This window comes from Larus michahellis, chromosome 4, assembly GCF_964199755.1.
Source record: "Larus michahellis chromosome 4, bLarMic1.1, whole genome shotgun sequence".
Taxonomy (NCBI): domain Eukaryota; kingdom Metazoa; phylum Chordata; class Aves; order Charadriiformes; family Laridae; genus Larus; species Larus michahellis.
The window spans coordinates 73,543,771-73,597,107 of record NC_133899.1 but is presented as its reverse complement, the minus strand read 5'-3'; the positions used below and the strand labels follow the sequence as shown (position 1 = coordinate 73,597,107).

Genomic DNA, 53,337 nt, shown 5'->3' with positions numbered 1-53,337 from the left:
CCAAGTAGAATTCAAAAAGAGCCCACGAATTGTCAGAACCCATCTAAGACCTCACCCAAAACTTCAGCTGAACTTAGCTTCTTGCAACAGCTTACCCTGTTTGGTAATTTTTCTCCTTGTTTAAATAGGTGCCCAGACTTAAACAAAAAGTGACGAAATCAAACTCATAGAATCACAGAATACCAGGTTGGAAGGGACCTCAAGGATCATCTGGTCCAACCTTCTTGGCAAAAGCATGGTCTGGACAAGGTGGCCCAGCACCCTGTCCAGCTGAATCCTAAAAGTGTCTGATGATGGGGAATCCACCACTTCCCTGGGGACATTATTCCAATGGCTGATTCTTCTCATTGTGAAAAATTTTCCTCTTGTGTCCAATCGGAATCGCCCCAGGAGTAACTTGTACCTGTTACCCCTCATCTTTTCCATGGGACTCCTTGGAAAAAGGGAGTCTCCATGTACACGACTATCACAGTCTAAGCATTGCTGTTGTGCTTTCAGACACAGTCATATCCAGGCAGTGCGGTGCCAGCAGGCAGAATAGACCATCTGAAAAGAATTTTAAAACTTAAGACACACAACTGAAGGAATGAAACATCCAAGCAAAGAGCTAGAAAGGCACTAAAATGAAGCCTGCAGAGACTTGCTAATGTCAACAGAGAAAATCTGCTGCACGCCCAGCCTTAACAGGAAGCAGGAATTCCTTGACTAGAGCTGTCTTCTGAATGGAAAGCCCTGGAGATGATGAGCTCTGTAAAAGCACTGGCCCTTGGATGGTCCCAGCCAACAGGTCTATGGTGAGATGGCAAAACGGCTTCCTGTGAAGTTAACACATGCCGTTATCTCAGAGCACATTACAAAGCCGAGGTGGACATGACATCTACATCAAAGTTCGAGTCATCCTTGTTTCAGCGGACATATCATTCTGCAGCCCTTTAGTAATTCCTCAACTGTGGAAGTTCAGAGTTTAAGGTCAGGCCCTCATAAATGGTAATTTACTCACGCTCAGCTGATTCTGATGTTGCCCTTTGAATGGACACATCAACAATACGAGTTAAACTGCCTCACCCACTTCCACTCAACCCCTCCCTTTTTTATACCATTTTGGCAACGCAAACTGGAAGCAGAGATGACAACTCAGACCCGCTAGAGTGAACTTTGGCTGCGGCGTGAACTGTTTGCCCTGACCACCGGATAGGATCACCCACCAGGCTCCAAAATCAACATGAACTGCATGATCTGAGGGGCTTAGATAACATTCACTAACAGCAAAGCAACACTAGAGAAGTAAACTGTCATACTCCGACTACTGCCTCGAGAATTGCAACACTGTTCAGGTGTAATATACTCCTCTAGCCAAAGGAAGGACACACACAGCTTTACGTCTGAAATTCCAATTCACTCATGTACAGAAGAGGGGACTTCAGCACGGGCCTAGATACTGTTAAATCGGAGTATTGGGAGCCGCTCGTAACACAAGCTGTTTGCGAGCACTTGATCGTGCCTGCTTGTACTAACTTAAAAGCTACACATTGAAAACTGTACCCCCTTTCAGGCTACATCTCTAGCACAGTAGTATCCCAGGACTGATACCTTGCACTGTTCTCAATCTGTCCTTCAGAACTCTGCCTGGCGCTGCCTGGAAGATTTCCCAGAGTGGTTCAGCTGACAGCAGCATTAAAAATCACAGCGTGTGCCTGTAGACTTCTTTGTAGCACGCACTCAGAGATAGCACACAGCAGAGATGTAATTGTTGCAGCTACGCTCTTCAAAGACGGCTGTCTCAGGGCATGCCTTTACCAGCGATGACCATCTCCAAGCAGACAGCTGCGGATCTCACCCCAGTGAAAATATTTTATTCCCCTAACAGCCGTATAACTTCAAGTCTTTGCTGCAAAATCCACTACTCAAGTTTTGCCCTTAATTTGAGGCTCATCCACACAGAAAACCTCTTACATCTTTCCGCCGGCACACCACGATAGAGAGTAACGCTGTTATTAATGCCAGTCACTGCTACAGCAGCCTCCCTGCCACGCTCGTTTCCCAGGACTGCTGTTGAACAGATACCTCGTGCTGTCCTCCTTGTCTCGTCCTTGAGAATTCTGCCCGTTATTCCTTGGAAATTTTCCCAGAGCAGTTCAGCTTACAGCAGCACTAAGAATCACAGCCCATGTCAGTAGATGTTTTTGTATCAGATGTACTGAGATACAATGCCACAGAGGCTTAATTATCACAAGGTTTGCTCCATTATATCCCCTCTTGGTTATTTAGAAACAAGAAAGAAAGAAGGAACGAAAGGAATAAAGAAAGAAGGAAAGAAAGGAATAAAGAAAGAAGGAAAGAAAGGAATAAAGAAAGAACTTGTCAGCAAGAAACCGCAAACCCTTCCTTAAGCGGTAACCAGGCTACCGTTTTTTGGAACTTTTCCTGATATAACAAAAGACACCATGAAGACAGGAACTTTGGCAGCAGTGGTTTTGAACTCCACAACCCCTAGTTTTCCTCTGGTTTTCTATGCATGTGTCACCAGGAATATAATCCACAGCCAGGGAAACAGTTGACCTCCAAACAGATACCTACGCAGCAACAAGCCTCTGGAGGTTACTTTTGCTAGAATTGAAAGTTTTTCCCCAAAGCAGCCCCAAATTCCAGAGTAAGCCGTTGTCGCGTTTAGCCCGATCACTGTCACCATAGTGACTGCAGGAGCTGCCGCCGAGCCATGGCGCTGCGGCTTGGGGCAGAGACGCACGGGACGCAGCGCTGGGAAGGAAGTGACTTGAACCCAGGGACCGGTGACAGAGACGTGGGCTGTGGGACGGGGCGTTGGAAGCAGCCTTGGGGTGTGCGGTGGTGGGAAAGGCAGTTTAAAAACTTTTTAAACAGCTTTTCCCCACCACCGCGCACCCCAAGCACTTTCACTGAACGCCAGCCTCAACGGCCTAGCACAAAGGTGCTCCAATGCTGTGAGAGGAGGCAGAAGGTGAAGGAAGGGGAGCTGAAGATGAGGGCCATGACAGAAGACGGCGTTCGCAGCAACGCAGTTTAGCTGGAGCTGGAGCAAGCTCATTCATTTCCCTTGACATCATTTGTGTGGAATGCCCCCTCCCCCCCAAAAAAATTAAAAAGAAAAAAAAAATCACATCCCAAACCATTATCTTCAAGCAAACAGTGCACCCACGGAGCTCACAGGCGGACAGTCCCCATGCTCGCAGGTTCAAGCTGGGGAGGGCAGGGGGCGAGACCCCCCCATGCTGCCCTTCCCAGTGCGCGGCTCTGTCCTGGCTAGAGGAGCCCGGGGTGGTCACACAAGCTGTCACCTCCAGGCGCCGGTGCAGAGCCCAGCACCGCACCAGCCTGCACAGACAACAGCAACGTTGTCTTCCTCCTGCTACGGCACTGCTGCCAAGCGCCGCCCAGAACGTCCTCCACGCTCCAACCAGTGGAGCTACCCAGTGGCGCAGTAGGCCAGGATCCAGGAAACAGTGCCTGCAAGCACTTTTCAAAATTATAGAATCAGTTAGATTGGAAGAGACCTTCAGGATCATCAAATACAACCGTTAGCCTAGCACTGCCAAGTCCACCACTAAACCACGTCCCTGTGCACCACATTTAAATGTCTCCAGGGCTGGGGACTCAACCACTTCCCTGGGCAGCCTGTTCACCCTTCACCCTTTTGGTGAAGAAATTTTTCCTAATATCTGATCTAAACCTCCCCTGGTGCAACTTGAGGCTGTTTCCTCTTCTCCTATTGCTTGTTACCTGGGACAAGAGACCGACCCCCACCTGGCTACAGCCTCCTTTCAGGTAGTCGTAGAGAGTGACAAGGTCTCCCCTCAGCCTCCTTTTCTCCAGGCCAAACAACCCCAGCTGATAATCTCTGCTGTACAAAAAGTTATTATTTAAATACACACGATTGAAAATGAGAGAAGAATTATTTCCATTTTACAGAGGAGAAAAGGGGGACAGGTTTGCCCGGCGGCAGGAAGCAGTGGCAGGGCTACGAAAAAACCTAACGCTTTCCAAATCCCTGGAGTTTGACCAAAGCCATCCACCTTGTCTGGTTGCACATGCTACGCCAGCTGCGTGGAAGCTTTCATCCGGGTGATGCAAGGATGAAAAAAAAAGTCTTGTTTGATTCTTAATAGGCTACAAGAGGCATCACGTGATACCACATTGGGCAACCACGCCATCGGCAAAGGTCAGAAGACACAGGGCTATTCCTCTTGGTTTTACAGCTGCTTTCCAGAGCCAAGACTCCTCCTTCTTACACCATTTTGCAGTCAAGCGCAGCAGCGCTCCTGTCTGCCAAGCACTGGGAAACTGCCACCATAACAGTCAGGCCCTGGAAGAGGCACACCAATTTTTTTTTTTTTTTTTTTTTTTTGGTCTACAGGTGCCAACAAGAGAACCAGAATGTATTTGCAAAATCTAATTAGCCTAAAGAGATTCTTACTGACTGCAACTGCTTGGCAACATAAAAAAGGTGCGAGTCTTCATTTTTACAGATATGCTAGGTTTGTATAGGGGGGAAGGGGGGAAAGAGCTTTTCAAAAAGATAAAAAGGAATGGAAGAAAGTTACTGTTGCCCTACATCTCCTACCAGCTAAAAGAGGAAAGAGGTCTTCTAATTATTTTACTGTTGTAACTATGGGAGTTATAGCTATCGATTTCAAGACTCCTAATACACACATAAAAGTTTACAAAACGTGGAAAAGTCCTTGTCCCGAGGAGCTTATAGCTTTATTAGACTGGTGACAGGTAGTGTCATCCCCGTTTTACAGACAGAACACATATCAGGAGCCAGACTTCAAACGCTTCAGTGACGTGTGAGGCAAGTCTGGCCAGGCAAGCGCGAAGGACACACAGGAGAAGGGTTGGAAAAGCTCAAGGCTAGAAAAAATAATATACATTGCAGCCTTCCCTGAGCAAAGCAACCACGCGGCCTGATTCCCAGGCACTCGAACAGACTGCTCCTTTCCCCCCGGGGCTGCCATCTCTGCTGCTGGGGCTGCGGCACGGGACGGTAGCGCTCCGCAGTGCACAGCCCTCTGCTCTGTCACCCAGCCGCCCACCTCCACCAGTGAGCACGTAACACAACCTGGGTGGCTGAGGTGGGGGCGCAGGTTCCCTTCCGCCTCCCTTGGCCTGCTGCTGCTGGCAGAGGCATTTCTCTCAGCAAGCTCTGGCAAAGCTCAGCTCTCGGGGCCCTTACCCCACCGATATCCGTGGCTATTTCATCACTGATTAAAAGCATCTACATATGCTTTAGATTTGGCAGGGCCTCCTGTCACCCTCACCTTCCTTTCCGCGAGTCAATTTGACTTTCTGGAGCGCACAACCCGAGCCAGACTTTCCGAGCAGATCAGATTTGGGTATTGTTCTGCTTTCTTTTTCTACACAAGTAAAATTCAGATTCTGGGGCCCAGCTCAAGAGCACAAAACCAGCCTTTAACAGCCAGGCGAGATTTCCTGCATCTCTGACCACTGTCGTCCCACTGGACCAGCCAGTCAGTGTCAGGGAATGCTTAAACCCGCACAGAAGATGACGCATGAAGTCTTTTCTCTGCACTTTAAGCAGTGTTTAGGAGATCAGTGCTATTTCAGAGTCTGCCACTTCCCTGCTACGTTCCCTTAAGGAAGCCGGTTTGCGTTTCAGTGCCCCAGTGCCTCCACCCCTTCGCCACTGTAACTCTGATCTCCTTCACAGATAATTGTGATACCGGGTAGATTATTGCTGCATTGTTCTTGGTAATTCTTGATCCAAAAAAGGCACAGGGCAAAAGTAAGAGTCCTGAGACTTAACCCCATGGTTTCCGTGAGAGCAGTGAGCCAGGGCTGCGGTACAAAGGAAAAAGGCGACAAAGCCTGGATTGAAGGAAGGCCGGGCAGCGTTCGGCTGCATCCTTCACTGCTTGTATTCCTCCATAGTTTTCATTAATACTTCATAGAAATTAATCTACTGGGTCAGTTTAGATAATAAATAACCTTGCAGCGTGGGGAAGAACATCAAGTAAAGCAAACAGGAGAGCTCGGTATTCCAGAAAGAGATGCTGACTAGGGGGCCAGGATCTTCCTGCTGCTGATAGCACAGAGGTGCAACCCCTCAGCAAATATTGATTTTGAAGTGCCGCACGGCAACAGAACAGGCAGCAGCCAACTTGTTCTCCCTTGATTTTGGGAGCTGTGGGACCAGCCAGCAACCCCTCCCCCGCAAGAACGCACACAGCATTCTTGAGGCAAGTGTTAATGCTGGCTCCCGACCAAGAAAGGATTCCTACAGAACTCGGCGGACGAGAGGAGGATGTTCCGCTGCTCGCCTCTTTCCACTCTTTCCCTCACTAGCCCCATTCCTCCTCTACTTGCACTTCCCCTCGTCTGAGGGCCTTTCACACCGCGGCTCCCAGCAGGACGCAAGGCGCAGCGCACACACGGCCTGCCCTGGCCAGGACTTATTCCGACTAATGGAAACAGCAGAAACGCAGGAGACAGGCATGCATAAGGCTGGAAAGGGGAAACCACCTCCTGCTGGAATGCGAAAGGATTAAAACGAGCAAGAGGCACAGCTGCATTCAGCATCGAGTTATTCCCCGATTCCCCAGGGCCGAGCGTAAATCGGATCGCTCCCTCCCCTCCAGATCGCTGCTGGCTGGTTGTTTTCTCCCCCCTCCGCGTATCATTCAGATGCACTCCCGGGGTATCACACAATAAAAAGCAATAAATGGCCAAACAGCTTGTAACTAAGACGTACTGGTTTCCAAAGGGGAGCTGGGCCGCAGGGAAACCCCTCTCCTGGAACGCGAGTGCCGCCTTGTGCCGGGAACACGCAGTGAGCAGCCAATGGATGGAAACCAACTTGTCGAGAGAAGCCAAGCGAACGAGAGGAGGCAGAGAAAAAGCCGTCTTTGGAGCAAAGCCGCATCAGGCGTTTGGGCTTTTGGAGATCTTTCCTCCAGGTACCAACCAGCATCACCCTCAACATCCCGCTCTAGGGTAGATTCGGCTTTTCGAAGGGACTAATGGGTCGCAGTGGGCGGCTCTTTGCGGGCAGGCTCTGACCCCAAACAGCAGCACGGAGGCCCACCTCAGACGTAACCCTGCCCCAGCAGCTGCAGCCGGCGGGTGCCAGCTCTGTCCTCAGCACAGACAAGCCCAGGGAGAAACCAGGTGTCACCTCTGACAGTAAAATTTTGCCGAGCGTTACCGACATCCACGCTGGAGCCCGGCTTGCAACAGACAAGCCCCTGCTAGAGGTACGGAAGATGAACCGCTAAAATGCAACAAGCGTATTTACAGAGCAATTTTCCAAATGCAAAATACTGCTATCCTAAACCAACGGGCAGGCGGGAGGAGCCAGCTGGCTTGCTAGGGGAAAAGAAAAGCAGGGTGTGAGTTTCTTACTTGTTTCTTTAAAATTCACTTTGAGGCTTTTACTCTACGGGTGGGTTAAGTTTCATGTGAGGTGCCTCAAATGAGCTTCTGAAAACGCCCGCTTCTTTACACTGATTTATAGGGGAGCTTTAACACGGTCAGCCTCACGGAAATCTGTTTGTTTTTGAAAAGCAGGAGGTTGTTACTGTGTGAAAATACATTTCAAAGTCAGCCGAAAAGATTTTGCGCTGAGTTTGATTTGAGTTTAATCTTTTTATAACTTGCAGTATTTTCGCAAGCTGGCTATAAGCCTTGGAGACAGCGTTGCTTTGAGTTTTGTTTGCTTCAGGGTTTCTTCACAAACTTAACAGGAAAAAAAAAAAGGCTTCCGGAAAATATTTCTGCAGCAAAGTAGGAATTCCTTTGCAAACACCTTGGAAAGGAACAGGGTGTGGGTATCCTGTTCATGAAAACTGCTCACAGTCAGAATCCAGTAACCTGAAATTTGAAGTTAAGACTACAATTAAGTACTCTAAGGATTAAAACGCCACAAGGACAATACTGTTTTCTCTCAGAGCAAGAGTGATAAACCCAGGAGACTCAGAATTCAAGTTATGTTCAAAAGGGATCTGCCTGTGCCACAGAAATGCAATTAGAGCACACGGCTCTTATCCCAAAGGGTCTCGCACAAAGCGCAATTCCAAAGCTACACATCTAAGCAGTCCCTCCCTCTCCAGCAAGGCCAGAGATGCGTGCAAGGGTTACCCTCTACGTACACGCTCATGAGGCTGAGTCGAACTGAGAGAGCTAGGGGGATCATTTCCCTGTTAGTGATTAACCACCACAGCCGTGTCTGGGCAGGGGGAACACATCTCAGCTTTTCAGCAGAACAACACAAGGTAACGCCACGTCCTGAGGGGGGAGGGAGGACCATCAACAGAAACATCAGAGTGCTGAAGGCAGAGAGCTGCACCACCAGAGGTGAACTTTGGTCTTCCACTTCCCTTTCCCAGACTCCTGCCTCCTCCGGCATTTGCAGCACGCCAGCTTTGATGTAACAGGATACACGAACATCGTTAGTGATGTCACCCAGTTCGGCAACCAAGGCGGCAAAGAGGTGCTGATGTTGGTTCCCAGCAACAGGGCCACTGTTGACCTGGCTTCGGTGCTGCCAGCACAACTCACCAGAGTGATGGGACTGCGCTGCAGCTGCACAGGGGTGAAGGTCTCCGTTTGACCGAGGCAACGGTCCTTAAGGTGATGCTTGGCACCAGCCATCCACAGCGGCATGAGGACAAAGATTAGCACCTGCTGGGAGCTCCGTTCGGGGTTCTTGCTGACCGCGGGAACTGACTTGCTGCTCTGCACTCCTAGGCACAAGCCGTCAGGTCTTTTTGTCCCAATCTCTGGACGCCTCTCTCCTCCCTCTGTAGATGCACCGCTTCTAGGGCGGCAGCTGCATCTTGTATTCAGGTCGGCTGCACGGGATGGAAGTGTGATATTGGAAAAGCTGAGGATGGAGGAAAACACTGAAGTCCTAGATGGAAGCAGTACACAGGACTGCGTGACCCAGCAGGGATCGTCCCATTTAATGGGATGCTTGATGCCATTGCCGTGATATCCAAGCGCTCTGCCTGACAGAGCTGTGAGACGGGGTACGTATATATGAACTAATTACTGATTAGCCTAATAACACTAGCCATAGTATTTGATTACACCACTTTTACTGACAGTGTAATTACTGCCCAACCTAACAAACAGAAGCGTTACACACAAGCAAGCATAAGACAGCGATCAGCTCATCCCTTATCTCACCTGTGGGCTCTCACTAGCCGACGGCGATCACTGTCCCTTCCTTCCCACCAACCCCTCCTCACAGCTCTTCCCTCTTCAACCCTCTGGAAGCCCTGTCCATCCTGACACACCTTGTATGAGCAAAGCTGTACTGACTCAGGCCAAAAAAGGTCCATCTCTCCCCACATGCAGTCTCTGACAGTGACCGGTAGCGTAAGATTTGCACATAGATAACAGGTTCACACACTCCTTTTAAGAGTAATCCTGCCGCTGTTTCCCCACAACTGGCTGAAGCTCAGTGGTGTAAACTCACCCCTTGTTAAGTGACTGTACTTGCAAATACTACTGCCGTCAGTGTTTCAGAGGTATAAGCACAGCTTTAGAATCTGTGTATTACAAACCTCGGAAATATTAATATCTTGTGTATTTTTTCTACCAAGAATAAGACTAAGTTTTGACCTTTTTTTTTTTTTTTTTTAAATAAAAAGATGCTACATTTCAGGTTTTCTTGAAACTTTTAAAAGTGTTCAGAACACCATCACCATCCCAATACTTTAACCTTTCCTTAATCCTTCTCCCTTCTCTCCTGCTGTTTTTCCTCCATCTTGAGTTCACGCTTGATGCTATTTGTATCTACCAAAACACACACGTATGATTAGCTTCACCAGAAATTATGTTTGTCATCCGGTGCTGTAAATTAAAAGTAGATATACCAACAGCTTTGGGCTTTTTTGCTAGAAATCTAATAAACCTGAAAAAAGATTTTTGTTTTATTACACAACATATTCCCCAAGCCGGAATCCTTCCCCATTAGTCACTTAACTCCAGACAGCTGAATCATCTCTGCTACTCAATACCAACCTCGTAATTCAGAGTTACCAGAACTACCAGATGAGGACTTACTCTGGGCTTAAACCTTACACAACGCAGCATGGAACAGCATGGGTTTTGAGGGGGGTGCGTGAAACTGTTTTTCCACTTGATTTTACAAGCCACAATTTCAATATAAAAGTTAAGGCAGCAGCTCTGAGAGAGGATGGGAAAAGATAAAAAACTACTCTGCCTCAAAACATATCCCTTCCTTCCCCCTCCTCCCCAACAGAAGAACACAAAAATATTTTTTCCCTTTCAAAACGCTTTTAAATGAAAGCCAGAAAATGCATGGGACATCTACAGATTCTGTAACAACTGAAGACTTCAAAAAAACCTCATGTGTTATTCAGCCATCAACAGATACGCAACTGTGAAAAATAAAGAAAATATATTGGATTTTCAGGAGTGACCAACATGACCTCAGAACCTGCGTTCGGTCCCGTATTTAAACGGGATACAAATAGTTTGGCTTCTGGATTTCACTGTAGATACAAAACAGCTGAACCCAGCAGTCGTGTCCTAATGCTGTATACACAGGGGTTATGCAGATACGAATAAAATCACGTCCTATCCAATAGCGTTCCAACCGCTGTCATTCTCTACCTTAGATCTAGCAGCTTACAAGCAATTCTGTTGTAAAATGTCGCAGGCAAACACAGTAATTGGAGCAGAAAAGACTATAAATCTAATTACGAAATAGAACTGACTTCTAATGAACATCATAAAGCACCAGTGGAAAAATCTATGGCTTGTTGGACCCATTGATAGCTCCACACTTGACTGAAACTCACTACCAAAACCATGAATCTTTGCTTGTTAAGCTAAAACGATTCCCGAGCAACACTGTTTAGTTGGCCCCGTACCTGTTCCAGCGCTGACATACCTGTAACGCCAACACCACCACTTGAGCTACCGCTCCTGTGGCAGGAACTGTTCCGATCAGGTTTCGTGCAGGGATGAAAACGAGTAAAATTACAGTTAAATCAAACGTAGCTGCCTGGGAAAAAGTCATGGATTTTCTTTGCCTGTGGGGAGGAGGAGTAACACTGAAAAAAACCCATGTATACCTTGCAATAATAAAAATACTTAATGGGATTAGTGTAAATAAGATATGTGAACTCCAGCATGGCTACCACAGGACAAAAAGCAGCAGCTGCAACAGGCAAAAAAAGTAAATACGGAGGTAGTGTCGCTGCCATGAAACGATGCTGCAGACAGACAAGCTACCATAACCTTGTTAACTTGGGAAATCAAGAGTTTAGGAAGGGGCAACAGAGACTACGTGAGGCCACAGGTTTACTTATGGCCAGGCCCAAACAAGAGAATTCTCACTGGGGAAGGGGATTTAGGAAAATACGTGATGCTAACAGATACAATGCATACTTCAGTGACTTTACGCTCCCAAACCTTCACCCTTTCATTCTAAAAAGGGCGACCAACCACACAGATATGAGAAGCGGAAGAATTCCATTTCTGAGCTTATTTTAAAGAGCATGCACTGGCAGCGCTAGGCAAGACAGACAAAAAGAAACCAGGAAAAAAAAAAAAAGCAAGCAGCCGCGAATACATACTTTGTGGAATACCTTGGACGTGTATTACACATAGTGGCTGGCAATGTGACCGCATAAAGCCAATGCATTGTGAACAACAGCGTAACACTGTGCGACTGTACCCTGTAAACCTCAGCAAGCCACTACCTGAGCATTCAAAGTACACGCAGAGACAACACGCAGTGCCCAACAAATACACTGGAGGCAAAGGAAAAAAAAAAAAAAAAAGCAGTTGAAAAACAGAAGGGAAGAGAGACAGTAACAGGACACTCACATTAATCTCGCAGAGAATCCACCGCAATTTTATCAGACACAATTTTTTGAAGTCCAAAGCTCCCTGCTTGCACACTATAGCTGGAGTTAGAGGCAGAGGAGAGCACTCCCGGGGGGGGACGCATCTCAGACAATATTACAACAACATCTGACAATCACAAGCCTCTGCTGTTTGCAGGAACATTGCTGCTTCTCAGCACAAGCAATTTTCCAGAAATTCCCCAATGTCCCCATACATGTCAAGCAGGAGAGGCTTTATTCTTATTCGACTATTTCCAATCAAATCACTCCTCCTCAAATAAATGTAAAATACCTTTCTATATCCCTCCAAAGAGACACGGGAAAGGTTAGCGTGCCCTACGCAAGGCAGGCAGAAACACACCGAGTAATCATCTTTTCTGTCTCTCTGGGATCAATATGAATAGTATCAAGCTGCCTGTAATGTATTTTGCAGCGATTTTACTGTACAGTGAGTCTACAGCAGCTCCTACTTGAGCAGAGCACTTCGGAGTGCTCCCTCTCCCGTATGCTCACTGCATTTTTTATTTTTTTTTTTTTTTAAAGACGACTCACAACTCCACAACACCGATTTGTGAAGAAACAGTTATTTGGTTTTGTCTTACGAAGAATCGACACTTTTTCCCCTGCCCCATTCGCTCACCACATCGAAGGTGCAAGCCAGCTAACAGCTACATCTCCTACCCAAACGTTCCAGAGCCGATGCTAAACCTGTCCTCAGGTAAACGGCAGCTCAGTATGCGCTACCTGTGCCAGGATCCTCACAAATCCACGGCCAACCTGACATTTTCAAGGTGGTTGTAATATTTCCTTTTAAGCCTCACAACCTGCCACACGTTAACACAAAACTAGCTGACCAAGCCCATCTGTAATACACTGCCTCCAGCTCTTCAACCTGCTAAACGATGTGCTGCGGTCACCCTAAACGTCTTTTCTTAGCAGTATCCTAGGAAATTAGGGACATAAAGGATAGACAGGGTCCCTGACAGTCCAATTACTATTAACTTCACAGTGCTTTGTGGTCTGAATTGGACAGTAAAAAACATTCCAACGTTGTCAGGTTCTCATACATGTGACACAAACATTCATCTTCCCCTACTACTAAGGTCAGGGAACCATCATCATCTGCCAATTCACATATAAATGATGAATTAAAAAAAAAAAAGTTTTCAGCAGCAGGGGAAGGACAGAAGAGACTCGGGTTGTGCAACCCCTGCCTACACAATCAACACATTTTTAGTTATTTCAAGGCATTTGTAACACCAAAAAAATCTGTGTAGCAGGACACAGCCATGGACCAGTCTACCCTGGAAACGACTAAAAACTTTTGTCACAAATTCTCCAAGACAAGAACTCTGCACAACGAACAAGAGCAATTTAGAGTTCCTGATGCCTGAAGAGCTGCTTGTACTTATTTCCACATCGGAGAATAGCAAAGCAGCTCTCATTACGGGCTTGGCTGAACTGAGTTAGTAGGAACATCTACTCAAGGAAAACAGCTTCTACCTCTAAGGGCAGGATTCTCTTTCAGTTTCTTCACCGGCTGTTTCATGATCAGCTTTCATTGCTTGATGCTGGTTCAGCAAGCCCTTACCTCGCTCGAGCATACTGGTCAGTAAATACCCACGCTGGCTGGCAACGGGTACTTGCTGCATCAACCCCCTTTTCCTCAAACACCCAGGTGAATGATGTTCCTGCAAACCAGTCCATCCCCACTAGAAGCACCAAGACTGCCAGAGGACCCTTCAGTGTGAGTCCGCAGCAGGGAGACAGAAGAGCAGCAAGAAAACCTGACTCTGGAGCCAAGGAGGGGAACTGGTACCCCAGAGCACACTGCAGGAATAACTGACGGGGCAGGGAACAAACGGCACACAGATGCTTTGCTCAGCTCTTCATGTCTTTCGCTGATACAGCCACATACTTGCAGGGCACATAGCTGAAAATGCGAGTGAATCCTTGAGCAAAGAGCGGTATTAGTGATTTGCCATCAACTGTTTGCTGGTAAAGTTCCTACTACAAAGCAAGCCCTTAATAACACAGCTATCTTCCCTGTAACCCAACTTTTAATAGCTCAATTTTTATATGATACAGTACAATTAAAAAGCCCACAAGACAATCCACCACAGCTGACTCAGAACTCCGAATGTCAGCATACTCACCAAGGCTTCTGTGTTCAGTCTTCCATGAACTAAAAGCCCAGGTCTGACAGGAGAGACTGTGCATTACACACAGGCCCATCCATTTTTTAAAAATACACACACTCCGTACATGAGACACAGCTGGCCTTTAACAGAGACTGGACATTATAAAAACAAAATTACAAGTATTAGGTTTAATTCTACACTTAATTCTCTGCTGGAATACAGAAGGGAAGGGAGACGAAGGCAGATTCCACCATCTGATTTGCAGTCTAACAAACTACTGAAATGCATTTGGAACGATTTCTTTGAAAAAATTCTTCATTTCTCTGAGGGTCAGAGATGGGCCAAACCATTACGATCAGCTCATGTGCAAATTCACCCACCCATTGCCACTGACGCTTTCACAACTGGGTGATAATACAGTGGTCACGTAACTCAAACTCTTGCTCTTCTGGGCAGAGAGTGTTGGACTTCACATGAAAATATTATGCAGCCAACAGTGGATTCAACTAACCCAACAGCACGTGTTTTATGAGGCAACTTCTGTTTCTACACCCCTAGACACAAACATTCTAAACCTTTATCCATGGTTGAGTAGAAACAAAAACAGCACAGACCAAAGTGCTATACAGTTATGTCAACTATGACATTTTATACCTGTTTCAAAAAATTGGCTTATAAATGAGCCGGTTTATACATACAAACAAGTTCATTGTGCCCAGAAGTTTCCTAACATTCTTTTATTAAAAAGAAAAGAGCCAAAGATTGCCCTGATGCTCTTCATTGTTATAAAGCAGACTCTGAAGTATTAAGTGAACTACGTATGAGCAAAGAACTCCAACTGATGCAGAGTTTAAAACTAGGTTTACAATTTCCTATTTTATTGGCATGGATGTATTTCTAAACTTAAAAACCCTTCTGGCAAGTTATCTCAATTTCTTATGACAAAATTTCTCACAACACACAAATATTTACAACATATACATATCTTTTCAGTCTTTTACAACTGGTTCTTAAAAGACAAACAATTTATAGGTTACCACAGAACAAAAGCTGTGACTTAGTTGTTTTTAATTTCATAAAACTATCATAAGTTAAAGTGAATAGATTTTCTTTAAATTCCTTGTAGCATTTTACAAGTGCAACAGAAAAATATGAAGAACCAATTTAGGATAGCTGCAGTTCATTGGATAAATGTTGCCCATTGTAATCACATTATTTCACAGCAAATTCTTGAAAAAATAAGCACCAATCATTCTTGCAAAGAACAATTTTATCTAAAAGTATTGAAAAGTGTTAAATACAAGGTGTTTAATTTACATAAACAAGCAATAAATACACCATATCCAAACTTTTATTCTGCATACTGCTACCCTTGTACATATAATGTACTAAAAAGTCAGCAAATTGTCAACACCTTTCTTTTTTTTTTTTTTCCTCTTTTTTTAAAGAAATCAATTTGACTTCCAACCAACGGTTTGCTACTATAACAAAGGCCACAAACAGTACGTCTGGGACAGCATACAGTGTTAAAACTGACAAACTCCAAGGGGGGAAAAAAACATCTAGCAAATAAATCGAAAAGCTGTAGATCATTGCTGGTGATATTAACATATACTAGAAAACCTTCATATGCTGCTACTATGATTTATTTTTTTTTTTAAATTGTTTAGTCAAATATCGTAAGAGCAAACTAATGCTCTTACTGATCAAAAATAATTATGTAGCCACACTGTATTCTCATTGTCCTGCATGGAAAGATTTGATGCAATTTCATAACTTTGCTTGAGCCTTTATTTTACAACAGAGCATTACCTCTAACTCAGAATTGCACATAAGAAGGCTATTAAAAAGTACAATAAAAATCTGCACAAATCAGACTTAAGAAGAGTCAGTATGCTGTACACTTTCTACAATATTATGTTGATAGGTGAATAAACAATTAAGAAGTGCTGCCACTAAGTTTTCAGAAAGTTCTTCAGTTGAGGAATAATCAAATGGAATTTTTGTTGGTTTTTTTTTTGTTGTTGTTGTGGGGTTGGGTTTTTTTTTTATTTTTTATTTTTTTTTAAAAATGACATCCAGGTCAGTTTAAGACCTATAAGCTTATGCATTGAGCCTTAAAGACTGATCTTCTCTCCTCCTGGAAGAAATATCAATATCTATTGAATCCTTGCCGACAATAAGCCTTAATCTCTTCGCTGGAGGAAGAGGAATAAAGTCATCAAATTCATCATCATAGTCATCTTCCTCTTCATCGTCCTCTTCTGATGAAGATTCATCTGCTGTTTCCTCTTCATAGTGACCATAATCATCTACTTCCATTCTTGACTCCAAAAGGGAGAGAGTTTCACTACAACACATACCATTTTCATGAAGGTCCTCAGGGTACGTCCCTCGGTTTTCTTCCTCTCGTTTTAGCTGTATTTTTAATTTTGTTGAACTATTGCCTGATCCTGAGTTAAACCCATTATTTAGCTTTGCTACATATAAATTATTATCTTTTTCATGGTCTTTACTTAATTTGATGCTTATTTTTGAAGAATTCATTCCATCACTTTCTTGGTCATTTGCCTTGCTACTGCTATCATGGCGTCTACGAAGAGTCAGTTTAGGAATCCCAGAGCTATTTTCAAGGATAAGTTGTGCATCATACCTCGTGATTCGTCTTTTCTTTTTACTTTTTGCAGTTCTAAAGCTGTCTTTTGCTTTAAAATTGTCAGATGTTACAACAGAGCAGCCACCAGACGCAGGGATACAGTCTTTATAGCCAACAGGTGTGTCCACCATGTTATTCCTCTCTCCGAGTTCTGAATGAGAACTAATCAAATCTGGTACTTCATCTTTCACAGGTGTATTGTGCGTAGTATCAGTTTCTTCTATTTTTGCAGATGGTTTCACAGGTTTTCCTTGTCGAGATTTCTTTTTTGACATGCCTGCATCATTTTTCTGGCACCTGATATCCCCTTTATGCGATGGTCCATGAGCCACGTCGGTTTCATTTATCACATGAGACTGCTGCTCTAAAATGTCCGATTGCGTTCCGGTCAAATTATTCTTATAGCTATCCAACCTATTTGGTTCAAGCTTTATGTCAGAGGTCTCCTTCAAATTCATTCTTGTTCTCATTGACCTCCTTGTTATATATGTGCAGGGTGGTATATCACCATGCTCATGAGCACCTTTCACAGAATTCAGTTTATGTTCTCTTGCTGCATGCCTTGTTAAGCATCCGCTGGAGACTGCAACTTTGACTGGTCCCTCCAATTCTTTATCCTTTTTAATGGGCAAGTTTTTATACAAAACTACTTTAGGCTCTTTGAGAACTAAATTTCCCATTTCGAGCTTTCTAGAAGCATTCTTTTGCTCTGGCCTTTTGCACTGATTTCTCAACTTTATCTTTGAAAGTAAAGGCTTTGCAGGCTTTTTCAGTCTCTTTGGTACCCTGGAATTATTTATATGAGTTAGTTTAGATGAGGTAGAATTTGATGATGCTGGAATTCTTGATATAGACTGTCTCGTTAATGTTCTATTTTTGCTGTTCTTTTTTACACCAATCGAAGATTTTCTGTTAGCTGCAAAAGAAAAAAAGTGGTTTTGTTATGACACTGCTTTATCCCGAGTTTCCCACTCCCAAATACTGTAGTTATTTATTTTAAACACTTCACCGAAATCTGTGAAACAGGCTGGAAAGTACGCAGTGAGGAGCGAGACTGCTTAACTTCCAACTCAGACATGAAAGGAATTGTCAAGTAAGTCAAAAGTACATCTAAATTCCAGGTATGCTTCCCTTACTACCCCCAACATACCGACTTTGTTTTTTACTGAATTTCTTCTGTCAATTTTTTAAAAAAATCCATCCCACATTACCCATAATTTTTAGTGAGTATTATTCTAGCAAAATCTTAGGATCAGCATACTCTAGGTATTAACCCCAGATTTTTTTCCCTACAGAGGGAGGAAAAAAAAACCCCAAAAAACCCTAACTACAGATTTCAGCTTCATATATCCAGTTTTCTGTCACCTACTGTGGTAAGTAAAGGAGTTTTGTCTGCCCAAGCAAAGCTGCAACTCTAAAGCTTTGTAATTAGACATCATAAGTGTTTTTCGGGAAATGGTTTGTTGGTTTTGTTTTTGTTCTTTGTTTTTTTTTTTTTTTTTCTTTTTAAATATCACAGCAGCTAACAGGAGCCAGGTGGAACCACAATATTTTATGCGGCTCCAAACCTGTTTGCTAGTTAAGTCAAAGTTTAGGTTATTTTTATTTTGCCTAAATTGACTGTGGCAGGGGTGTGTGTGTGCGCGTAAATAAATGACACTCTCTACTTCATGAGGAGAAGTCTTTCAAGAGCATCACAAACCAAAATCCCTTCCAATTTCTTTCGAGATTACTAACTGTGCACTTTCCCTTCAGAATAGGTACCTGAACTATCCATCCTGGATGTGGTGAGGGAATAGCTGCCCAATTTAAAGGATCTCTAAAGGAAACGACTATTTGTTTAACAATCTGTACTGACAGTATTTATTTAAAAACACCTTTCCTACAGAATGTAGGTAACTCAAACTACATAAGTTTTCTTTCCTAAACCATACTATTGCATATGATAGATCACTGTATTTTGAAATACATACATGATTGACAGAACTTTAACTGACATGCTTACATATATGAGACTATTTGCTTTTGATATAAATAAAAGAAAAAACAAAACAAGAACATACCCCTATTGTTCTTGAAACACTTACAGAAAAGCATGAATTTGCCATGTAAATTGCCTTCACATTCCTGAATAAATTACAGTTCTAAAGACCAGTATCTGAGATGCATCTCAGCACCAAGAGAGGAATTTCATCACAGTGAAAGTTTTTCACGTTTTTATGAAACCTTTAATCCTGCAGTCCAAGCTTTTCCCCTCACTTACTTGCATTAGATTTTTCCTGAGTGGTATCTGCATCAGTGTTAGAGCTGACGGACTGGCTGTCTGAATTTTTGCTGCTGTCACCCAACTTTTTAAGTCTGTTCAATCGTTTATCTGTTTCTCTCAGTCCATATTTACTATTAATCACAGGAGTAGGTGCTGGCAATCCCACTCTTGATTTAAAAGCACCAGTTCCACGTCTACAAAGAAAAAGAGAACAAGATGTATTAATAACTATTAATATAAACTTAGAACTTTGTTTCAGAGACAGCAGTTTGAATCCCAGGTATAGTTGGATAAACAATACCAATAGCCACTGAATTTATTAGCATTTTGTGGGCTGTTTTAATAAGGTATCTATATACTTACCTCTTTTTAGTAAGATGTGCAGAAAAACCTTCCATTTATTTCTTACAAGAAGAAAAATTGCAAGAGTAGGTTTCCCTTGCTTTGTGTCTATTTTAGTGTCGTTTCATAGTAAAATTTTACAAGTGAAAATGACATATGGTAGTTCAAAATACTACTTATATTAGCTTAGGTAATAACATAAATTTTTCATAATCACATCAGGCTAGTAAAAACTCCCAGCTTCAGCTACAATGCTTGTTACTGCATCAGCAAGAGTTTAAAAGTACAGAAAATGGAATAAAATTATCACATGTTCTGTGTTCCTTTGTAACTGAAAGACTCCAATATGTCTTTACCACGAAAATGGAACGGCTGAGCAAACCCAGAACTTCTTTTTTCTTTTTAAGTAATCACAGAAAAGGATGAAGATTAAGAATTCCTCTACTTTTGCACTTCAACCATTACTATAGTATTCCTTTGGTACTTTTTAATAATCCAGTATGCTTGCACTTCATTTACTGAAGACAACTTCAGTTTGCACTTCAGCGTGTTGTACTGAAAGATCTACAAAACTTAACCAAAAGTGCACCAAAAAGATCAGGCAGGATCTCAAGCTCCACAAGGTTAATTATTATGCAGACACAATCCTTGTTCTCAAATTAACTGATATTTGTTTGATAGGAACATTGTTTGACAGTATTATTTTGAATACTGCAAGTTACAGACATCTTAAGATACTGGACTGAACTTAGCACAAGCAACACCCAATTGAGGTCAGAAAGCAAGGGTGCTATGAACACCCACAACTGTCTTCTGACATGTTGTCTTTGGTGCCCAGTTGTCTCAGTCAGCCAGCATGAAGAGCAGGCTCACCTAGAAAGAGTACATGCACATATGTAAAGATATGCAAATTTTCTTGGTGATGATTTTTGTAGGCTTAAAAAAAAAAAATAATTGTACAGTGCCAACCTTCCCACAGCTCCCAAATGTACCTACTGATTCTTAGAAGTCTAGCAGTTTAACATCACTAACTAACACCCTTTACAGCATTGTCAAAATTGGGTCACTTATAGGTTATTTTTTGTGGTGTACAAAGAGACAGTTGCCTCAGCGTTAGTAAGGACTCACTTTTCCTTGCTCAACTCCCCTAAATTCAAATCTCTCATATTTGACTGCTGTAACACAGCCTTGTGACTGAAATGCAGATTCCTAAAGTTAGAATTACCCAAACGTTAGCTTTAAAATATAACATATTCATGTATTTAAAATATAAAGATGACAAGTTATTGAAGATGTTCATACACAAAACATTGGTTTGTCCTAAAAGTGTTATCTGTATTACATTAACAATCAAAGAAACTTGAGCAAAAAGAAACATATCACTCCAAGTAACACGGAAAGAACAATCAGGGTGCCCATTTATTCAACACTAAACAGCTCCCAGGACTGAAGTACATTTTTACTAGCAGCTCTCTAGATATAAAGTCTGAGATCGTACCCTTCACTTGGAATGACCTACTAACATTGTATGAGCTTGGAGGTCCACATCAGAAGGTTTTCCCTTGAATTGCAAGAACTGTTAGTGACCAAACTAGCTAGTAAAAATAAAGGTAGGCTTATTAAACTACTTATGTGAAGGTGCATCAAGCTATTTCTCAAAAATATTTTGTCCTTTATAGGATTTTTTCTCTCTACAGTTAAGTCAAACAGTAACAGAACTGTTATATGTTCTGTGTACTTCCTCTTAGAACTAGGTGAAGCTCTCACAAATGATGCTGAGCCTCCATGCTCACAGCAAGCAGAACTTTCAACATGGCGAAAACCAACTATGGAATTCTTTCAACTGATTTTGTGAAGAAACTAGGTTGGAATGGCACATGGGAAGAACAAATGTAACAAGAACTTGGCTGCTACTGTGCAATGGACAGATATAAGCAAGTACTGTCCAAACCAGCAGATCTTTATGAATATACAAACCCACAAGTTCTAATAACATATGGTGAAAACTACTTTGCCAATTCCCAGCAGAAGAGAGCTTCAGGGCAACACAGAAAACATTAATGAAATTCGCTTTTTCTAGTACAAAAAAACCCCCAAAAGCTGGTGGTCAGTTGCTAATGGTCTTGTAGCAGCTACAACTGCTTTTCCTTCCAATTCTACTTTATTCAGTACAAATATTTTTAAGAATCTGCATTTCTTTTTTGTAATTCACATTTTGGGTTATCTACAAAACTGAGAATCAAAAGAACAACACAACGCAGGAGCTCTCAGGGAGGATGACCATTCAGTAACAACATTAAAGAAAAAAATCATAACAAATACCTACAAAATAATTATGATGTGTCCAAAAGTCTGAGTATTCATAATTAAGAACTTGCAGTTTCACAAAATGCATCACGAATATGCCCAATTCCATGTGAAACTTATTTACATCAACCCATACCTTTCACAGGTGTAACATTCGCAGTATTCGTTATTTTCTCCAAAAAAACCATCTCCATAATAACAAGAGATTTCTTCTCCAGGTTCAATATCTCTTAGAGCTTTCACACATGCTGTATCTCTGCCCGTTGACACAAACTGGGGAAGGAGATGACAGGAAGGGGGAGAAGTTAATCATTACGGTTGAACAGTCTCAATAAGAAAAAAAAAAAGCAAAAAGTTGGGGAGGAAAAGGTGTAGGGACAAAGAAAAAAAAAAGTGGGGTGCTTTATTTATTTAAATTTCTTGCTTACCTTACAGTTAGGTCTGCAATCTGAAAAAGGTCCAAAAGATAAAGTCAATTAACTGTTGATAAGACCTGAAACATGAATAGTTGTAGATATCTAAAGTAAGGATTCACTCTGACTTCAGTAACTGTAGAATCTCAACTAAATACTGGGAGTTATGTCAGTATTGCACGAAGCTATACATCAAAACATACCTATTTTCATATAGTTTGGTTTCTGAGCTCTTCCCTATGCTATCACAAATGTTCAATTTCCCTCCTCCTGAAGGTAATATAATTTATCTTAAATCCTACCTGCCATTCCTTCAGCATAACCTGTGCCAAAGGTTAAAGAAGGCATAACAAGTTCACAAACAATTCAAGGTAACCCACAATATGCCCCACTAATTTAGCTGCCAGTTCCAAAGTCGCTGTGAAGGAAAGAGGCATCACTTCCTAGAGCCTTCTGTGAGTCTCCCAGTTCACAGCCGCTCAGCTCTGGTCTGGGAAAATCCCGACAGGATTTTGTCCTACAGTAATCCAGTATGCCAGATTCAGACATTTTCTCTAAAGTTCTGTGTTGTTCAGCTCACATATAACACCACTTCTGAGTAGAACTGCTTATGTCCTTTAACATGCTTCCTAAACTTACTACTCACCATGATTGATAAATGCAGCAGGACCAAGCCACAGCTGTGCACAGTTTTTCCGTGTGGAATACATGACACTGAAATCATTTTCCCCATGTCTCAGCAGCATGTTTTCTTCCATTTCTGATAGCTCAGCAATACAGCCCACAAGTAATTCTATTTTATCATTTCGTTTCCTTTAGCATAAAAAAGAGTAGCAGAAATAAGAATACGTATGCCAAAATGACAAAGTAATTTCACAGAAAGAAAAGCTGTCAATAACAGGAAGTGTTTTGTAAACCATTTCTCAGCCCTTTTAAACCTCATGTTTTAATTCAGTCAGAGACAGGATATTAGGCTAAACAGACTTTTTCTCAGACAGGAAATAAACATTTTTATGCTACTATATAGAATCAATTACGCCAATTCTGACAGACATTACCACCATTGTTTCTACAATTTCCTGAGACTACAAGCAAGAAACTGCAGGAGTTGATTACTTCAGCTTCTGCAGTTGTTAAAACCAAAAGCGAGATTTTTTTTTTTTTTTTTTTAATTTGTGCACACTCCCTCCCCATCAACACTTAAGAGATTTTGACTTCCTCCAGCTGCTCTTGTTTGCATTTCCTACACTTCTTCCTTTGGCCAGGAAAACACAGCATAGTGAAGATGTTTAGAACTCCATGGCTTCTTAAAAAATGCCCGGTATTGACTCAAAAAAAGCCAGAATTTATGTAAGATGCTTTCCTCTCTCAAAAGTAGTTCTTCAGCATCAAGCTGGCCCTTGAAACAGACCACTTGGGGGGGTGGGCCGAGGGACGAGAACGACATAATGACCAACAAGAATCAACAAATCCACAATGCCTTCGTGTGCAGACAGACAATCTGCCATTGTACTCAACACTCAGCCTAGGAAGATGTGCACAATTTCCATTATCTTGCAAGGGCATTGTTTCCACTGCTCTTTAGAGTGTACATTTTAAACTTTGGCCAGATTACTCTGACACAGATGAATATGGAGATACTAAATATACATGAGGGACACAAACCAGAAGCCTTTTACGTGCAAAATTCTCCTTTTATAGAGAGTGCAAAGAACTCTCTCAGTTTTGAGTCCCAATAGTTTTCCAGATATTGGCAGGGTTAAGAAGCAGCCCTCCTGTCTTACTGTCTCTCAGGTCACTCAAGATTTTGAGCATGGGAAGTTATTTCATTTCCAACACACCTAAGTACAAAGCTTCCACCCCAATCAGCCAAGGGGAGAATTCAAACCAAAAAAAAAACTAACCCAAAAAATACTGATTGTATCATGGCCTTGGAACTTCCAGCTACGGTCACGAAGAGCTAGAAACTGGCCTCAACCTTCTTAAAACTTACTCTCCCACACATTGTGGCCATAGTCCCACAGTAACAGCATGCTTACTTGGTACACTGCCAGCATCCTGTCTAGCCACTCAATCCTAGCCCACACATAATAGCATATCATCATCTCAGATGTGCTGTTATGAGTATGTACTGCCACGAAGCAAAATAAATATAAATTATGGGGGGGAGGGGAGAGGGAAGGGAGGAGAAAATTTATTTTAGAATCTGAATTAACCCAGGGATCTGCTGGTGCTGCCACGGACATGCTTATAATGAGACTCAAATGCACCAGAATGAGATGGGGAAAATACACTGGGCTTCTAACTTTGTGTTTCTAGGAGAAATTTATCTTGCAGAATCAAAATATGCAAATAACACCCTTCAGTTTCACAAAGGTGAAAAACTAATTTCCCCCACAATTATTTGTTGTATAACAAATCCAGCACACTGTGAGTCTTGACATGGTCGTATTTCTCACAGAAGGCCAACAACTCACGATTAGCAGAAAATAATTATCTGACTGAAAACAAGATTAAAAAAAACTTGTATACTGAAAACTGTATGGCTATGCCCAAATACATAAAGGAATATCTTACAGATGCATGTGTTGTGAGTTAAGTACTTAGCAAAAGCAGACAACAAATTTAATTTTTAAGCAAAAATACAAACCTTTATATTTCACTGGCTGCAGTTTTAATTCTAAATCATATTTTTTTTTAATATCTTTTTTGGAATCTTTCAAAATAACTGACAGAAATAGAATGCAGCAAACTATATTTCTTACCATTCTTTTGTTGCAACAATTTTGGCTCCATTTTGCTCAGAAGAATACCGATTGCAAGGCAGTATCTCAAACCCACTGTCAGTTGCAAACATTCGTAAATAAATAAATACCTGGAATGAAAGAAAACAGTACTTTTCTGTTACAAGCAAAACAAAAGCAGTGAGGAACTTCATACAAAAATTATGAAGGTCAGTAAACTGCACAAAAAAACCCACACACACACAAAAAAAGATGCCTCAAATGCTACAGAAGTGGCCCCATCAATGAAAATGTATACTTTCTTCTTAAAGTCACTGAGTAGTTGCATTCAAGAGTTCTTCTCAGGTCTTTAAGAACCACTGAGACCTAACAATTTTCAGGATCCAATTTTATTCTTTACAGTTCTGAAAAAGGTATTACTCCTATGACAAAAATACTGAACTCGGGGATTGCTGGATCAATTATTTTTAGTTAAAGCGCTGTTGTATTACTCAAAAAAACGCTTTGGGAAAGATGAATTTGCTGCCTACCTTTTCTACACTACTAGATTTGATGCACTTTGAAGTAGGCCAAATTCCTTTTGGTTGTTACCTGAAAACAGTGGACTCGTTCTTGAAGGAGTTTTCTCCCCCTGCCCCAGTAAAGAAAGACTATGATTTCCCTGCAACTTTGAGAGGCAATAACCTTTATAATATACACAAAATTGATTTGTTGTGTGGGAAGTGGAGGAAGACAATAACACTCCCACATAAAGCCCCTATACCCAAAAGAACAGAGGTATTTTGAGGTAGCAAGGCTTCTCTGTTTTCCTTTACTTTTCTTTGTCACACAATTTGAACTACAATAGCTCCAAGTAAAAAAACCAAAACAAACAAAAGAACCCCAACTACCAACACAAAACAAAGAAGGGGGAAAAGGGGAGAAAGCCCCTTCCAAAGAATTAAAGAAGTCATCGAAACTCTTTTCTCCCGGAAGCAGGTCTTCTCTCTTGTGCTTATGACTTAAGCCAACAGCAAAAGAGGCAAATGTGTTTTCCTTTCTACATGTTTATTAAATAAAAGGCAGTGGTAAGTTAATTCCAAAGAAAAAGTTGTGTTGGGGGGGAAAGCTAGCTGGGTTTTAAAAAACAAAGGAAGTTTCTGTTAAAAGCAATCAAACAATCAACATATAACAGAGCAGTGGATTAGTTTCCTTTACTATTGCTACATTCCTAAGAATTTTTTACATTTTCTTAGCCTTTCAACCATCTGAAAAAGCACATTAATTACAAATACACCTACATGTTCCTTGAACAACCTTTCCTGCATTTTGTTCTTGTTAAGAAAATAGTGCCGGGCCCAGTCACCTGACGTCAAGGACTTGAAGGCTTTTTCTAAGTGCTCATCTTTCTTGAAACGTTCAATCACCTCTTTTAGTTCTTCTTGCCTTCCTTTAATAGGTCGAAATCTGAAATAAAGAATACAGCTATTCCAGTCTCCACTGTTACTCAGACTCAATTCTTCCTCACAGTTACTTGCAGCACAGAGTTCTTTCACTAGCCATATAAATACTTAACTCCTAGCGTAAAGAAACAGAGTATTATGCACTCAAATCACAGGCCCTCATTTCCTGAGGTAATGGCAGAGGTAAGATAAAGCCAAGCATACTACTTGGAGCGTTAAAACCCTCCGTTCTGCTGAAAAGCACAATTTATTTATAAGACAAATCTCTGATAAGATTAACATTTCACTGTTTTCAACACCTCTCATTTGGAACAAAGCAGCTAAAGAACTCGTATAATAAGAGTGTTACTGTCCTTACTTTCCTAATGAATTTACTATCATCAAAAGTGCATGTGCAAAAAAATCCAGCAAATAAAGTAGACGCTGTTAAATTTCCTACTTAACACTGGTATCAAGGGAGGTATGCACAGTTCTGGCTTTTATAGCTGTGTTGGGGGTGGGCATGTGATTTTAAACAGCCTCACATACTACATTAAATTTTTTTAACAGGGAACGAACAATTACACAGTGCAACTGAAAAGACTGAGCAAGAAATTTCAAAATAGAAAAAATGTGTAACTACCTTGAAGAGTTATTTCAAATCAACTTTTGCCCAAACCAAAGCCTTATTATACTGACAAATCCACTACATGGATTTATGTAGATGGCAAACTTAACATTTGCATTCATATAAAACACACCTCTTAATGACTACACAAGAAATATGCATCAATAGTAACACACAGCATATATCCTACATCTGTGGAAGACTGCAGTTCCACATAATTGCGATCATAAGAATTTTTCCCCAAAATACTGGCTATAGGAAACAGGTAACTGAAAATCATGGGTAGATAAAATATGAAAATAACCCCCTGTACATTAGCAGAGAATTCTGCATTCTTCCCAAAGCTTAAGAAAAACTATTCTTCATATATTCAACAGGAAAAAACTGGTTACAGACAGAACCTATATGACTGCAAGACGCAGGAGCTCCGTTTCTGAGTCGCAAAACCACCAAGAGAGAGCAGCACTTAATTAGAGATTATGTCAAATCTCTATAAATTGTCTTTGACTGAGCAAATACCCATATATGCTCTGCTTTGAGCTGGAGGTGGGGTGTATGTACTTTTAAGTGTATGACACACCCCAAGGGACTCTTCACAAATAAAAATTTTCTAGGGTCATGAGTTTTCTGCAGCTTCTTTTACAACTTACACCTTTTGCTTACACAGCATACGACAAGCGTTAAAACAAGCTAACAGCTTTTTATTAAATGCATAAGACTAAGTCCTATTACTTGTTGCTTGAGTTGTGTTACCATGCTCATTTTATTTCCTCTTACTTACCAAATGAAGCCTGTATTTGATGATGAAAGTAAACAAGGGGAAATAAATTCTTGCAGTTGGTGGAAGGAAACCTCATCAATGCCCTCACTGATACTCCGTTTTCTAAATTACCATATCACTTGGTTTATCCTCATCTTAGAATGTTGCAAGTAACTTATTTTTGGATGACCAAATAAGATTTGCTTCTTCTATGCAATTTATATGAAGGAAACAAGATACCTTAACTTTTGCACATCCCAATTTTATTTCACCTTGTAAAACAGTAGGAGTTTAATCTGAAATAACTAGTAATGATGAGGATTCAATTTCCTTCATTAGAAGTAACATGTTGTATTTATGCTCCTGATACAATAAAGACCTAACTGCAGTATCACTTCCAGCAGCAGCACACATTATCAGCATTCCATGCTACTGCTTTTATGCACGTTCTCTGCATTCTCCATCTGAAAAACTTCCTTATAATATGACGACTAAGCAACTTTTTATATCTCTTTGAGTATGTCAAAAATTACCAGCATAAACCTATGAGCTTTCAGAGAAGGTGATACAGCAAGAAGCTGTGAGAGGACATTAGGCAAGTCTTCTTTTGGCTGGGATAACATCTAAGAAGATAACACGAGTCAGTCAAGAAACAGATGCCCACTTAGAATTGTAGTACGTACCATGCCAAGAAGTTTCAAATCAAGTTCTTTATTAAAGAATATACTTATTCCATCTCCCCAAGAAGCCTAACAAGCTGCTGAGACCTCATCATGGAATAAAACTCCCTCCGGACTACAGATGACATGATTGTTATTATTTCTGTTCTGTAGCACAGCAAAGTCTCCCTCGACCTGCCAGTCAGATGCAAGAAGAATATCTCCCAGTTTTCCCCAAACCAAAAGACTTCTCCCAGATTTGACAGTCATAACACACAGAGCTTACTCAGACATTAAGGGAATTTAAAATTATATAGCCCAAACTGAACCTGACTAGTTTCAGAATAGGACTTGCTCTGATTTTCAGTTCCAATCAGGAACAGTTTTCCCAACTGTTCTGTTTCCTGAACTGTACTTACATCATGAGAAGTACAAAGCACATCGATATACACAAATATGACAAGACAACATTTTGTTTACATCTGCAAACATTACAGGAGGAAGAGACATGGGATTTACAGCTAAAATTGGTCTTCAGCTATGTCTATTCTTGCTGGGCTAAATGAATGATTGTCCTCTCCCTTACATTTTATGTTATATGTTGAAATGCACCATTTTTTTTAGCTAAGTGACCTGCAGGAGCAAAGATAGGTTGAAAAACCATCACATTCAAAATTGTATTGGGACCTGAGACAGGAAATGTATGCGCTGATAGGCATAATCATACTGTTTATTATCAAGAAGCTTAGCCTAGGCTAGCTAAAGAAAGCAGCATCAGAAGTCAACCACCAGTGAGGAAAAGAAAGGCAAAAAAAAAAAAAAAAAAAGCAGGGTAGATGCTAAGCTTAAACAGTGGCACTCAAGATCTACAGAAGAGTCATCAACACCCTACATTTTCTAGCAATTAGAAGCACATCTTATAGCCCCAAAGCGATGCTCATATTTCAGGTCTTTTACAACATACCATTCTCAGAGGCTGACTAGCTGTCGGACTAGCTACCTTAGGTACTGCAGAACCTGTCCCCAACCCTTTAAAAGTCACCTGCATACCTCCATGGATCACATTCAGCAAGTGTTTCTACCAGTTCTTGTCTCAAGCATTCCACACTGCTGGAGGAATTCCTTGAAATGTCTAGCAGAAACCCATGTAATATCATTCATGAGATGCAGAATAATTAGTGTATGCCCAACTCTTGAAAAGGCCAGAAAGAAGGCTGGAAGCAAGAAGGGGGTGTACAGATTGTAAAACCCCCAAAACATCAAAAGGTGAGATGAATGTTATGCTGTATGCCAGGCATCTGAAACAGGGACTGGGTTTTTCAAAGAACATGACTCTTGACACCCAAGGGTTCAAAAAATTAATACTACAGACCTCCTGCAGCACCTCTATGAAAACGTTGTACTGATATTTTTTACATGGTTACAAGACAGAGATAGTAAGAAAAGATAACCAGGAATCCAAAAAAGCAAGAAATGTCCAGAAGCACATGGAAAGATGCTGGAAACCAACATGATGTACATACAGCACTTCACTTCAAGGGTTCCCAACAAAATGGAATAGAATGACACTTTACACCCTGAGCCTGAGTGAGTTGTTCACAGCTCAACAGCACATGTAAACTACACTGAGAGCACACAAAGTTTATGAGCTAATTCAGAATACTACAACCTAGACTCCTCACAAAAGCTTCAGTGCTTTCACAGGTGAATCTCCATATATACCTTAGAAGATACCTTCTGATTTCAGACACTGAAGAAGCCAATATGCCAAGAAAGCCTAGAAGTCGAGTGTTCCTTCAGAATTTGAGGGCCTGCTGATAGACCCTTCACTTCTCCCAGGAGTATCATGAAATAGCAGTTTATTCCTTAGTCTTTCACAGCACTACCTATCAAAAAGCCAATCAATTTTGAGAAGCAACCTTAAATACTATCTTTTTTGTGGGACAGAGCTTCCTCACTTACACGTGACATTAAAAAAAAAATCCGTGCATCTCCTGGAAGAGTCTACATGAGTGAGCACCACTACGAAGAGAGCCTGAAAAGACTCCACAGCTAAATGTATATATATAAACTGAGCCAAAGAAATTGGCTTTTAAGTGTCAGTAAAATAGGAGACTAGTTCAAAGAGGAGAAATAGATAGAAAGAGCACAAGAAAACCAACAAAACAAACCAGACAACCCAGCCTCTAAATAGAGCGTCAAATAAAATCAGAATTGTTTATCCAGACTTCTGGTTTGCTTCTATGAACAGTACCTTTATTAGATTCCATCATGGAAACCGAACAAGACCCTCTGGTGTTTAATTCTGCTCACAGGCACAGACCCCTTGAGCCACGCTACAAAGAGCTTCAGGGGTCAGATCACACAGATCGTGGAGTCTGCCACAAAACAGTCTGTTATTAAAAGTAAGCTAGGAATGGAAAACTCTGCTATCACAGTATCTTTAAAGAAATAATAATAGCTCTTCTTCCTGACAAGCTGCAGAATAGAAGCTTTTCACACTTCACTAGGAAATATTTATTTTCCCCTAGTCAACAAGATCCAAAAAAGCTACGGCTATTGCAATTTCAAAATCAGCTAGAAGATGATCTTATCCCAGTTAAGGGCAAACTGAGGTGGTCTCAATAAGGAAGACGTAGGAAAATGGCTTTCAGAAGCAAAGTTCTTTCTCTCTCTCAAGTTTCTCTTACCTCGGGAATACTTAAATCTTGAAACTCCAAGGTATAAAGCCAAAGGTCAGTGAGATGCTTGCCTATAAAGGAAGTTAAAGGAGAGTTTCTGGTAAGTTGAGAAGCACAGTACCTTGCTCAGTCTCAGTCACTGAGAGCAGTGAGTTTGAACAAAAAGGATAAACTGATCCTGCAAGAGATCCAGTACGGAGCTCCACATAGTGTACCAGTGCAAGCTAACGAGTTATACTTCTAAACCTATTTCTTAACTTCTGACTAGGGAACATCAAGAAGGGTGAATTTATCAAAACATAGTATCCCATTAGCCTCTTAACAAGAAGCACTTTGTCTGAATGGTATTTTTATGAATGATGTTTTTATTTAAGTGGATATGGAAAGACAGCAAGTTACCATTAATCTGGTACCAGAGATTCAGCATAAAAGCCAAAACTGCAAGGCTGTTAAGTGGAGACAATTTATTTAGTTAACATACATTTTGGCTTCCCTCCACCCAACCCTGGAGTATGAGTATCTTAATTAAAAGCTAGTTATATAAAAATCAACTTGTTTTGTGTTTAATCTCCAGTGTTGCTATCTCAAAAAATACATTCTTTAAAGGCCAGAATTCAAAAGGACATTTCTAATAAAGAAAGTCATCCATATTACTTAAATTTCTTGAACTGAAACTAAACACGCATTGGTGTGGTCAAAACTCCAATACAGCCTAGAATAGAAGTGAAGAATATTCTAACAGCCACGTAGTTCCATTCTCCTTAATACCGTTAGCAAATACTTTTTTAAAAATAAATGGGGGGGGAACACAAAAAACCCCCACAACCCCAACACTTTCCTTCATTCCTATTTTGACATTCCACATGGTAGATTCAATTTAGCAGTTAACACAACTGCTGGATGGAAGCCACCCCATCTTTTGGAGATATAACACTTTTTATTGAAGTTAAAGGTGCAACTAGAAAAAACGTGTAAGATTATGAAGTGGGGGGTGTTGGGGGGTGGGGGGCTGGTTTGGATTTTGGGGGGGGGGGTTGGTTGTGATGAATTTTTTTTTTTTTAAATCCAAAACAGCAGCAGCAAAACAGTTAGTTCCAATGCAATCACTGTGTGCGACTACACACAGTGAAGGAAGACAACCAGGACCAAGCTGAACTCTACTGAATTAAGTTATCAGCAAAAATTAAGAAAATGAAGAAAGCAGATTTTACACGAAAGTCAAACAATCACGTTGGAAAGTACACCAACATTGAGGTCTTACGAATGTAAAAGCTTCATTTTGAAACAGGGTGTCACTACATAAAAGCTGTGTATCTAATCCAGTATCCCCATAGTGCCACAACACCGAACTCCACAGCCACAAAACCTTATTTAGCAGAAGCCACATGACTTGTTCTACCTCCAAACCCCATTCAAGATGAATACTGAGCCCTTTAATTGAGATGAGCTAAGGAGCGCAGAAGAGATTCAGCACAGACCCATGAATGTAAGCGATATAGAACCGCTTTGCCTTTTTTGTTGTTATTGCTCAATGGGGACCGAGTGACATACCCTGTTCAGTTCAGGAATCACCGACAACTTACACCAAGGCCAGCAACTGCTCTTGGTGCAGTGTGAGAGAAAGCAGCTTCCCGTACATCATCCCCAAACACTTCACGTTTGCTACAGAAAACATGGAAATTCTTAAAGCTTGGTCCTTTAGTCTCATGTTATCAGACAAATCCACCTGCACCACACACCAGTTTGTAACTTCACTGAAAGCAGCAACAGGGAGTTAGCAAACACCCCTAGATCCTCCTGAAACAGAATATAATGCATTTGACTTCCTAAATCACTTGCAAACTTAAAGAGACACTGTAACTGCTCTCAGTATTCCCTAGCATGACGCCAGTACTTTAGGGAACCAGGAAAAAACAATGACTGGTAACAGCAGCAATATTTAAATCTTAGACTCCTGATAATACTAACACGTTTCTATGCAAGACAGTAAAGGGCAGATTAGCCATTAAGGTATGCAACTTCAAGATTTAGTGCTCAAACTACAGAGAAGTAACTGAAAATAAGAGACAGTAAGATAAGCAAGAATTCACTTGGCTTTTTAGAAGTGTCAGTTTTAATCTCTAGTGTTAGACAACCTTCAGTCCAACAGCTTGCGAAATCAGGATAGTCTTTGTCACACACACAAGCTGATATAACAGGATTTGTACAAGAAGCAACAAAACCTCTTAGAACAGCTATACTGACAAGATAATACTTCCTAACATATCGGGGTATTTTTTTATTAACTGCTAACCTGACCTTTTGTCGAGATAAGAGCTACCAATTTGATGAAAGAATGACCAGAAGCTATGAAAACCACCTGCTTTCTCTTGCAAATCCAAGAGGATGAAAAAAAGTTACTTTTAAGTAAAGCCACTGAAGACATTTCCACAGCTATATTTAATGCTGTCCATCAAAAGCCTGGTGACAAGAAGATATTTCAGAGGAATACTGCGCAAACTCACTGGGGGATCCACCTGTAATCTTTTGAGAACTAGTTTTCAGCTCTTTCATACATTACTGACTTGACAGCTCACAGAGCTAATAGTCCAATTCCCAAGCTGAAGGGTGTTCAGGAATTGCAGGACTTTACTTTTATGGGCCACAGGAAAAAAAACAAACGAATAAACAACAACAAAAAAAAACCAAACAAAAAACCCGCAAAAAAACCAAAAGATGAAAAATAACAATCGTGTTCTTGTGACCACTCTACCATAAGACCACTAATTCAGTATAAAGAAGATGGAAAACAAGGATGTTCCAACAATAATCTGGATATTTTTCTAGAATGTTATGAGGTTTTTTTTCTTCTAATCAATATACCCTGGGAAAAACAAGAGGTCTTTAAAAACTCTTCAACATAAGGAATGAAGGAAGTAGAGAAAGTGCTTATATAGAAGACACTTATACATATAAAAATGCAGTCTTGGCTTCCACACACAAGGTAAAGTACAACTTCAGTAAGCGGTCATCAACTTATGCTGGGCTGCTAGTTGCAAAAATACAAACCTCTTACGTGTTTCCAACAGCAAAGAAGAATGCTGTCACAGTACGTCTTCAAACAAACCAGAACGAGTGAACAGGAGATATTTGCTTGCCATCATAAATGGCTGTTTTATTTTAAGCACACCTCAATACACAAACTATGTAACTAGTATGAATTCATGACTGAAGCGGAAGATGCCCAAACAGAAGCTGCAAATCTGAATTTCTACTACAATGACCTAAGTACTGGCATCTGGTTATTTTGAAAATGGTCTTTTTGTATTTGCTTCCCCCCCACCTTCCCTCGACAACAATAAATCTCAGGAGCTCTAGAAAGACTACAGCTTACTAGACGGAAGGAAGATGATCTACAGCTACAATAAGAAGCAGATGTCATCACTGTACCAAAGAGATGAAGAACTATGCTGATGCCTTAATTTTCATTCATTGCAACAATAGAAACTCTCTCAACAGTCCATTATGAAAGAGGCAAGAAGACGTGTTTCTGGTAAAAGTTGTAAGCCTCACCTAAGGATTGCCCATAGTGCTCCAAAATGATTAACTATTGTCCTTGAAGACTGCCTGTAACTGTTCTCTGAGAAAGGAAGAAATACATGATGATAGTCTTCGTGTAGTCTTTTGATTCAAATTAGTAACTAAAAAAGTATTTTAGGTGCTGAATACAAATCAGCAGAAAACAACATTTATGGAAGTAGTTTCTCCAACTATTAAACAATGAATACATCATTTCCTTAGCAAAAAGCATATGAATTAACTACCTGTGCATAGTCTGCAGACTGGCATTCATGCAACAAAACCAAAAAGTCTTTTGAGCGTATGTATTTAGCTTGATTAACTGACAGAAATACAAAGACACTCCAAACTGAAATGTAAGAGTATCTACCTAGACCCTGTTTTGAGCACTATGTGCTGTTGTAACCGATAGCATGGAGGAATGGGAAGAACTCAAGCATTCCTCAAAGACGGATGTTACACTCTCCAGTGAAAAAGAAAAACCTCTTTGGAGTAAGTCTTTACAGTTATTAGGACCACAATGCTGCAGTTTCATGTGCAACTCATGCTGTCAGGTTATAGTAGCAACCATTACGTTATGTGACAAGAACAATTAATCTAGCAGTCATTTTTGAAGCGATCAGCTTGTTACATACATACAATTATCTACTTAACCAGTACTCTGGTTATGTGAAGTACAGTTACGAGAAGCTGCACAGGTAAACTGTTCTTCTTTAAAAATAGCCACAGCAACAGTGTGAATGACTGAGCAGCCTGCTTCCCATGATGTGCTGCCTGGAAATCCCAGCTCTTATTGTACAAGAATAAGCACGTGATTCCTGTCCTTAGAAATTTATCATTTATATATAGCTTCTAAATTAAGCTAGCAATGCAGATCTTGTATGCAAACAAAACCTTAACAGAGATCTATGGAATATACTTATCATCAGTGGTACATCTGTAAAACAGGAAGAAGCATGCAACAACTAAACCCTAACACCACACCGCATTTAGACCAGAAGTATTCAAACAGGTGCATAACAGTGACAAACTACATGCAACTCTGGTAAGGAAGTTCCCAGTAAGCACATTAATTTATCTTATACATACAGACATGCCTGAGTAGCATTCCTGGGTCTGCAAGACCTTAAGATCAAGTGAAAACAACACTGAAGTGCTCAGGAACTCTCTCTTTCTTGTGATGTTGTAAGAAGTAGTTAAAAAAAAAAAAAAAAGGCACCCAGGCACAAGAAATAAACAGAAGTCCCCAGACACTAACTTCTGTCTTTGAAATATTACAAATGACTAACAGTTTAAAACTTACGATTAGTTAACTGTTTAAGCTAGGAAACAGTGTCTACTACCAACGTGTTCTACAGCATAAATGCACGAGAGCTAACCGAAAGACCTATGAGAGCATTACAAATGCACACTGCCACAGAACTCCGAGTTCCAGTCTCACATGCAACACCATTTTAAAGGCAGAAGCTACTCACAAATTGCCATTTTTTTCAGACTTTTGTAAATGTGCAAGAAAACTCAGTTTTGCTCTGATTACATCAGCTAAAAAGATTAATTCTTTTCTAGAAAAATAAGGACAAGTTACCTAGTATTCATTTTGTGTGTCTGAAAACCTAAATAGGGATCAAGAACCAAACTAGTTGCTAGGTCATCATTTTCACACAGTTCCTTGGCAGACATTCCAGAGGAAGGCACATAACGACTTTGACCCTCAAATCCTGAAGCACCGCTACCTGCAAATGAGAGAGCATAAATTAGATATCATCTAAAGAACATTATAAAGCCCAGCTACACTACGGTTAGAGACAAAAAAAACACAGAACAATTAAGGAAGATGATAAAATATCTGAAGAAACAGCAGTACAGTTATTTTTTTCCACTCTTGCTTTTGTTCATTTCTGTAGCAGCCAATGAAGAAACTATTTTAGAATATTTCTTATGGGTGTCTTTAATTTTGGTTTCCTTCTCTCTTCCCCTCCCCAACTACAAGCATCTTTCCAGATGACACAGTTCAGTCACATCTGCCTCTAAGATTTCCAGCCTATAAACTTGATGAAGACATGAAAATTTAAAACCTCATCTTCCCAAAATCTGAATGAAGGACTTCCTCTGAATTTGTATTTAGCCCTTTATCACAGACCAATAGCAAAAAGAAAAATCCAAGTTTTCCTTAAAACCATTTCATAATGACTACTGATATACGTGACCATTCAAAATGGGATTTACTAAATGTGCATTCACTAAAAGTTGGGCTAGTAATTCTAATTATATTATCCACTTCCAATCACCCTAGTTCTCACTTAGTGCCAATCATGTATTTTATACTTATACCAGTTCAAAATTAACTTACATTCAGTTATTTTCACTTAACTTTTAAACTGAAGAGATCTATATTCCTGAAGTGAGCTAATGCATCCAACAAATACAAACATAATTAATACTTCTGATGATAGCTACATGCTGAATGCAGACCTCCTTCATGAATTAAGACAAGACAGAATCTGACTTGCAAATTGATAGATGAATCACACACAACACTGAGCTGCATAAAAATTTACATACATCTGCTTGATCTTCTCTCAACTCCATTTTTGCCCATCTTCGGATTCTCCTTTCCCACATGCTGCAATTTGGTCTGATTCTGCGCATGGTCATTAGACGACTTGCTTCCACTTCTCCTGCCATTCACCACCATGTTCTTGGATTCTCCCAGCCACTTCATTCCCCCAGACAATCTGACTCAGTTGCATTTAGTCACTTTTCAAAAGGCTTGGAGAAGTGGATGAATAATTTCAGTTCCAATTCCTACTGGAAGCAAAACATAAACATGATTAGAACTTACTTGGAAACTGTTCGCAAGACACAGATTTTAACAAAAGAAAAAAAAACGTGGAGGGGGGGAGATGGTGATCTGCATTTGCATTAGGAAGAAAGAAAAGCAGTTCATTAGCACTAGTACAATACAGACATCCAGAGGTGAACAACTTGTCCTACAACTTACAACCACATCTGGAAGCAAAGACAGAATTCTAGAGCTGATAAATTGCTAAGGACAGCTCAATTTTGAGAGCTGGACTATATACACACATTTACCTATGTGTTTAAATACACACACATACACCTGGATAAATACACACACAGCTATGTGACTCCAAAACCAGAGTATTTTCAAATTATATTTCCTAATAAATAAAAACCTGTAACCTGTTTGGAACTGTACAGCAAAGAATGACATTACACAAACATCCTCCCAGAAGTAAAGACGAATGCAGCTGAAAAAACCCACAACCAGAAAACTGACAACATTTTTGGAATGGGGGTGGGGGAAAACATGTTAAATCTTTATTTAAAAATCAGAGCTCAAAAAGCCCTCAATAATGATCTAGAGGACTCAGGCTACTATTTTTACTGTTTCATGTAACAAAAAAAAAAAAAAGTCACAACACATCTGGCTCAATGGGCCAGCAATAAGTGGGCTCACAAGCAGAGCTGAAATCTTACAGTACAAAAATGTCCAGCAAAGCACATGCTAGTTTTTGCCTGCAGTCTCCATGCCTTTCGTGTAAATAATTATAAGAAAGTTACTAATGATTTTGTACACAGTTGTGTCTCACTCTGTGTAACTTGCAGGAAAAAAATCTCAGTTACACGATTATTTTACAATTGCATTTATGCATTAGTAATTCATTTACTTGGTTTTCAGTTCTCCTCCTCCCTACTGCTTCCTCATAAAATAATAACATAAAAAGAAGAGGCACAATTTGTTTAGAGCATTAATACTCTGCTCACAACAGATAACAGGTATTTCAATCTAGTGGAAGAAATTCCCAACAAACTAACAGATGTTTTGAAACCGTGTCTTTTGTAGAAGTTCTGTTTTTAATCAGTTAAGAGTAGCAAAATACTGGATTTCTGTTAGACACCCATGTGATCCAGCTACTTAAAGCTACAGAAATATTTATGGCTAGATGATTAGTAACTAAGTTACTTAAAAAGATTCAGATGATTGAGGTATTAAGAGAAAACCAGCAGACAAGTGATTTAACAGATGTATTGGCTCAAATGTCTTACTAAAACTATCATCCAGAAATCTACAGGTTTTAGAACCTTTTACAAATTGTCACAGAAGGATAGTAAGATTATTGACAAAGTGAAACAGCATCATACTGAGGAAAAGCTAGTTGAATTACTGCCTCAATATAAAGAAAAAGAACTGAGATGATTTCAGTGGAGAAGGAATTTTCTTGCTGACAGTGATAGAAAGGGTTGGTTTTGACTGCAATGTTTAAAATAATAATAATTAAAAAATAAGTTTAAATGTCTTTTTACTGCGCCAGCAAGCTTTAATATAGCTCTTTAACAGAGCTGGAACCAAACAGTTTTGACTTCCAGAACGCAGAAGTTGCTCTCCATACTGACAAATTCTTTAGGAAGTTACCAGATGCAGCTCAGAAAACAAACCAGACACTTAAAATTTGCTACAGAAAGCCCTATTCATTGCATTTAGCTATACACAGAACTAGACATTTTTACGTAGTACCTCCAAAAAAAACCCCTTGGAATTCTTTCAGCCAAACCTATACTAGAAAACACTAGGCTTTTTTATTTTTTTTTCCTCTTCATAGAGCTTGCCTGATAACATACATTTTAAAAGGGGGAAGGGGGAATAAAGATCAACCCCCCCAAACTTTCTTGTTAAGCATCCCACCTGAATTTCCCTGAGCGACAGCTACCCTATGAAGATCTGCACTGACTATCACGCGATGACAAGCTTGTGCTTAAACTTCCCTCTTTCTGCTTCTCAATCAATTCACTTTCCAGCTGTACATACTCTTAACTAAACCCCGTTCCCCATTTTTGTAACAGTGGTAATAAAGAGCATTACAACAGAAACTACATTAAAGACTTCCACTAAATTCAGTCTTGGTCTCTTTGCAAACCAGGACTGAACTATATATAGTCTGTGGTGTGCTACAGTTCAAGAGCAGTAAAGATAAATGAAGTCTACCATGAAGTTGACTGTCGATGCATGCAACAACGGGGAGGAAAAACATTCAATACAGTAGTGTTTCTGACAACTGACAGGTACTGTAGCTACACCTTCAGCTGGAAAAAAGGCGCACTCTGCACAAAGAAGGAAACTGATTTTCCTAAGTCTGGTTTGGGGAAGGTAAGTACTATTGGTGCTAAGACAATTCTGCCTAACAAATACAGTGATAAGGAAAGTATGGTGGCAAAGGTAAGAAGAAATGTGGCCACAGAACAATACTCAAAACATACCATGTAGGAAAAACACTTTATTTTGCTGCAAAATATATTGATATAGATGACAACAGAAATCCTCTCCAAGCAAAATGAAATCTTTTAGTGAAATCTAGCAAACATTCATGTGAAAAATCATTATTTATTTGATTCTAGCAGCCTAGTGAGCAAGAAAACCCATCTTCATCTACTGCTGCCTTTTATTTTCTGATACAAGATAAATGACAAACTTGAAGAGTGCACATGTGCTTCTTCAGCCTCTATTCCTTCTGTCAATATACACACACTGCTTTCAAGAGATGGTATCAAAAGGCAGAACCAACAGACAGGATTCCTTTCCCAGTGAATATCACAGCTTCTAACACCAACAAATAACCTAAAAGAGAGCAAAAGATGCCCCACTCATCACCACCATGTGATCTTTAATACTTCAGATGTGATTTGCTCTCAGTACTTTCTCTATCAGACTCATGCTGACAAGATCTTTAGGCACAGAGGGAAAAAAGGAAGAGATGAACACCATCTTCCTATTCAAGAAAAAACTGGAACATACTTACACATCCACACAGTTTGAGACTTCTGCTAAAGGGATCTGCCATCAAATAATATAACACCATGCATGGATCACTCATGACTTCGGGTTTATCTATACTGTTAAATTTACCAGCACAATTACAGCTTCCAAGGGACCTTTTTCTTTGCAATGTAAATGTCCACATTGCTGTTTTGACCCTTGACTAATTACACCACTACTCTTTACAATTATATTGCCTTTTATAATTATTTTAAGGTAGTTTTACAGGCACATTGCCTCACATGTCAAAATATACCTCAATTGCATTCGGCCCCTCTCATCAGGGAATTTAGCATCTCATTGCAACAGCACTCTCAAAAATGAAAACTCAAGCTTCATTTACCTGGTTCTAAATTTATTAAACCTATTAACACACTTTCTCAGCATTATTTACATTTCAGTAACATTCGGAAGCACCCATTGACAACTGATGCACAAACACGATTAATGCTGTCATGGCATAAGATACTCAAAGCCAGATTTATCCAGAAGTGTTCACCAGACTGATTAAACGGTACCATTCAGATTTATATCATATGAAATGCCTTAGCCCTTTTATACTGGAAAGTGTAGTAAATCCCTATGTATTTGAGTAAAGAAAATCTATGGCTGTTAAAACAGATCTCAAAGGCTGTCTGAGCCTCCCAGGTTTTGGGCTTTGGTCTAATCAAATCTATCAATTCAGAGAAGTCTTCTCATGAGGAGGAAAAAAAGCTGCACTAAACCAAATCAATCAAACCCTAAACCATACAAACACATACATCAGTAACCATAAGAAAATATGATTTATTTTGGTCTTCCATAGCACAGTTTTTGCATATAAATATATATTACTAAAAGGACAGGGGCAGCTTCTAAACAGATGCGGTGGATTTTGTTCATCCCCGTCCAGGACACAGGCAAAGACCAGGATCAGGAAGTTTCCTAACAGGCAGGGTCATCTTCCCCTTTCCCATGGTCTCCAGTACACAGGCAGTCAAAGGACCTCCTTCTAAAAATATGGTTATTTGTTTGGTTTTGGTTTGGATTTTTGTTCTTTAAAACTCAGCCATCTAAACCAGCTTCGGCTTGGTGGTGTGTTTTTTGTTTGTTTGTTTGCTATTTTTAAGTTAACTATAGCTGCAAAAAGTTTTCCTCAACGAAACAGCATCCTAAAACAAATATAGGACACAAAACCAAAAGACACAATGACCACACACCCAGCTTTTCTGGACAAATCAATGGTATCAAGACAGAAGATATATGTTTCATTACTGATAGCTCTAAAAAAAAAAAAAAAAAAAAATTAAAAAAAAATCCACAGACCTTTGAATTTGGGAAGCAGAGCAAAACTATGTAACCAGTTTTTCCATAGGATCACCAGGCTGCAGAGGACTTCACTACAGCCACCCCACCTGGATAACAAAAAAATCCACCCACTCCTAAAAAGTGTTCAGATTTCTAATACGAAAGACTCTGAGCAAAATCAAAGCTGAATGAAAATTTGCACAACTTTAAGGAATTATTCGAAACAGCCTCAAATCTTCTCTCAGTTACTGTTTTTGACAGCTCAGACAAGTACCATTAAGTCAGGGAGGAAAGGGAGGCACAGAACGCATCTGTCTCACAAAGAGTATGAAACCAATGCAGAGTGTCACTTTAAACAGGAACCTAATGTCATATGCTACGATACAAATTATTATTGATTATACCAAAACACAGCAAAATCAGGTGTGGAACAGAGGTCTTTGCAACTACGGAAAGTGACAAAAAGAGAAGCTATTTGGGAGTTTACCTTCCCATAATCTCTGCAGTCAAAGCTGTATCTTAAAGAAAGGTCAGGTGGTCCCACAGGACTTCAAGATTCTGGAGTTGAGGCTGCAATTCCTCAACAGGGTAAAAGCTGTTAAGGAAAAAACCTAGGAAAGCGCTACTTCAGTCCCACCCCTGCAGCTGCTTATTTTAGCCACCTGATTTCACACCCATTTTTGACTTTCTTTGCCCCTGGAATGAACTGGTTCAGTAAATTAAACCACCAGCACAAAAAGCAAAAAAAAAAGGGGGGGGGGGGGTTGAGTGTTTCTTTTCAGATAGTTAATTCTCAGAATAAGCTCAGTGCAGAATTGGACATGGATTAACAGTGGCACGTGGGAGGCTGTAAGACCGTGTCAAAACTGACTCAGGTCAGTTCAAACTGCTGCAGAACTGCAGCCCCAGGATGCAGGCTCATGAGAACACACATGGATCCAAACCTGACCCAAACCCAGGCTTCAGTCCCCCACCAACAGCTCAGTCCGTGCACTCCCACTATCTCTTGTGCCAGTTCTTTTGCAGCCACATCACTTTTGTGTGTCAATTTGGATATTAATCCAAGTACAATGCAGGCACAGAAGCAACAGCATACCAGTACAGATGAGTGGCAGAGAGGGAATGCACAGACAGAGGTGTTTCAGAAGCTCCTGACCCTTTCTCATCTCCCACCACCACCACCACCTCTTCCTCCACTGGGTGCCTCCCAGGGTGATGCTGAATAACTGGCCGAGCAAAGCAGCCCAAAGGCTGCATGATCCCCCCAACTCACAGCAGCAACTCCAGTGTTCGCCAGACTTTCACAGACACAGTAAAAAAAAAAAGAAATCCCTTCTGGGAGAGGAAGAACCTCCTCCTTCCTCTCCCTTGCCATCACACAAGCATTTCTACAAATTCTGGAGCTCAGTGAACTTCTGCATAACTCAGTTTAAGCTCTTTAACCCAGCAGGGAGGACAGCAGGTAATTTTCTGCCGGTTTAATGTGCTGAGCAGGTCTAGCAAAGGATCCAATGGGCACTAGAGCAAGAGAGGACACAGTACCGGAGGAGCAGCAGCAGGACCACTGAAACGGGAAGGAAAAGCGTCAGCTGTTGTGACAGTTTAGCTGCATGACTTACACAGGTTCAGTTGAACACGGCAGTTCAGGGCAGCCCCACCGTGGCTGGCACAAACAGCACTACAGTCCAAGGAAGACTTCAAACCAGTCCTGCTGCCCCCTCGCCTGCCCGTGCCCACTTCCACACCACCTCCCCCTGCGCCAGCAGAACAATTGCAAAGCCAAGCGGTGACCAAACCAGGGAAGACACCAGAAAAGCCTGAACCTTGCTGGGTTGAACCATGGTACAAGAGGATGTTACAGGGAGGGTGGGGGGACAAAGTCAGGGAAGTGGTCAGGAGCACTTTTTTGGGACTGTTCCCAAATGCTTTGCACTCTCAAACCACAGGTCTGGATTCACCGCTTAGCACAGAAGTATCATACCTTGCACTTACTATGTTAATTTTGGCAACTGTCTGTTGCATTAAAGCACAATGCTGTCTGAAGCGAAAAGAATACTGGGAATTGTAGTCCTGCAATAGGATAGTGCTAAGAGAGCAAAACAAGTATTCAAGAGCCCTGTTAGTCCTGCTACTGACTATACGAGGACACATCATCCCACCTATTCATTTATTAGGCAATGCACCAAGTAATTACTTTAAATAAATCTTATTTTCCAGTTTGCGAAATCAAATAAATATATAACAGAGATGTTAGTATGGTGCCTATCTGGCTCTAGTAACAAAATAGCACAATAAACAAACAAACAAGTCCCGTTTTTCAATCAAGTACATCTTGATTTCCTCACATGGCGTTACTTGCAAGGAAGAAGGCTTAAAACATTCAAGACAAAAAGCTCATTTTTAATGAAAACAGAAAAGGATGCATCCATAGCTACCGTGACCAGATTACGGAAAGAGGACATGACTCTGTGCAAACTTATTCTACAATACATTTTAACTTCATCGACTAAAACCTCCCACTGTATATAGTTACACTATTAAACACCCTGATCAGACTGACATCTGTCACCTTGCGCTGAATTCAAACCACCAGAAAACTACACCAAGTTCAGTACTGAAGATTCTCAGGCTGCCTGTGATGCAACTCAACAAAACACCACGTACTCTCTCTCCCTCACACCCCATCTTTACTTTTCTTTTTTTTTTTTTTTTTAAAAGAGTAATGTGTTGAAAATAATTCGGCTTTAAAGTTTCAGATGTAGATGTGCTTTACCCCTTCCTTAGAAGTATATACTCCCTAATGAAAAATCACAAAAAAAAAAAACACAAGACGCCGGGCGTTTCGAGCTGATTGCAGCAAGCTCCGAGGCCGGAACAGTCACTCAAAACAGCTCTTAATAAAAGCGCCGAGTGGGACAAACCCGGGTTAAGGCTCCTGTTAGCGCTCACAGGGGAAAAGCCGCGCCGCCGGGACCACAAACCATCCACCGAGTAACCGAGAGCTTCCTTCTCGCTTCCCCACACGCCTCCCCGGCCTCAAACGACTCGCACGAAACCCGGCGGGGGCCGCGGCCGGCGGAAGAGGCTCCGGGCCGGGCGGCGCCTCCCCGGCCCCGTGCTGCCCCCTAGGGCTGGGCCTCCCGACACGGGCCCTTCCCGCCGCCCCCACCTCCCTCCCCCGGCCCCCAGCCGCGGCAGCGAGGCGGCACGGCCCGCAGACACCCCTCTGCCGGCGGACGCGGGTCGCCCCCCTTCAACCGCCCCGCGGCGCCGGGTCCGTCCGTCAGCGCCGCCCGGAGGCGGCGGGCGCGACGGCGGCCCCGCACGCTGTCCCCGCGGCGGGGAGGCAGCACCCGGGCGGCGGGGCAGGAGATGGGGAGGGTCCCGTCGTGTCGTGTGTCCGTCCGTCCACCCCCCCCCCCCCCCAATCTGAGGGGCACGGCCCCCGGCGCCCCCGCCTCGCCGCCCGCTGACAGGCGCCTCCCACGCGCGGGGACACCCTGCTCACACAGGGCCCACGGGAGTCGCGACACCACACCCCCTCCCCCCAAAAGCCACTCACCTCCCGGCTGCCCTCCGCGCTGGGTCCCCCGCCGCCGCCGGCGCTGCCCCCGCCGCCACTGGGGGAAAATGAATCATCAAAGGGAAAGGAGCAAGGGGAAAAAAAAAAAGGGGGAGGAAGTGGGGGGGGAAGAAGGAAGCGAAGACTGAGCGAGGGAAGGGCGGGGGGGGAGGGGGGCGCCTAAGGAGGGGGGCAAGAAAAAGCAGCGGTAGTGATAAAAAATAATTCCGAGTGGGGGGAGGAAAAAAAATGGCGGATTAAAATCCAAGATGGCGGCGCCGAGGGGCGAACGGTGCAGGGAGGAGGCGACGGCAGTAGCCGCCTAGAGATCCCTCCGCCGAGCCCCGCGAGAAAGAGTCCCCCGGGCTCCCTCGCAGAGACCCCGCGGGGCGGCGGCGAGCACCGACCGCCGCCGTCGTCGCCGCCGCTTCCTCCTCCTTCTCCTTCTTCTCTGCGGGGAGCCCTCGTTCCGCCGGCCTGCCGAGCCAGGCGGGCCGCTGCGCCGGCTACCGCGCTCCGAAGTTTCTTCTTCTTTCTCCTCAGCGTAGCCCACGACCTCCTCGCCCCGTCCGGGGAGACGCCGCCTGCCCCTGCGCTCCCGGCGGCGGAGGGACACCGCGGCCAAGCTCTGCCTTACGCCCGCCGCTGCGGAAGGATACACAACTCCAGAGGAAATACAGACCGCCCCCCCCCACCCATCCCGTGCCGCTCCCTGCCTCCTCCCCCCGCCGCCGCCGCCTCACGCCGGCCGGCGCAGAGGCAGCCCGCCAGCCCGCCAGCCTCCGCGCCTCGCCCGCGGAGGAGGGACAGCGCGGACCGCAGCTCCCATGACCGCTCACAGGCCGGCGCTGCGCCGCGGCGGAGGGATTTCGCTGAAAGAAAACAAGTCCCGGGCCACCCCGCGGCTCTGGGCCGCCCCGGCCGTGTGTGCGCAGAAAGAAGTCCCGGCCGCCTCACGCGGTGGAGGGATTCCTCCGCCCGGAGCTGCCCTTTAAATGCGAGGGACTCCCCGCCGTGGGGGCGAGTGGTGGGTGGTTCATGTGCGTCCCGTGTTGGGGGGGGTGGTTTAGGCGCCCCTTCCACCTTCGTTCTGGCGTCTGTGAGGCGACAGGTCCCCCCCTCCGCTGAGGGAGTAGGGACCGCAACTTCAGCGCCTCCGGGAGCTCCCGAGCCGCGGCACCTGCTTCCTCCCCCGTTCCTCCTCCCGCGCCGCTGCCTGACAAGAGGCATTTAAAAATGGCCCCCGCGGCCTGGAGGGGGTGGCACGGCGCCTCGTCTTTCCCCGGGACGCTGAACGGGAACGGGGCAGCTCCGGAGCGGGGTGGCTGGCCCGCCCGTTCTCCCCCTCCGCCCCCTTCCAGGCCCCGTCTCCCCACGCGTGTTCGCGGGCGGGCGTGGGGGGGTGCGAGGGAGGGGGGTGCTCGGGGCCGCCCGCCTCAGCAGGGTCCCCTCGGAACAAAAGGTGGCTTCGCTGCTGTCGGGACCCGCTGAAGGCGGCGAGACAGGGGGAGGGTGGTGCGTGTGTGATGGCGATACCGCCCATCAGCACGAACGGGCGCAATTAATCGCGTTTATTGGCGGGGGTGGGGGCGGGCACCCCAAACCTTGCTAATGCGGTAACCGGTGGACGTCTCTACATTCGCAGGAGCTGGAAAACTCGCAGGCAAGCGTTTTCTCTGCTCAAAGTTCAGAAGTTTTATGGCGGACTCAATGTTTCACGTTGCCCGTTTGTGCTTCTTGTCATATGATAACGCTGATTGCAGCACAGGCTGTTCTCAAATACAAGTTTTATTTTCATAACTTTGCTAGAAGGTTTCAGATCGCTTACGTTCATTTTAAGGCAACCGTAGCTGTTGGTGGACGAGGCAAAGATTTGCCATGTAACATCTCTCCCCTCAACAGCTACTCACCAGGAACACCAAAATCCTCAGTTTTATTCATAGTAGGATGCTGAAGTTTTTTTAATAAAATACAATTTTGCATGGAACTGGGTTTAATTTTGCTTTAGTCATACAAGTGAAACAAGATCTGGAAATGGCATGTGTCCTGACAAACCAAATTGCTAGGTAAATTGATTTTGCTATAATTTGATAACAAGAAATCGCCTCTGAAGCTGAGATTTTGTGTGCCCTGTTGCTAAACCAGATTAACAGAGACTTTAACAGTTAAATTATAAACCTCTGAAAGATTTACTTCCAACCAGAATGGACTATTAATAGCATTGCAAGCAGCGACACTGTGATAATATTAGTAACAACATTTGTATATTGTTTTATAGATGCACCAGGTTGCTCTGTGTATTTTTGGGAATGGCTACAGTCATCTCAGAATCGTAGATGTTGCTAGACTGGAGGATGCTGGCTTCAGTCCTAACAGCAACAAGAGTTTTCCATAGCTCTGATGACGGGTGTGGAGTCCTTAATGTGGTTGAAGCAGCGGACCTAAACCCCCCTATTTACATCCCCACCATGGACTCCAGCAATGTGATCTGGTGACAAAGCCCTGGCTGCGTGTGAAAGGATGTTATGGTTTTTTTTCAGAACACATTCGTCTGAACCTTATTTCCTCTGCTATTCTGGCAACAATTAGAAAAGTTAAAGAAAAAATAAGCACCCTTTCCAGTTTGATTACAGTTGGGTTTGTTATTTCTTCTATGTTACAGCATTTTCCCATTGTAGGTCTTTCATCTGATAAAACAAAACACTGTCTTGGAAAATAAGACAGTTGGGTAGTCAAACCTTGGTCAAATCATGATGGGATGCTTCAGGAATAAATTTACTATGTTAAACAATTTTGCGTGCCTGTGTTTTTTCTGGAAACCAGCAGAGACAGGGCAACTAGCTCCAACTAAATGTAATTTCAGAAATTTGTTATATTTTGTATTGTGAAAGACCCATCGATAGTTTCAACATTGGCTTCGCTTCCTAAATTAATACTACCATATCAGGCTTAACCCTCACCGGAACATGAAACGTCTCAGATAATAAACTTTTATTGTTTTCTAATTTCATATCAAAGGATGGTGATGATGGCATTATTTTTTAAAGGCATAAAAATTTCTTACAGTCACATGTTACTCAATATATCTATGGTGATTTTATGACTTCTGCTGGAGAATTTTTTTCTGATACTATAAGACCGAAAGATTTCAAGCGTACGCCAGGCAATGGATGAGTTTATTTTGGTGTGCATTGGCAAGAACCAGTAGTCTTTAATTCCTGAAGTAGTATTCCTAAATTTTTACAGTTCTAAAAATTTGCTTTTTGCTGATTTTGTAGACATTCCCCCCTTTGGGAATAGTAGCTTTTGTATTCTCAGCATCCCATATATGCTATGACGGTACAGTCAGAATAGTCGCAAACATTTTTGGTCAGCCAGTTTTCACTGAAAAAATGTAGTTATTAAAATATTTATGTGATGAGCGGTTTTGTAAAAACCACTTTGGTTCTTCTAAGCAGCAAAACTTGAACTTCAGTTAGGCGTAGAAGCTGCTGCTGCGTTGCAATCTCTGAGGCTGTGTATCGGTCCAGAATTCTGCCCACAGCTGCGGGGTCAGAATCCAGCCCTCAGCCCTAAGCCTCCTTATTCAAAATCACCCCTGCAACAAAACCTTTCCAATGATACAAAGCCAAATCCAGCTTAAGCTGAAAAAGATACAGCTCTAGCTGAGCGAATGGCGTTTCGTCCCTGTATGTCCATTCTTAACTTTATGTGCAAATCTGACTTAAATACTGTGGCAATGGGTAATTTGGACAACTCCAAGCGTATAACCACAATTGAAAAGTCCATCACCCGCTTGACAGTTTTACTCAGCCACGCAGGCGTTTGGAGGTTTTGTTGCTTACTCTGATTCTGCAGGATTTTTACATAGACCCAGCGTAAGCGTTTCTGAAACGGACATCTGGGAGTGTTTATGTGCCAATAACAAGGCCGAATTGTCATACATGTTCTGGCTCTTTAGCAGGCCTCCCAGGCTGTAAGGTACGTTGGTGCCGTGACAGTTTCAAAGCACACCGTGTCTTGCGCTACAGCTTGTATACAACTTACGTTGTCATTTTAAACTGGAAATACTGTGCCCAGATCCTTACTGTCAGTTCTGCCGATTTTAAGAGCCCAGCAGTATCACCCAGCTAAGTAGAAGCATGAGGAAACAGGAAGAAATACAAGGAAGGAGCCGAAGTAAATCATCAGGTGTAATGAGCTTGATCTGTCATTTACGGTAATGTTTTATCTTCTGTTTACAGCAAGCAGATGCTCTATGGACGTTATTTTTACGGTGGGGAAGAAATCATCTTGTGCAAAGGCGTAACAGGTTTCACATTGCGAACGACACTTTTCTGTTGGCCGCGGGCACGCAGAGGATTTGTTTCCTTTGAATGCTGGGTGAGTAAATACCTCCCTGTGACATTTTTGAGAGGATCAGTCCCTTCCCTCTGTGCAGGAGCGTGGCCTTAAGCACTAGCCACGGTGCCTCGCTCAACTTGCCGTGAGGTATACCATTGCAATCAACGCGTCATCACGCCTGGCTGATGTCACAAGCCAGTTTTCCCTGACGGCTACAAACCCAATGTTGAACATTGCATATAAATGTACATAGGAATAAAATTAAAGACGTTTTCTATCGAAATCTTATTAATTTATCAAAAATGTACATATTCTTAGTGGCAGATGGTCAATAATAGATGATAGATGGCCGCCTCTGTGTAAATTAATGGCTGTAATTCACTTGAGGGGATCTGCTGATGTCATAAGCTGCCAGAGTGCAGCTTGAGTGATTTATTAACAGCTGCAGAAATCCTAGAGTGAATTACATCCTTGTATTCATTTAGGGTCTGCAAATTTTTATTTATAAAATACGGAGGTTTGTATTTCTTCATTATTGTAGGGATCTTTTCTGTGACATTAATACAGGGGCACGGTGCAGAAATGATGAGTGCAAAAGCTCAGCTCCCTGCCTGCAGTAAAGGCAGATTTTCTCCACTAATGCATATCAACAGCAACCCTTTCCTTTATTTTTAAAATAAGGTAATCAGTTTCGACAGGGGTTTATGTAAGTTCTGGTTTTGGGTTTTTTTTTAACCCCACCATCAAATACAAATAATGTCAGTATCTTCTGATCCAGGAACCTCTGTCACTCAATGTTGTACTCACTGCCTCTGTGCACATTAGGGTATGTCCAAAACAGAAATACAGAAGAGGGTTGGGTGCTAAACAGGAATAAGTGCTACCTCTAATAATTGATTTTTCTCTTTAGGAAGAAGGCAACAGATCCAGAAGGCTATAAAAGGCACCTGGAAACCAAAATTCTTTGTGTACAGGGAAGAGACTGGCCCTTCTCCTAACACTATCCTTGTTCAGGGAGAAAACCTGAAATTCTATTCCTCCGTAAAATTCCTGCATCATGAAAGGGAAAATTTTCTCAGTATGGATCCCAGGTTAATCACATCGTTCTAAAATGTAAGCAAGCAAATGAAACAATATTTATTTCCACTCCCTTTTCCACCTCCCCCAAAAATAGGAGGTGGTTGGGATGGTATTAAATGGTGTTTCTCAAACAAGGGATACATTTCCAAAAACTAATGCAAGTTGTAGAGAGAGAGAGGGAAAAGGAGACGAGAATAAATGAAGTGTTGCATGGTGGGAAGGAACAGTCAGAATTCGTTTGCAAATACGAATAATATTCTTATTTGAATATATATATTTGAATATATGTATTTTCGTAAAAATGAAAATATTCGTTTGCAAATAACTCGTTTTGCTAATGATGCAGAATTTCTCGACAGAACTCACAGCGAGTGTTTGGATGCCAGCGAGATTCCAGTGAAAACTCTTCCAGCCTTCCCTCTTCTCCGAGATTAGTTTTGTTTGTTGATAGTTGGATTTTACAGGTTCTTGGGAAAGCGCCACAGTTCTTGGCCTCAGCAAGCAATACTGCTTTGGTACCAAACAAATACTGCTTTACTCCTGTTTTCCTTCACCAACCTCTGTCTGTCTCTATGTAAGAGGTACAAATAGAAGGAAGGCGATATTTGTATGGAAAACAAAGGTTAGAATTCGAAGAAAAACAGGCTCCAGAAATTGTTCACTCCCTTGAGGCAAAGCCCTTTGAAGTCATTATGAGTTTACTAATTTCAGTAAGCCTGTTATTGCTCTTACAGTGTCGTGGACAAAGCCCAATCACATCAGGATCCCACTACGTTATATACTATACAAATGCACAGAAGGGTATCAAGAAACAGGAAAAAAATAGCCATTTTTTTTTCCTCCTCTTTTTTTTTGTCCTTCGAGTGCTTTTAAAATTGCTTATGAATTCATAGCAGCATATATCCAAAAGCTTGACTCCTTTTGCAGACCTTTAACTGTGTGGGAACTATACATAGAGCAGATGACCAGCTGGACCACTGTCTCTCTGTGATTTGCAGGTTCCAGGTCAGTTCTGAAGCAGGCTCCTTCGTTTCCTTTCAAGTCGTATCTGAATCCATCTCTTTCCTTTTTTGAACTGCAGTTGGGTTTGTTGGGTTTGTTGGGGTTTTTTTGCTTGTTTCTACATGTCACCTTGCTGATTTCGGACCCAGTTTATATGAAGGATGCTGTGCAAAAGAAAATTGAGAGCTTGGCAAGCGTCGCCCTGAAGTTGTCTTAATCTCCATTGTTTTCATGCTTTGGTGGGAGGAGTTGTTACTGTCTTCCCAAAGCTCCATTGTCGTTCAGAGATTCGTTATGTTGGCAGGGATTTTTTTCTTTTTTTGGGTCATACCAAGAAGGAAGGGTACTAGTTCTGTACGAGCGCTATGCTTCAACACCGCTTACTTGTCTCCCTTTTATAGCCAGGTTTTTCCTCCCTGTACAGACTGGCAAATCACTGCGAGACTGTGGGGTCCCAAGGAGTTATGATGTACAGTATTTCCCCCTCTTCCTGCATTACTTCTGCAAGTTATGAGGCAATTTTCTTCATAAACAGCGAGCTGCCTAATGCTCTCAGTCCCCCAAATCCTCTGAACGTCAAAATAGAGGTAGTTGTTACAGCTGATCTAATCCTGAATGGCTACCGAAATAAACAATGTACTATTTATTATCTAGAGATCCATGATAAATAGCAGTGGACCAGGTTCTGCTATGCAGTCTCTTTGGGTTGCCTAGACTGCACCTCTTATAAGGCAGGAAGGAATTTAATTCATCCACTACAGATTTCTAAATCCAAAATGATGGTATTTGCAGTTCTGTCGCTGAACAGTCTCCAGCCATGTGAAGAGCAATGTGATGCTTTTTTTTCAAGTGGCAGAACAAAAACAAACCGATTTTTCACCTTGCAAGTTTTGTTACTGTAAAGTTTGATTGGTTTTTGGGTTGTGCTTTTTTTTTGTTTGTTTGTTTGTTTGCGTTTTTTTACAGGATCATGGAAAATTTCTGATGGGTACTGATCGGATTCCAACAGAGCATGCTGATTGAGGTGTTATTTGTCTGTATCTATTACCTGTATTAATTATCTCACACCTGGAAAAAATAGCGTCTGTTTCTAAAATGATCCAAAGGGCAGAAAAAGGGCAAAAAAGGACCCCAAAATGTGCTTGTTTCATATTTTTGTTTGCAGATTTTCATGCATTGACACTGTTCTGCTCATTACCTGGTTATAGAACCTAATAGTAATTTCTTCTCCTCACTGCTTTTGGTTATATTGGAGAGATATGTGGATATTAATCTTTCTCCTACCAGAATCTGGCAGGCCTTTGATTTTCTCCTGACAGAAGGCGGTTCTCAGGTGCATTTTTATTTTTTTTTTTAAATTCATGGGATGTTCACTCCTTTTATGCTCCGTCAGTACTAAAGAGTTACCTCACATGAGCATTGGATCCACATGCGAATCATATATTCCTTCTGACATAAACCACACGGGCACTTTGCCAAGAGTAAATCCCATGAGAAGGGCATTAAATCAGGCACGATGTTCTGTTTTCCCTGTGGATACCTCAAGCTCCAGCTATTGTTTCCAGAGAGGATGCTTTACCCAGCAATGGTGCAGTGAGAAGAATAATTTGTGTGCTTGCAATTTTAACTTCATGTCCCAGGTCTGGAATAAGAATTTTTCCTCTCCTTGGAAAAAAAAATAAATTAAAAATTAGAAAAATGGAGCATTTCTATCAAGTGACAAAAAATAATTTGAGTGCATCTCTGCAGCATCCTCATCATGCAAAATGGAGTG

The 53,337-nt window shown here is 42.0% G+C and overlaps 1 protein-coding gene across 5 annotated transcripts; it reads right to left on the bottom strand.

The window, feature by feature from the left end:
* Window positions 1-15,350: 15,350 nt before the first annotated feature.
* On the bottom strand, window positions 15,351-46,757 carry KMT5B (lysine methyltransferase 5B). 5 transcript variants are annotated; one of them, XM_074585563.1, is made up of 11 exons: window positions 45,138-46,757; window positions 42,063-43,139; window positions 37,015-37,260; window positions 36,038-36,185; window positions 26,026-26,191; window positions 24,767-24,876; window positions 22,648-22,814; window positions 22,017-22,036; window positions 21,725-21,861; window positions 18,937-19,133; window positions 15,351-17,589 (listed from the first exon to the last, which is right to left on the bottom strand). In XM_074585563.1, exons 3-11 carry the CDS (start codon window positions 37,172-37,174, stop codon window positions 16,121-16,123), a joined length of 2,574 nt encoding a protein of 857 aa, XP_074441664.1. In that variant the 5' UTR covers window positions 37,175-37,260; window positions 42,063-43,139; window positions 45,138-46,757; the 3' UTR covers window positions 15,351-16,120. The 5 variants fall into 5 exon arrangements, with proteins under 5 accessions (XP_074441664.1, XP_074441663.1, XP_074441662.1 ...); XM_074585562.1 differs by having other exon boundaries at window positions 37,015-37,257; XM_074585561.1 differs by lacking the exon at window positions 42,063-43,139.
* Between the last annotated feature and the right edge of the window lie 6,580 nt (window positions 46,758-53,337).

Coding starts and splice junctions, on each gene's coding strand:
- KMT5B (XM_074585563.1), bottom strand. CDS start 37,174: ATGAAGTGGCTGGGAGAATCCAAGAACATGGTGGTGAATGGCAGGAGA. Junction 26,192..36,037: donor ACACACAAAATGAATACTAG/GTAACTTGTCCT, acceptor TCTTTATTTCAG/ATTTCGACCTATTAAAGGAA. Junction 19,134..21,724: donor GAATGTTACACCTGTGAAAG/GTATGGGTTGAT, acceptor TTTTCTTTGTAG/ACGTGGAACTGGTGCTTTTA.